Source organism: Cibotium barometz, chromosome 12, assembly GCF_041138505.1.
Source record: "Cibotium barometz isolate CiBa-2024 chromosome 12, ASM4113850v1, whole genome shotgun sequence".
NCBI lineage: Eukaryota > Viridiplantae > Streptophyta > Polypodiopsida > Cyatheales > Cibotiaceae > Cibotium > Cibotium barometz.
The window spans coordinates 33,293,961-33,366,049 of NC_141057.1; the positions used below are offsets into that span (position 1 = coordinate 33,293,961).

General features: G+C 40.6%; 2 protein-coding genes across 5 annotated transcripts; one reads left to right on the plus strand and one right to left on the minus strand.

Moving 5' to 3' along the window:
- Positions 1-10,747: 10,747 nt before the first annotated feature.
- LOC147633312 (protein VASCULATURE COMPLEXITY AND CONNECTIVITY-like) lies at positions 10,748-12,477 on the plus strand. Its single transcript, XM_086805834.1, has 3 exons — positions 10,748-11,108; positions 11,223-11,428; positions 11,977-12,477. Exons 1-3 carry the CDS (start codon positions 11,004-11,006, stop codon positions 12,332-12,334), a joined length of 669 nt encoding a protein of 222 aa, XP_086661960.1. The 5' UTR covers positions 10,748-11,003; the 3' UTR covers positions 12,335-12,477.
- A 17,072-nt stretch (positions 12,478-29,549) lies between these two features.
- LOC147633313 (aluminum-activated malate transporter 9-like) lies at positions 29,550-50,008 on the minus strand. 4 transcript variants are annotated; one of them, XM_086806368.1, is made up of 8 exons: positions 49,547-50,007; positions 48,975-49,336; positions 48,723-48,863; positions 31,688-31,957; positions 31,461-31,597; positions 31,227-31,373; positions 30,252-31,114; positions 29,550-30,156 (listed from the first exon to the last, which is right to left on the minus strand). In XM_086806368.1, the coding sequence occupies exons 2-7, from the start codon at positions 49,297-49,299 to the stop codon at positions 30,458-30,460; spliced, it is 1,677 nt and encodes a 558-aa protein (XP_086662494.1). In that variant the 5' UTR covers positions 49,300-49,336; positions 49,547-50,007; the 3' UTR covers positions 29,550-30,156; positions 30,252-30,457. The 4 variants fall into 4 exon arrangements, with proteins under 4 accessions (XP_086662494.1, XP_086662495.1, XP_086662496.1 ...); XM_086806369.1 differs by having other exon boundaries at positions 30,252-30,281; positions 30,377-31,114; positions 48,975-50,007; XM_086806370.1 differs by having other exon boundaries at positions 30,377-31,114; positions 48,975-50,008.
- Between the last annotated feature and the right edge of the window lie 22,081 nt (positions 50,009-72,089).

The window sequence follows — 72,089 nt, forward strand, 5'->3', positions numbered from 1 at the left end:
AACTATTAGGCGGTTAAAAGTTAGTAAGCTATTGACATGAAAAACTCATGGTTTTCACCATTTGAAAAATTTCACATTTTTCATGGTTGAGTGAACTTGAATTTTTTCACACCCATGGGTTAGTGTGATCTAAATAACTAAATAAGGTATGGTGCATTTCAACAATTTGGGTTTTGTGTGAAAAACCAGAGTAATGCCATGCATAAAAAACTTGGATTTTTCTCGTCATAGAAATTTGGCCTTAGATTGGTTGATTGGATGGTCCAATTAGAGAATGTACATTCAATTTTCATATTAGAACATTTTGAGAACAAAAATGGTTGGGTGTGAAAAACCAGTGAAGTTTTTACAAACATGAAAGCTTAAGTGGTTTTTCTCACAGTGAAGCATGTTTGATTGTCTTTGACTTCTTTGAGGAGAAGAGGTTTAGAAGGTTAGTTAAGTCATCATATATATGAAATGAGGAAGATCATGTATGTATTGTTATGATTTATAAAGGTGGGGTGGGTTTCTCATGAAATGAGGAAGATCATGTATGCATTGTTATGATTTATTAAGGTGGGGGTGGGTTTCTTGGAATCATGAAATAAAAAATTATGTAATGGAGAGAAGGAGATAATAACAAAATGAAAGGCAAAATGCAAAAAATCAAAAAACTAAGAAAGCATGGCACCAAGCTCCTACTCGTGTTGTTTTGCATTTGAGTTGACTGGGATGAGATGCAACAATAGATCTTGTGCTAGAGCGTGATGAGATGAGCAACTTAAGTGGTGAAGGTTTGGCTAAGATTCATAGGCGACAAAGCAAAAGGTGATGGTGTAAAATCAAAGAAAAAGCTATGAAGCAAAAGCACATCTAAGCAAGTGGAAAAGAATCAAATCTTTCCTTTTTAGAATGATGACAAGCTTAGGGTGATGATATGTGCTCACTAATTTTTTTAGAATTCCATTGACATGTGTTGTATTAGTAGTGTGACTTTCACAATCGTAAAAAAATTAGAATTATTCATGGCATGAAAACATAAGATTTCTTGATCCTTTTCCTTTTGTTATTATATTGGATCCGTATGAAGTGTATTAAGCCAAAGAACAAGCTAAACATATGAATGCATGGGGGCATAAAATGGACATTTGTTTTTCATGCCATGAAAAACCATGAGTTTTTTAGGGTACAAAAAACTAGAGATTTTTGCGTGATTTGAGTTTATAGGGTTTAGGTGATGTTAAAGAAGGTTAGCTATGTGTAGCAAACACCCTTATCATGTAGGGAATGGTTGGTTTTTCATGGCCATGAAGAAGTAGAGAAGGGGAGAGAGAGAGGGAGAGGGAGAGGGGAAACCTTACCCACCATGAGAGCACCTCGAGGAGGAGAAGGATGAGAGCTCTTTCTTGAGGAGAAGGAAGGGAAAGGAGAGAAGGAGAGGGAGAGGGAGAGGGAGAGGGAAAGGGAGAGGGCGAGGGTGAGGGCGAGGGAGAGGGAGAGGGAGAGGGGAAATCTTATGCTTGAGAGCACCTTGAGGAGAAGATGGTGGAGAGAACCCTGAGGATCCGACCTTGAGAACGAGGACAAAACCTTGAGGAGGATGGGATGGAGTGGCCCTGCAGTAGCAAGAAGCAAGAAGGGAGAAAATAGGGTGAAATTAGGGGAAAACTCACATTGTGTTGCCTTTGGATTCAATCTTTTTAAGGGAACATTGGCCATGCCTATGGTCATGCAAAACTAGCCACCCAATGGGTGCACATGTGGCAGGTTGAGGAGCCTTAGATCAGTGAATCTAGCCAGAGAAAAAGTTATGAAGAACATTTGGGGTAACCTTTTCCATTCTAAACAATGTTTTTTATGGAGAGCCAGAAGAGAGAGAGCATTGAACACGTTTATCCTTTATATAGGCTTAACTTATCAAGACTATACCCGAGAGAACTTATTCTCATAATGATTGTGAAGAAGCTAAGGTCAATGAAGAAGTTTATTATATCTGAAAATGAATCCCTATCCTTAGGAGAGTTCATTACAAGGCAAAATCCCTTGAGCTTATACTTCCCACATCATAAGTCTATATTCAATGGCCGAAAGCAAGCTTGCATGTTTTGGAACTCATGCTAGAGATTAATAACATAAAAAGATCAAGATTAAAAAAAAGTATTTTGGATAGGATAGAAAATAAAGGAAATAGGTTAGTAAACTAATTATGAATGGACGCAGGCTCTTACTATGTCTTAGAACGAGACCATAACATATACTCAAGAAGTGGTCAGCATAGCTTTTACGTATTTGGCCTCTGATGGAGATACGACATAGCAACATTATTTCGAGTTCAAGGAATATTACTTTAGCCAACCCTACCAATATTTTTCTTATGGTCAAGAATAATGATTTACAAACCAAAAGAAAATTTGTGGTTAAAATAAGTTTGGATCATTGATCCTTCTATGCATCAAACCTTATCTTATTAAGAATGATAATGGAGAAATTAGAATTAGAAACATGGAATTTTTGGTAGCACCCCTTTACTCTTAGATGAATACATCACTAGACTTCTCTATTTACATCAGGCAAAGTTTGTAATTGTTTTGTGGATATTACCACCTCCCTCCTCGATTACTTTGAATCTTTAGGAGAAGATCTCTGATGATGTAATAAATTCGATGAATATAATATAAATTTTACTTTTATATGTGAAGGAAGATTGAAATTTAGAGAGACACAATAAATTGTGTGCATGTTACGTGATAATGTAACAAAATCATGATGAATTCTCCTTGTTTTGATAGGAATCATGAATCATGCCAATTGCAATCAGGCTAACCTCTTAGATGATAATGAGCCACTTGACCACAATGTATGAGAATCTGAGAAAGTATCACTAGGCATTTGCTAACCTCCTTCACTTTGCCTCTCAAATGGACAAAATGGAAAAACATCTGCTACATCAATTCTTTGGGAAACCGAATCCTCCATTGGATAGATTGGTTAAGAATGCCAAGCTGATGTCTATTTGTGAAGGTGTCAAGATGGCAGAAGATTTTTCTAAGGCCTTCCCATGTGAATATTTTCAAAAACCAACACTGTAGAGCACCCATCAAAGAGGAACTTACCCCAAAGATCTGCACCAAATCCTTCAAACCCTAGGAGGGGCAGTGGATCAAATGGAAGTCAAGGGCCAAGGTTTAATGGTACTAGACGTGGGGGGAATTATTAACCTCCTTAAATGTCTACCCCAAGCATTCTCTTTCTGTACAAACAATAGAAGAATACTTTACATCAAGAAAATGCATGTCTTACATGTAAGCAATCGGGGCATAGGGCTTTTGAATATCTAAATACTAGGATGCCTACCCAGAATAATCAGAGACCTTGCTACCAAGCACCTACTTCTTCTATCTAGAGTAACTAGGGACCCCCTCCTCAAAATTAGGAAAATTCTTAAGGACAGTTTATTATTTAACCACTTGTGTCCTAAACTACTGGTTGAGTAGCTAGGGACCCCCTCCTCAAAACTAGAGAAATTTATGGTAACAAGGTGGAACAAATTTGTGAGAATGGAGGTCTAGTACTATAGCTAGTTAAAGCGGCTAAACTACTCAAAGGACTTTGAAAGAAGCAAGCAATCTGTGTAGTGGAACTGAACCTAGCAAGGAAAGAAGCAAACTCTAAAGAGCCATAATGGTTGAGTGAGTATGTAGATGTGTTCCCAGAGAAGTTGATACAGATGCTCTAGTTCGTGAAGTAGATCATGAAATAGAATTGGTTCTTGGAGCCCAACCTGTACCCAAGTGAGCCCACAAAATGGCTATTCCTCAAGAAGCCATTGAACTCAAGAAATAATTAAGACAATTAATGGACCAAGGATTTATTCAGCCTAGTATTGCACTGTGGGGACCTCCTATACTCTTTCAAAAGATGGAATCCTTAGACTATGCATAGATTATAAGGGTTTAGACCAACTTCCCATCAAGAAAAAGTACCCAATTCCTAGGATATATGAGCTTTTGGATTGCTTACATGGTACTCATGTATTTACAAAAATTGATTTAAGATCAAGATATTATCATATTAGAATCAAAGAGCAAGATGTGCCTAAGACACCCTTTAACGCTTGATATGGACATTATAAGCTCACCGTAATGCCCTCTTTGGGATAGCTAATGCACAACAACCTTGAATTGATTAATGAAAGATATCTTCATAGAGAACACCTGGATTAGTTTGTCCATATTCTTTGATGATATTTTAGTCTTCGCAATGGATGCTTCCAGTCATGAAGAACAAGTGAACAAGGTTTTAAGGATACTTAGAAAATATTTACTTTTCACTAAGAAAAGTAAACCTTGTGTATATTTTTCATAGAACATATTGAATACTTGGGCTTTATATTGTCAAAAGATGGAATCTTAGTAGACCCAGATAAAGTTCAACTATTAGACTTAGTGAAGCAAGTCAGAGAATTTTTGGATTCCTTGTTGTGAATGACTACACTCTTGAAGAAAGAAGTTCCATTTAAATGGATGCCCATGTGCTAGAGTGCTTTTGATAAATTAAAATTTGCCTTAGTGTGACAAGCCTTGTTCTCAAATTTCCAAAGTTTGATAAGCCATTTGAAGTAGTCTTGAGCGTTGATGCCACCAAATTTACAAATAGGGGATTCCTGGCTTAAGAAGGGCGACCGGTTCCATGTGAGTCTAGAAAGCTCAAGGTCCATGAGAGAAACTATGTAGTACATGATCTCAAACTACTTGCAATTATGCATACCATAAAGATATGGAGGTATTACTTGCTTACACATAGGCTTACCTTAGTGATAGATCATAAGAGTTTGAAGTGGATCTTCACTCAACATATCTTAATGTACAACAAAGGAGATGGATGCAGACAATCCATGAGTTTGACTTTGACATAAAATTTAGAGTAAGCAAGCAAAGATAATATAGCAGCAAATGCGCTCAGTAGAAAAGGTTTTATTTCTTGTAGTCTTAATGATTTCTAGTTATTTATTAGAGGAGATTAAAGCAAAGATCACCCAAGGTAGATTTTTTATGCCCATGATTGGTTTGCCAAGGTAGATTTTTTATGCCCATGATTGTTTTGCTTATTGCATACCTGAAGATGGGGAGTCAAAAAGAAAGATCCTGAGTGAGGCTCATGATAGCCCTATTGCAGGACATCCAGGTTATGTAAAAAAAAGAAAGGATTTTTCTGGCCAAGACTAAAGAGGGATGTGTTACAACATGTTTGCCAATGCCTAGTTTACCAGAGGATTATTAAGGATGCCTAAGAAGTTACATCCATTAGATATCCCTTAGATGAAATGAGAATACATTAGTACATACTTTATCACAGGATTACCTTTTGTTAATGCAAGGCATGATTTTATCCTAGTAGTTGTAGACATATTAACTAAAATAGTCCATTTGCTAATATTAGTGAAGAAGACCTATACTATGGAGTGGACTACCCAGAAAGATAGTAAGTGATAGAGATGTAAAATTTACATCTAGATTTTGGATAGCATTCTTTGAGGCAGTTTTGGTACTTCCCTTTCACCTTAGTACTGCTTATCATCTCAAGATAGATGGTCAAATGGAGAGAGTAAATGAGGTGATAGAAGTCATCCTTTGAGCCTATTATGGATGTGAACCTTGAAGATAGATAAACTATTTATCTCTGGTTGAGTTTTCTTACAATGCCTCTTAATATCAAAGTATTGGGATGAGCCCATTTGAAGCCTTATATAAGCAAGATTGCCTCATTGCGCTAAACTAGGCAACAAACCCTATGATTAGAGTAGAGATCCCCAAATAGATGTTAGATAAAAAGGACCAACATATGCTGTCTATTAAAAGGAATATCAAGGCAGCTCAAGATTGTCAAAAGCAATATGTGTTTAGGAGTAAGTAGCTTCGTGGTGTTGTCACCAAATCGTAATCCACAACACTAGCTCCTAGAACTAGCTCTTCTAGGTGATAGCTAGAGGAAGGAGGAACATGACATTGTCTTGCCACCCACAACAATGGGACACCTTAGGCCTTATTGAGTCCATCTTGTAAATTCTTCATGCTATAGTCTAATATGGTGATTGCTCTCTATGATTTTGAGTTCCATTGTAATTATTTTAGTCTTAGCTTCAATTTAATCTCTTATTTACTGAATTTGAGTGAGGTTGTGAGATTAGGTTGAGATTTAGCTCTAAGCATGGCTATGAGAGAAGTAGGTTATTTATTCAACATAATCTTGAGTGAAGGATCATACTTTGTTGCTTGTTTAGTATCATACTTTGTTGCTTGTTTAGTATTGTGGAGTGTAGTGAAATGATGACATGGCAATGACTAGAGCTTGTGAGTTGTGAGAGAAGAACTTTGAGCAGGAAAGAGGAGAAGTGATAAGAAATAAGTGAGAATTAGGAGAAGTTATGTTCCGCTAAATTGGGCAGTAGACCCCCTATGATTAGAGTAGAGATCCCCAAATAGATGTTAGACGAAAAGGACCAACAGATGTCGTCTATTCAGAGGACTATCAATTCAGCTCAAGATTGTCAAAAGTAGTATGTGGGTGTGTAAGAGCAAGTAGCTTTGTGGTGTTGTCACAACCAAATTGTTACCCATAGAACTAGTGCTTCTAGGTGATAGCTAGAGGAGGGAGGAAGATGTCACTGTCTCGCCACCCACAATGGGAAACCTTAGGCCTTATCGATTCCATCTTATTGATTATTCATGCTATATTCTAATATGGTGATTTCTCTCTATGATTTTGAGTTCCATTGTAATTGTTTCAGTCTTAGCTTCAATTTAATCTCTTATTTACTGAATTCGAGTGCGGTTGTGTGAGATTAGCTTGAGATTTAGCTCTAAACATGGCTATGCAAGAAGTAGGTTATTTATTTAACATAATCTTGAGTGAATAAGCATACTCTCTTGTTTGTTTAGCATTGTGGAGTGTAGTGAAATGATGACATGGCAATGACTAGAGCTTGTAAGCTGTGAGAGAAGAACTTTGAGTAGGAGTAAGTAGGAAAGAGGAGGAGTGATAAGAAATAAGTGGAATTAAGGAGAAGCTATGTGAGACCCAATGGGAGAGAAAAACCTCTCTCATTGTGTGAGACCCGATGGAAGAGAAACCTCTCCCATTGTGATAATCTTAAGAGCGGAGCTTGGAGGGGAGCAAATGCAACAAACACCATCACCATAATAAGGAAATTGGGGAGGATTAAATAAGTTACAGAAAATAGATTGGGCTTCAAGGCCTTGAAAGGGTGGTTGTTGTGAGGGTGCGACCACTTGTTGGCCGTGATTGTTACTTGCAAAAGACAAGAAAACATGGAGCTCTTACACATAGGACCTTGTAGTGGGAGGCAAGCACAAACATTAAAATTGCTATGGGTGGTTACACCACATAGGTTAGGAAGAGGGAGAAGGAGTAGGAGTAGCAGTATGTAGCTTCATTGTATTGTGAACGAAACCTTAATGTTGGCAAGGTAAGGTGGCATGATACTTACATGGAGTCTCCCCAAGCTGAGATGGACACAATATGGCATAAAAATGTAGGAGGTATATAGGCCTAGGATACAAAAGCTAATTAGGATTAAACATAACATGGATGCTAGGCTTGGTTCATTACCAAGCCTAGATCATAGGCTTGGGTTTAGATTTGCATAGACAAAATGAGAATTTTTACTTATACAAGATGAAAAATGGGCTTTCTAGGCTCAACTTAATCCAATTATATATTTTTTAATAAATTAACCATTACAACTACCTTTATCCACACAAGTTTGGAGTAATTTGCATAAATATTAGAATTTTTATTATTAAATTATAAAACTTTAACAAGCCTTTAATTTTGTAAATGAGATTTAAAAATTTCTAACCGTTAAATTTAGAATTTCACCATAGCCTCACATTCTATTAAACTTCATATATTTTTAAATCGTTAGATCTCTAAAAGCATTGTAAGTTGTTGATCTTATGTGCACAAGAAGTAGTGTACTTTTTAGCACTCATAAGTTCTTAAAATAAGTTTAAATAATAGTAACCAACTCAAAAAATACCAATAAATCAAGTTAAGCTCTATGTTACGTGAATTTATTATGTTCAAAGTGGCTTTTGTGAATTTTAAATGATAGGAAACAACTCAAAAAATACTAATAAATCAAGTTAGCTCTTTCTTATGTGAATTTATTAGTTCAAAGTGCTTGTTGATTAGAGCTAAGATGCAAAAGTGATAAGAATTTTAAGGATATACTTCCCTACAGTTAAATTTTTTATGACATGAGGTACCTACTAAGAGTGTACACAAGGAAATGTGTACTTACATTAGATATCCAATTCTCGATTGGATTACATCATTAGGTGCTCGACTTCATGTGTGACGTTTCCTTAGAAGATATTGTAATGAAATTCCTTTTGTAGCTAGACATTAAAGGTGAAGAAACGCTTGTTTTCAACCTATTTCAAGAGTCTATATTGTATGTAATTTTAAAACAAAGACATGTGGTAAGTTCATGTCAAAGCCACTCATATATAAAAAACAGGGTGATCTGAAAATATGATTGCAAACTTACGGTAGATACAAATCACATTATTGTTCGCATAAATCCTTCAGTCTATGAGCTAGGCCTTGTAATGGTCTATCCATTGAGTATAAACATGCATATACATGATTTAAATAAAAAATGTTTTGTTTGTAAAATTCTTGAGCTTAAGCAAGAAGCCCAGTGATAGAATTGATCAGAACTTCACAAGAGAATTATACAACTTGAGATGGATTGACGTCTTAATTATATATTCACGAATTCTCATAAATTTTAATAGGTTTTGTTAGGGAGCACACTCCACTCATATGAATGTTTAAATGTTAGATAATACTCTTAGAAAAGATATCTCACATAAGATTAAAAATACATGAGGGGGGTGCGCTAAAACTTACATAAGTAGATGATTCTACTTTATAATAACTAGGGTAGTATTATGCCCAGTAATTGGTAATTAAAGCTACAAGACCTCACATGAAACTCACATGATTTCCATGATGGAACAATCACAGAACTCAATGTCTCAAAGTGGGTTTTGAACACCCAAGATAAAAATAAAGAACCCCTAGTATAACCAAGTGTGGAGAATCCTAGTCACAAATAAAGTTGTGACATTGTCTTTCTCATGCGTGATGTGTGAGGTTGTCCTTAGGGCATCTTGGTGGTTTTGTCAATTGTATACCACCTATATAGGTAGTATAAACCACAAAAACTCAATGTTAGAACATGAGATAGGGAAGAAAATGTAAGTGGGTGGACTATTTACCATCGCCAACAACATATATGAGAGTGCCACTAGCTAGAATAAAAAAAGACTCTCTCATAAAGCAATAGCTTGCAATTAATAGCCAACCAATTAATTGACCAATCAATAAACATTACCAACCATAGATAGCGATTAAAATGCAACATTACAACATGAGATAAGAAAGGATAATTTAGTGGGTTGAGGACTTGCCATAACAACAACACATATACGAGTGCCACTAACCATAGTAAAAGAGGCTCTCTCGTAAACTAGTAGCTTGCACCAAGTAATCAAGATCAACAAGACAGTGGCTAGCTACCAACGATTAATACACACGCAACGTAAGATCATGTGATAAGGAAGGAAATGTAAATGGGGGTGGAGGACATGCCATAGCAACAACAACATATATATGAGTGCAACTAACTAAAGTAAAAAAGATGATCTCTCATAGAGGAGTAGCTTACACGAAGTAACCAATTGATTGACCAATCTCAACAAAACGATGGCGGTGCCAGCTAGCCAAAGCAAGCAATGTAAGAAAATGAGATAAAGGAAGGAAGTGTAAGTGGGCGGAACAAGCATGTATGTAGGAGTGCAACAAACTATAGTTAAAAAAAAAGGAGTGCAACAAACTATAGTTAAAAAAAGGAGGGCTCTCAAGGCGAAGCAAATAGTTTGCACACGAAGTAAAAGAAGAGGCGACTCACCAACAGATGGAGTGAGTGAGTGATTGATCAAGCTACCAACCCCATGGGTGGCGAGGTCGAATAGGTTAATCTTGCCGTGTGAATTGTGAAGGAGGAGCCTCTTGTTGGCCTGCATTGCGCTACTGCACCGCACGACGCACGCATTTCCAAGAGCCCACTTACTGCAGCAATATTATCAACCTTGCTGATCACAACAGTCCCTTTAATTTGCTGCTGCTGCCCCATCACTCCCTTCTGTTTTCCCTTTGGCCCAGCGTTTAGTCCTTTGCATGGGCAAGATGGGGTCCACCCCCTGTGTGCGCTGCTACGTACTTCTCCCCTACCAACTCCCATGATCACACAGTATTCCAATACTACAACTCTATTACTGTTACACAATACAATACATCACAGTATTACAATACAATCGTATACGCCCATGAATAACCGCTCACTATATGCATTATAGCTTCCATTCTTGGGGAGACAAGCCCCCCCATAAATTAACCTTACCCTTTCCTATATCTTTACTATATGAACAGTACTTATGTATGTTTCTTGCCGAAGCTAGTTTCCTGCAGCTTCTTGCTCCATTGTTGGAAACAAACCCTCCATAAATTATTAACCTTACCCTATACTATCTCTATACCACCACATGACTAGTATTTACGTATGTTTCTTGCTAGAGCTAGTTTGTAAGTAATATAGTATCCCTTAATCGACCATTAATTTTACCTTGCCCTACGAGTATTTATGTATGTAATTCTAATATACTATATTATGACTAGTATTTATGTGTGCTCATTGCCAGAGCTAGTGTGCAAGTATAGTACCCTTAGGACCATACATTAGCCGTCCATAAATTAACCTTACCTGGCACTATGAGTATTTATCATGTATGTAATCCCCAAGCCTTTCATACATTAGCCTCACCTTTCTGTCTATTATAAGTAATTATTGTATATTTGCAGCTACATCTAGTGTGCAAGAGAAGTACCCTTATAAATTGCAGTCAAGCTAGCCTTCTCCTTCTGTAACATAAATGGAGATAAGCCACAAGCTTAGATTAGGCGTCTGCCTTGGTGTGGGATTCTTTGGAGTTCTAGCTGCTGCACTTGGCATTGCAGCAGAGGTTAAACACGTCCGGGTATAAGATTTAAATAAAAATATGCATTACTTCTTAACATTAATTTCAATTTAATTGATAAGATAAGGTTATTTTTTTTAAATCACTGAATGCCGGTTTACTGGTATGTATTAGGTTAACCAGGTGGTAGTTATAGCAGATGACTGTTTCTACCCAAGCAACCCTGCATGGGCTCTTGGCCTACTTGCTGCCTTATCTCTTCTTGTTGCTCAAATAATTGCAAATGCATGTGGAGGCTGTATTTGCTGTTGCAAGAACAATACCCTTCCTTCTTCAAACACAACCAAGACAGTGGCCATTCTATGCCTAGTGTTATCATGGTAAGCTTTTATATATGATGTACAATATCCTTGGTGGATAGCAATATTGCAATCACCAATGTACTGGTGTATTAGGTTCAAGTACTACAATATGGAGTATTACAGTAATCTCTAGGGTAATAATAATAATCAATTGAGATGTAATTATCTTAATAGGGACGCTGCCCACTGCCTACAAAGTGGCTAATATTTGGAAGGGTAGTACCCTTGTGAGTACATTTCAAGTGTGTGTATAACAGGCGTGCTCGCCAGAGCCGATACTGGTCTATGCTACATTCAGAGGGGGTAGTAAGTACGTGTGAAAACATTGTGGATTGCCTGACCAACCCTTGGGCCAGGGAACAAATGACAAACCACCCCCTCCGAAATCTATCCTAGTGGTGTGATGTATATCTATATATGTATATATATGCACATATATATATATAAATATATTGTTGAGAGAATTTTGGGTACATCCACCTGAGGGCCCTTTATTCATCATTTTTATAATCTCTAAGTAATAATTGCTATTTGAGATTCAAACTAACTGTTGGGTAATTATGCAGGATATCCTTTGCAAATGCCTTCTTTTTGTTGCTAGAAGGAGCAGCATTAAATGGCCAGCAACAGTATGGGCAAGGGCTGATACACAGTTGTTATATAATCAAGCCTGGGGTATTTGCAGCTGGGGCTGCTTTATCTCTTTTCACATCTATTTTGGCCATCATATACTATCTCATGGGCACTTCTGGATCTACAACAAGCCATGCATTGGGCAGACCAGCTAATCCTACACCTCACTTAGCACCTATGTTTGGCTTTAATCCTGATTACATGACCAACAATCATGCAGCCTCTTCTCATCTTTCTCCCGTTGCATATGTGGCTGGGTTAGAGCTCCCTAAACGCTTCAATCGGGGTTAATGAGGCTGGATTGGATTAATTATAAGCTAACGATACAAGGGGCACTTCTTGTTTGGTTTTTTCAAACCTAAATACGGCTATCAGATGATTAAACGCCAATGATTTTATCTAGTATTATCAAACGCTTTATGAATGAGATGTGTAATCTTTTCTTTAATCTTCGTGATGCAAAACGGCATACGTATCTGTATTCGTCGAGATGTAGATGATACTCGTGTGTGGCTGCCTACGGCCATACACTTTACGTTGCATGGCGTATAGATACGTTGTATCAGATTGACGTAACCGTATTCTTATACATATGGTCCCGTGTGTGTGTGTGTGTGTGTGATGATTTATACTGTCGCATACGTATATTTGCTTGGTCGTCCTTGAGCATTTTGGTCATAAAATGTTTGCAGAATTTTAAAATCCTGTAAAAAATAAAATACAAAACAACTTGGTTATATTTGGCTAGAAAGAGACATAGAGATGGATGAATGTTGGGATGCCTTTCATAAAGTGGGAAGGGAAAAATCAATTCTTTGAAGCATTGTAAGCTATAGCTGTACTTTTAAAGCTTTGTAAGTTGTGAGCTTTCCCTTTTTTCACACCACCTACTCCGCTCTCCTCCTCTCTTTGCATAAAATAATAAAATATAAATAGGTATAGTACTATGATATCATACAAAGCAAAAAGTATTTCATGAGGGCATCTCTAGACCAACTATGTTAACTTGTACTGAGCTTGTACTTTATAACTCTCACCCTTTTACTAAATGTAGTTACTCTTAGGGTAGCTAGACATGCATATATATATATATATATATATATATATCTATATATATATATATATATCTATATATATATATATATCTATATATATATATATATCTATATATATATATATATATATAGAGAGAGAGAGAGAGAGAGAGAGAGAGAGAGAGAGAGAGGCATAGGTATATTCAATGCCTAAATTGGAAGGATCTAGATTAAGGGAGTTAAGTGGAGGAGGTTGTAGATGGAGGGTTTGGTATCGACGTCTCAACAAAGGTATCATACTCCTAGAGGAAGTGAACGGTGGGGGTTTATAGTTACAAAGCGATTATATGTCTAAATGAGGGAGATTGAATGAGGGACTCCTAGTGAACACCTTAGCAAAGGCGGCATACTCATCAATATATAAGGTGACCAAATGACCACTACATAGTAGATAAGGTTCTTGGAGAGGCTGGAACTGGAGTGAACATGCCTAGTCTATTTGAGTCATGATGCATTAGGAGAAATGTGGACTCAATTTTGGGCCCTGGAAGAAGTGCCAACTCAGCTTAGAGAGAGAAAATAAAAAAGGTTTAAAACATATCCAAATTTGCAATTCGGCTCAAATTTTACTATTATAATAGTAGGTTTAAATATATTAAAATATACATATTCTTTCAATGAGGTTTCATCATGAGGCGGCATTCTTTGTTGGATGCACGTAAAACTTGTCAGAACCAAGATTTCACACATTTGACGTGGTTATGCATTTAGTAGATTCGAGGAAAGCTTGAATCATCATCTCGACCGTGGGGGTTTTCCTACTGAAACTAAAAAAAAACGTCCTTACTATCTTGTTAATTCTTGTTTCAATTCTTTAATATGTTTTATGATGATAGAAAATACTAGCTTTGCAAATGAGAACATTAATCCAAATTTGGGGATTCCAATTAATCCACCTTCAACAACAGATAGAGACACTCAAATTCTCAGTTAACAGTAGTAGAAATGGTGCATGTAAAAGAACATATGATACTTACCATCTTCATGTGGACATACAATCTGAGTACCAGCCTTTGAAGAAACAAAATAAGAGATTTTTTTAATGTTATGAGCAAAAAGAGCAAAGGAGGAATAATGGAGAGCGTCATTTGGACTTGTGGACTGATGGGTCAATGTATTCCAAGGATCCATTTACAAATGCACCACCTCCATTTTACAACATTACAAACCTACTACATTTCACGGGTGATGGTAGACAAAGTTTGCTGGGTTATGCCCAACACTTGGAAACAAAAGCGAGGATTGCAGAACAGCAGAGGGATTTTCTATACAGATAGGGAACACTGAAATAAAAAAACTAAATGGGTTGTATGCAGAGAAGATTATGGCAAACAAAGAAACAATTCAAGACTTAGAGAAAAAGATTGATGCTTTAAGGAGAAAGGACATAGCACTAGGGCCACATAAAAGAAGAAGGCAACTTTGCAACATAGAGAAAATGAAAGTTGGAAGTGGAGGGATGAAGAACCAATACAGGCTATAAGGTAATGTTAACTCTTGCTTCATATATATTTCTCTTTTTAAATTAGGTTCTTTGTTTGAAACTAGACATAAATAATCAGATTTGATGTTATTCTATTTTTAGATCTTTACTTCATCCAGAGTCCAAGGTACATTCCGAAGTTGGAGTGCATTACAGTCATTTGGTACCAAAAGGAATAGTGGAAGAGATGCTATATCAAAAGAAGTTTCAAAAAATCAATGAGAAGCATGTGTGTTCTTTTATGAACAAGAACCAGCCGATGCAACTCAGGTGCAAGCAATGCTAGATGAGACTGGCATCTCTCAGAAAGCATATAGTATACTGTTTAAGGCACTAGCAGAGAAATGTCAAAGTAAGAAGCATAAAGGTTCGTTACTTCCAAAACCAATGCAAGTAAATTCTTCACGCCAACATGTGAACTCAGAGGTGTTTGAGAAGCTTGGTTCACCAGTACATATTGAAGCAACATTCGTTGCTAAAGACAGAGAGGTACTCTTTAACTGGCACAATAATATTTTCTTTGATCTTGAAGCTTTGCAAAGGTATGGAGTCCAATTCTTTGAGATTAGTCAAGAAGAATGTGAAGGAGTTCTAAAACTTGTTTTGAAATTGGATGAGTGTGAGATTTTAAAGAATAGAAAAATGGAGAGGGTTACTATCACTCTAATGAAGAGGGCCTTAGACACATCAATTATAAAAGATGATGCAAGATATTTCAGTGTTCAATCAGAGAATAACATATTGCCGCTTGCCATCGCTTGGATCTTTTGAGGTATCTTCTTTATCATTGAATATGACTGTGTATTACGTTGAAATAATTTAAACACGAAAGTTGTATAAACATGAGCTTCTTCCTAATGACACAGGTGGATAAAGAAGATATTGAAATTTTACATTGGGTGTTTCATTAAACTACAATTCCATCATTGATTAGTGAGCAAAGATATAGACGTTGAAATAATTTAAACACGAAAGTTGTATAAACATGAGCTTCTTCCACAGGTGGATAAAGAAGATACTGATATTTTGCATTGGGTGTAAACTACAATTCCATCATTGATTAGTGAGCAAAGATATGGAAGGGCCCTTCATGTGCCTGGGTTCAGTGACTATAAAGTGGAATGGCACATGGTAGGTGATTTGAAGACTCTAAAATGTATATATAACATAAGCAAAGGTGCGAATGCAAAGAGTCCATGTCTATATTGCATGTCAAGTCCCAAGACTTTAGATTGTGTACTATGGAACAAAGCTCCTGATAGGCATTTAAAAGATAAAGATTTCAAAGCAGTGCTTGATATTCCTCTATCCAGAGTGCACATATGCACATTGCATGCACTATGTAGAATTGTAGAGAAGCTGGTGTATTTGTATATATGCTTTGCATGGAAATTAAAGCCTAAAAAAGAATCTTTAAAAGCAATCAAAGAAATAGAAAAAGTGCTATCAGACATTGGCTTGCATGGGAGGCATGTTAAAATTGAGGAGGACACAACAAGGGGGCAGCAAAGTACCAAAAAAACCATCAATAGGTGGTGTGAAAGCTAAAAGATTTTTGTCATACTGCCTCAAAGACTGTTGAGTTAAAAACAAGCAAAAGATTTTTAATCGATGGAAATATCTATATAATGCAGTCAAGGACATTGGAAATGAAGGTTCAATCCAAAATCGGAAGGCAGATGTGTGCATTCATGGAGAAAAAGAGCTGGAGCAATAGTGAGATAAAATTATTTGAAAACATATTAGAGACTTGGAGGAAGGCATTCATTGTAGGATGGAGTGATCAACATGTAACTTATTACATGGTAAGAACTTTAAAAATTGCTCTGCAATCTTAATACTGTGAGACCAACTAATACATACATTTGATTTTTTTATGTTTTGTTAGCATATACTATATAATCATACACCATATTTTGCAAAGACATACGGTTCATTGTCAATATGGTCAACTCAAGGCATAGAGAAGTCACATTACATGGCAAGAAGAGGTTACTTTAAGCACACTAGACATGGTGGAGGCAAGAATCGAGCCAATAGTATTTTAGAGTTACATCAATGCACTTACAAGAAATTAATTCACAAAGCAAAACAAAAAGACACATTCAAGTCCTCATCATTGACACGTGCAATACAATTGATTAATAAAGAAAAGTGACAATGCACTTGGAATCAGTCATACGAGAGAGTGCCATCAGTTGTGGCATCGCTCAAGAGTTAGGGTTGGGAGAAGGTGATCTAGATGAGGTGGGCTTGATCTTCTTCAGTGGTCTTCCTTCTTCATCTTCCTTTTCCTCTTCTTCCTCTTCATCTGTTGGGAGATCTGTTTTTGGCATCTGCACCATTGGAGGCAAAAGTTCCGACCGGATTTTTCTTGTTCTTATTAGATATATTTTCCCATATGGATGCAATGTGTTTGGATGTGTAATTCCCGCTACGATAGCATGCACTATATATGATAGGTAGTAGGGGCATCTTAGTGCTTGGCAACCATACCCCTGACCAAACACCCGCACTGCAAATTGTTTCTCGACAAGCACCACCTTCTCAGCATTTAAAGACACTTCGTGTCCCACAAAACCTGGATAGTACTTTGAATGCGAATAAAGGGAATTTCGCATTGTCTTTTAAGAACTCCTTGTGAAATATAATGATCTGCGTATTAAAATTGTAATCATCATGACTCATGTCATTGTTTGCTATTGTCAATTTTAAGAAAGTCTTATAAATTACACGTACCTTTTGATGATTTAGATGTCTTATATATATTGAGCGAGAGCAACATCCTTTTGATGACCTGTTGACTTTGAAGTGGAAGCATTAGATGATCTTGAGCCTCCTGCTCTGTTCAGGAAATCATCATCATATACAAAAACCTGGTACTAATGTTATATGTTTAATTGACACAATCGACAAAGTCCACGTAAATCAAATTCTTATAGTTTGAAAAATCTTCGGCTCTATTACCTGTTGATTTTCATCACCCTCAAGCATGGATCTTGTCCACAAAGGGATTGTGGACTTACTGTCTTCATGCATAGTAGGTGCCAAAAATTTACCCATATCTGCCAAACCAAGACAGTCGGCAATTGCTGCAGCCTTCTCCTCGAAAGGCAATTGGATTTCATATGTCCTAGCTTCATCAAACATCTTCTTTAATATCTCCTTGCCAGGCAGGTACTCGGAGTCCTGGACTGCAGAATTAGCTAGTAGATAATTGTCAACTCCTTCCTCTATCAAGCCCATGTCTGCTTCACTAAACTTTGCTAAGGCAACCAAGCAATAGTCTTCACGAATATTAAAATATTGCATAATGTCTGTTAATAATACATAATCAGCTTGGGTTGCCATAGTAAAGCTGGGCAAGGAAGGTAGTCATTCTCATTATATTGACTGTCTTCTAATGAAATAGGTGCTGCATCGAAGGGGATAAGGGATGCATTAGCCTTAAAGGTTTCCTTTTCAGCTCTCTGCCCTCTCCTCTGTTGGGTCTATAGCCACCTCTTCCTCAACCCCAGCATCCTCGATTGGCACTTGAGTGCTTGCCAAAGTCATTGTCTCGGGCTTTGAGAGTCCTCAGTGAGAAGATGCAGAAAACAAAGAAAACCAGTACTAAATTGGAGTAGGCGACACTTCTTTGAGTGTATTGGGCATTTCTTCTACTCTATTGCAGCAGCAGCTGGGAATCTTTTCAAGACAACGGCTAAGCCTCCTCTTCATGACTTTGTCTGTTGCAAAATCAGATGGATGAACATATCGTTCACCATCGGACATAACGATATTGGCAGAGCAGAAACAGTGTCTTCATCCTCATGCTCACGGTCATCGAGAACAATCCTACAAGAATTAATGACGTTCTCAAAAGAAATTTCCTTGTTGAACATTAAAGACAACTCATGCAAACGCTCGTGGGCTTGTGCATTATACAAGAGAAATTTCCTTGTTGAACATTAAAGACAACTCATGCAAACGCTCGTGGGCTTGTGCATTATACAAGAACATAAACATCTTTTCTGCACAAGACTCCCTAGTCTTGTCAACCGATTCGTAGACAATGTCCAACTCTTTTGAAGACATGCCTAAAAAAAATATTTTAGTCAATTAGAACATGCATGCTTATTATACATGGGGTCAGTACCTGGAGATAAGGAGATTTGGATATACACATGCATGCCTCTTGTCACTTGGTACTAGCATAAAAAAAAGAGGGGTCAGTACCAAGCGGTAGAGGGCTCACGCAGAATTGACGAGCCCATCACTGCTTGGTACTGACCCCTAAATTTAAAGAGACTTAAAGGGGTCAATAAGTTTTTTTTTGAGATGAAGCCTTTATATATTAAATAAAAAACATACAAGCGGCATATTTTGTATTTTAGTTGGATTTTGTAAGCTGAAATAGTATGTCTTCTAGCTTGAAAATTGATGGCCTGCCCTAACCTTCAACGTGAAAGCCTATCAACTTACTTGGACTTCATATTTATAGAAAAAATATGAAGGTTTTTGCTTTAGTGGAGGGTGGCTCAAACCGGCTCGCCCCCCCACCTCATCGTGTGTGTGTGTGTGTGTGTGTGTTGATCTTGTTCCTTTTTAGTGTTTTTGAGAGAGAGAGAGAGAGAGAGAGGGAGGGAGAGAGGGAGGGAGGGAGAGATGGACATACCTGCAGAAAAAATTGAAAGCTTCAGTTTTCCAAGACGAAGGGGCGATGGCGTTGGCAATGCAGAGGGACGACAACGTATCTTACTCAACGCAAATGGGTGTCAGCTTATCACAAAGCCGGTTTGCTTTGAGGATTTCCTATTAGACTTAAACCTAGAAGGATTTTAGCTTGCGCAAAGAAAATTTATGAAATAGTGTAAAGTTCTAAAAATGTATGTCCCAAATTGCTTGATTTGCTGGTTTGAGAAGAGTCCAATGGGAATTTGGTGTCATCCCACACATTACCAACGTGTAAATCCTGTGTATGAGTGTGTACGCATCCCACATGTAATGGTCATAACAATAGTCGTGACTTTCTACCATTGACTCAATATCATTGGGGTTTAGGATGAAAAGAATTCATGGTGAAAAAGAAGTAGATTGCAAGATTCAAGAAGATCCCCCAAGTGCTCACACGTTCTTTCGCTCTTCTTTCATTGCATAAGGGGCTCTTCAATAGCCACTTAAATACAAGGCATCTTATTTCTACTAGATCATCTCCCTAAATGTGTCTCCACAAAGCTAACCACCTTTTCCATGATTATCTCTACTCGTCACACAACTCTCTTCACAATTCACTGCACCTCCTTGACCCTTTGGTCTCATTATAGTCTTCACAATTTATTCAAACTTCTTGACACACTCAGGTCGAATAAACATTTAGCCACAATGTGGCATTGCCATTTAGATCCCAATTTCTAATCCTCCCCCTCAATGACAAAATAGGATTACATACAAGTTTGGTATGCTATATGCTTATGACCTCTGGAGCTTGTTTGGAGGTTTCTCTGCAAGAATTTTAAACATCTATCCAGAGACAAGGCCCTTGATATCCTTTTGAATGTCAACACCATACACATCCATCATTAGTTTGTTGTGTGGAGCCTTTTCTCCCACTGGTCTAATTTGAAGGGGAATGTGGAGGGTTTCTGCTCCAACTTCTTGACACTTAGGTCCACTAAACATTTAGTCAAAATGCGGCATTGCCATTTAAACCCAAAGTTCCAATGCTCCCCCCAATGACAAAACATGATTACATACAAGTTTGACTATACTATGAACCTATGACCACTAGAGCTTGTTTGGAGGTGGCCTACGATTTTCTCTGCAAGAATTCCAAACATATGTCAAGAGACAAGGGGGCCCTTGATGTCTGCTTGAATGTCAACACCATACATATTCATCCATTAGTTTGTTGTGTGGAGCCTTTTCTCCCACTGGTTTGATTTGTTGAAGGAATGTGGATGGATTTTTTAGTCCAACTTCATGAAGGAATGTGGAGGGATTTTCTACTCCAACTTCTTGAAGGAATGTGGAGGGCTTCTATTTCAACTTCTTTGCATTTGGGAAAAGTACCCCATTTTATTTGATTTTTTGTTTACAACTAATTCAGGTTGAGAGATGATTGATTGACTTCAACAAATTTATTTTAAAAAAACTAATTTAGGTTGAGAGATGATTGGTTGGCTTCAACAATTTTGATTCAACAAATGAGGCTAGGTCTAACCACAAAGGCACTTACATGTGGGTTTTGGTAATTGCATGTGAACAAGGCTAAGAAACTAGTTGTTTTCTACATACAATTCCAATCGGATTTATGCTATTGGAGTTATGCATAGTAGCATGATTTAGGATGATTGCATGTGAACAAGGCTAAGAAACTAGTTGTTTTTTTACATGCAATTTATCCTATTGGATTTATGCATAATAGCATGACTTAAATCACTAGGTTTGGTTTACATGCAAAGTGTAAGTTAAGGTTTATAAATCCCCAAGTTTAATTATAAAGCCAAGGCTCTCAAGTACAATGTTGTTACTTTGTGTGTGTGTGTGTGTGTGTTATGCCATTAACTATTGAAAAATCATTTGAAGGATGGCTCATCCTCTCTTGGTGTGTGCATTCTTGAACTGTGTGATTCTACTAACTCAACTATTGTTAGAAAGCTACTACTATAGTTCCTCAGCTCCATGCCCCCCTCCTTCTTTGTGTGTTATGCCATGAACTAGGTTTGGTTTACATGCAAAGTGTAAGTTAAGGTTTATAAATCCCCAAGTTTAATTATAAAGCCAAGGCTCTCAAGTACAATGTTGTTACTTTGTGTGTGTGTGTGTGTGTGTGTGTGTGTGTGTTATGCCATTAACTATTGAAAAATCATTTGAAGGATGGCTCATCCTCTCTTGGTGTGTGCATTCCTGAACTGTGTGATTCTACTAACTCAACTATTGTTAGAAAGCTACTACTATAGTTCCTCAGCTCCATGCCCCCCTCCTTCTTTGTAGGTAGCTCTAATGTTGAACTACTTTCTTGATGGAATCCAATAGCCAGAGCAATGATTTAAGTGACTCCTTGTTAAAACCCTAAGATCTCTCTAAAAAGTTATTATGCATAAACATGCATAAATCGGGCATATTCTCATCCACCTGACCACCCCCCGAGCCTAAGGGATGCACACATGAATAATAATGAAATACATCATACCTTTACCTTGATGTCCCATACCATCAAGAGGTATAACTCCAATCCAATAGCATGTAGCTATAGTGTGAAATGGTAGGTGAGTAGATATGATCCTCTACACAAGAGACCATAGCCTAAGCCTCCAAGCCTCCAAGCCCTCCCTTGAGTGTGCCCCATTGAGTGTGCCCCATGCCCCTATTATATAGGAGGGCCCTCAAGTGACTCTTGGCTCTCCATTTCCCATGTGTGACCCTTAGATGCCTGACCCTAACCTTAACCCTTAAGGTTAGTCCTAACCCATGCTCCACTAGAGATTGTTCCCATGCTCCCATGCTCACAAGCCTAATGTGGGTTAGCCTCCTAGTATATGCACACATAATGTGCATATAACACTCCTCTTGTAGGGAGATTTTAAGAATAGCAAGAGATGGGCTTTTGTTGTTGTAAGGCCCTTCTAGTGGCTTTGATAGCAAAGAACTAAAATATAATGATGTTGTTGAATATCCATAAGTGAGAATATCCTTGTATGGCATTCCCATATGTGAACTACACTTATCATGATAGCAATCATTCTATCATATAATAATAAAAATTAGAAGACATTCCTATATGCGAATGGATGTATATTAATAATCCAAGAGCCAAGATTGTGCTTCTTTGTAAGACAAATACGTCGACCAAGGTGAGGTTTTGTTGGTTTTGTTGAATTAGAGTTGAAGCAGAGGCCTTGGTCTTTTTGGTTGGATTTGGTTGCATTGTCGGCTCTTCTCCCCATTCAAGTTCTCTTTCCAATGTTCTTCTTGAAGGGAGGTTTTCATGCACCCTCTCGTGCTTCTCTCTCTCTCTCTCTCTCTCTCTCCTCTTCTTTTCTCTTTCTCTTTGACTCTCTCTCTTTATTTCTCCTCTTTTTAATATATATATATATATATATATATATATATATATATAATTAATTAAGATTATATTTTTTTAGTTTTTTGTTGTGACATGGCACGTGACCCTACATGGTCATGACGTGGTACACGTTAGCCTACGTGACAACATAGTACTTTTTTGTTGTGACATGGCACGTGACCCTACATGGTCATGACGTGGTACACGTTAGCCCACGTGACAACATAGTACTTTTTTTCAAAGTTTTTTTCAAAAATCTAACATGACATGTGAGCATACATGATGATGTAGTACACGTTAGTCTACATGATGACGTGACATCTTTTTTTAAAAGATTTTTTGGGTGATGATGTGGCACATGTGAGCTTACATGATGATGTGGCACACATGACCCTACATGATCATGTGACACACATGACCCTATATGTGATGACATGGTACTTTTTTTCAAGATTTTTTTAATAACATGGCACACGTGAGCTTATGTGATAACATGGAACTTTTTTTTTAGTGATGGCATGGCACACGTGAGCCTACATGATAGCATAGCACTTTTTTTTGTTTTTTTCTTCAAGTTGTGTGTGTGTGTGTGTGTGTGTGTGTGTGTGTTTGTGTGTGTGTGTGGAAATTTTCTCCAATGGAGGAGGGGTGTGTCAAAAATTTAAAGGAAGAATTTTAAGGGTCTAAAAGGCGAAACTTTTATAAGGGCCTAAGGGAGGTTGTGTGCGTGCGTGCACATGTGGGTGCACATGTGGGTGTGTGTATGTGTTGTGTGCTCGTAGGTGCATATGCCTGTTTTTAATTTTTGGTCGTTCTTAGATATGTTTTGGATTTTAAGATTTTTATCATTCCCAGGTATATATGTGCATACAATTAATAGGAAGCGCTATATTACATATGTACAACGGGGTTTTAAGGTTTTGGTTTATCGTGTGGCCCCACTGAGAAAAGGTGAAGCGTCGCCTACCCATCCACGACAAAATCCTTTTCGATATTACCATCGGCTTTAATACAACACTTGATTGAGCTTTGTCTTTCTAGTTGTAGCTTGCGAGTTGTTGTTTGCGGTGTGGTGGCATAGGGGGTGTTGCGAGGTTATGGTGACCTGTTTGAGCCCTAGGGTTGCTCCACGGTGCCACAAAAAGTTTGTACATGGCACTCTTTGGGGTTCGGCACCATGGGTGGCTCTTCTTTGATGTGAATAAGGATGGGTAAGGCCACTGCACATGGGCAAGGTATTGCTTCTTATTGTCGTTTGGCATCCACGAACTCCTTTGACTTCTCTAAAGGCGGTGTCAACAGATCACTCGAGGTGGAACTCACTGGTCTCCATTCCTGTTTAAACTTTGGGAATGACATTGAGGTATGGCATTTGGTTGCCACTCAATATTTGGTGTAGCATGGTTACATAGGCTTGTAGTGTGGGTTTTCTAAACTTCGGAACCTAATGTAAGGGTTCCCTTTGTAGAAGCCATGTGCTTCTAGTGGCTTAGTTGGGACCTAATGGAATGTTGGCCACTGTGCTATTAGGCTTGAACTAACATTCAAAACTCTCTTTGGCTTTGAAGATTGGGGAGAGATCCATGGGTTTTTGAGACCCAAATAGAAGGGTTTCCATCATAGAACCTTGAGTTTCTAACATCTTAATGAGGAGACAGGACTAAGAGTTTGGGTAAAACTCTATTGTTGTCATTGGGACTCCCGCTTGGTCGATTTCCCCTTATAGGTAGTCTCTTAGCCCTGTTTCCTCATTAAGATGTTAGAAACTCAAGGTTCTACGATGCAAACCCTTCTATTTGGGTAAAACTCTATTGTTGCATGGGACTTCCGCTTGACCGATCTCCACTTATAGGTAGTCTCTAACTAGATGACTAGATGGTGGATTGCTAAGTCTTTGCATAGGCATTGTACTTTCCTTGGCTTGCCAAGGTACTCTTGGGTACCCACTCCTTCTTGCTGACCTCTCTAAAGAGTTGTGGAGGTTCAAGGTTGGGTGGTGGTCTTCATCTTTTGTAGCAAGGTTTTGGATCTCCATAATGGTTTGAGACACGATGGGGTGCCTTGAGTGCTAGGAGTTACCTGAGGTGATGGCTTATAAGTGGTGGAGGGTGAGACTTGGATAGGTGTAGAGTGCCCTCATCCACTAAGGGTACCTTAACCATTCCATGGAGAAGATTGAGTATTGTGGTTCTTTTCTAACAACTGACTACATAATCTTAGTGGTCCCCTCCCAAGGATGATGATCTCTTTCATTGTACATGCGAGAGTCACATAAAACTTGTAAGAGACAAATTAGTTCCAATATAAAATTCACCTTCAAAATAACTGATTGTCATGGATTAGGAACTGTTTACCAGGTAATGATTGATGTTGTGGATGATGCAAGAGGTTGGTGGCCTAATGAGATCCACATCTCCCATACAAGAAGGACTTATTCATACAATCACCCCCCCTTAATGCCATCAGAAGGGTCCACATCAAGACAAGGGTAGTTACCAAGGAAACATTCAAGGGAGCTAAGAAGTAAAAAGTTCAGGCTTCAACATCAAAGCCAACCCAAAGAGCCTTAGGCACAAGTCCCAGAGGCTATATTAGCCCCTAAAAAGGTTAAAGGATTGGAACTAGAGGTCCAAAAGAAAACCTCAAAGAGCACATAGAAATGCAATCCATGATTAGTTATTAAAGGAAATGGCACCGTGGCCATTTATATGGATGATAGCTCCAAAGCTACCTGCGTTGCAGAGACAATGGCCCGACCTCTCTCTTAAACTAGCTCTTCCCCAAAGAGAACAAACCCATTGACTATGTAAACCTTCCAAGGGAATGCAAAGAATACTCGAACCCAACAAATGAAACAAGCCAAGTGATTGTAAGCAAGGTGCATGATGAACTAGAGCTTGTACTTGAGTAGGTGGTTGAGTACGCACCATGGATCTCGCATGAGAGTATGTTAGACTCTATTTCAAATTCAATCATAGAACCAATAAGGGGATTCCATAGCATGCCAAAAGTCGTAGTAGTTGAATCCATGCTGAACATTCTAAGGAAGGCACAAGAAGAGCCAGTTTTAGAGCCTCTTCCTTTGGAACCAAGCGGCATACTATTGCACATCATCGCTTATAATAATAAGTGTGAACGGGTAACATTTGTGGATAACGGTTATAGGCCAAAGACCCAATGATGTGTAGCATTAGGGTACCAGCAGCAGAGCAGGGACATAGGGGATGTATGAGTATGGTGTGTGGCCCGGTAAGGTACAAATCGGACGCCTGGGGTCACTGGTATATATAATGGTTGGGTGGTTAAACATGCTATGCCAAGCTAGGTTTATTTAAGCTATTTTTGAGTTCTTTTTCTTCTCTCACGTATTTTGCATAAGGCTAGATTCATAGAGCTAGGGCTCCTTGCATGAAGGCTTGACATTTGGTATCAGAGCTTAGGGTTATTTTCTTGGCTATGGGGAAAGGCTTGTTGCATGTTTAACCTTGTATGGGGTAGTTCATCCATTGTTTTTCTTTGTTTTTTCGTTGTTGTTTTCATCCGTCGATGTTGGATTTTCATTGTTCTGGCGTCTCTCTAATGCCATTGCCATTGTTGTCGGCTATTGCCTGGGGGAGGTGGCTAAGCCACAAGCACCTTGGTGTGGTGCTTCTTACATAGCAAGGCTACCTCTCTCTCTCTCTCTCTCTCTCCTACTATGTGCAGACAACAAGCCATGGCATCAATCACGTCAATTGTCAACAGAAAAGGTCACATTTTCTTTTTTAAAAACATAAAGCTTATTTTAAAAAAAACAAAAGCCTGAGGTTCTCTACTCCAAGGTTCTAAGATGAAGTTTATATATGCGGTGCATCTTGGGAAAAATCTCTCCTTCCAGTGGTCCATTAATTGTAGCACTTGGCACAATCCACGAAGCTATAGCTCTACACGAGTTAATCCTACATTAGCTTCAACATCCTTAGGACCACGAGGCTCACTTTATTTTCCGTTGTTTGGTGCTTCTTGCATATTATTGGTTAAAAATGGAATCCGATCACTCTACTCCACAACCACCGGAGTTTGTTTCTCTTCGCCAACAAATACATGATTTACGATAGCAAATGAATTTATTTATGAATGATATCTACACTATCTTAACACTTGTAGTACCTCAGCCGACTTCAGATACCCATCACTTGGGTAGTCATGAGGGTACATCGAAAAAGGAATCAAAACAAAAACTTACATTAAAGGATTTGAAACCACCAAAGTACACTTGCACTTTATCTTTTCGCACGGTCGACATAGTAGATCAGTGGCTTTCTAAGTGGGAACAATGATTTACTTTATGCGATATTACAGATGAGCACATTAGAATCCAACATGCTATATATAATTTATAGGATGTGGCTCATCATGGATGGCAAAAAATTCAAAAGAAGGATAAGGCAATCCTAAATCCTTGGGAGGAATTTAAGGATATTTTTATTCAGAATTTTGTGCCACTAGATGAGTAAAGTAGAGTCCTTGATACTTGGTTTTTTTATCTCTCATAAGAATCTTACAGTTTAGGAGTATGCAGACAAGTATTGAGAGGTGCTTTATGAAAATTCAACAAATTTTACCAGAGTTCTTACAGGTTCATAAATGTGCCTTGGGGTTAAATGATAAACTTTGACCATTGGTGCACTATGAGAAGTGTCAAACTTTATCCAAAGCTATAAAAATGGCTTTGGTTTATGAAGATGGTCGAAAGGGTCAAAATCAAGTTTCCAAGTCTTATTTATGTCACCTACTTATGAAGCTTCGAGGTACACTAGTGGGCAAAAGGGAAATACATCTATGGCTATAGTGTACACTCCTTTGCAAAGACTCTCGCACAAGAGTTAAGAGAAAGGTGTCAATGAAGAATGACCACAGATCTTTTCTCACTCCAAAATAGTTTGAGACAGCAAAAAGTGGCTTATACTATGCTTGTATAGGCAAGCATCAAATGCATGATTGTTCATTGAAGAAGCAGTGCATAGCTGCAAATATGACCACTGAGCCTATAGTTTCAAATCACGACAAGGATGATCTAGAGGAAGATTTATTGGATGATACTTCAGAGCAAATATCCCAGCATTCTACTGATGACCAGAACGAGAGAGTGAACCAAGTCTCGGAGGATATGTTGAGAACTTATGTCGAATAACGACAGAGTGATTGGGAAAAGTATTTACCTTTATTGGAGTTTGCATATAGTTCGCACAAGCATTCCTCTACAAAGTTTTCTCTATTTGAATTGAATTATGGGTATAATACATTGATGCCATGTACAATTGGATAATGTCAAAAGACACCTAGTGTAGCTGAATTTATGTCTCAAATGTAGTTAAATTTAGCTAGAGCTCGAGATTATTTCCGTCGGGCTACATATCGAGCGGTTCAATATACTAATCCCAAGTGGATAGCTCATTCTTTTAAACAAAGAGAGAAAGTGTTTCTACTTCTTCCTCGGAGGACTGAGACGCTTCATGAAGGTAAATCTACTAAGTTGTTGCCTAGATATTATGGACCATGGATGATTTTGAAATGAGTGAAAGATGTGGCTTATAAGTTAGACTTACCACAAGACTTTCATGTCCACCCAGTATTTCATGTGAGTGAATTGAAACGTTATCTTCACAACAGTGATAATTTAGTTGATGGTATGATTGCTTTGCAGAAACCTGATCAAGAAGATCATGAACTAGGACACATCCTAGAATGAAGAGATAGACAATTGCGAAATCATCATCTTCCGGAGCTCCTTGTAAAATGGAAAGGACATCCCTTGACAGATGCAACTTGGGAAACAAAGTTTCAATTTCGTAAGCGTTATCCTCAACTTGTTATCGAAGACAATGATTCCTAAAAGGGGGAAAGAATCTTACGACCCTTACATCGAGATGATGATTCCTAAAAGGAAAAAAGAATATTACGACCCCTTACATGTGGCAATATGTGGGACTTGTACACATCGATAAGCGAGATTTACACGCTAGTAATGCGTAGGACACGCAGGAGTTACGTGGAAAAACCATTGGCGACATACTATTGCGCATCATCACTTATAATAATAAGTGTGAACGGATAATGTTTGTGGGTAACGGTTGTAGGCCAAAGACCCAGTGATGTGTAGCATGGGGGTACTAGGACAAAGGGAGCGTGGTGTGCAATTGGTAAGGTACACACTAGACGCCCAAGGTCACTGGTATATATAATAGTTGGGTGGTTAAACAAGGTTTATTTTAGCTATTTTTGAGTTTTTATTCTTCTTTTTGTGTGAGGCTAGACTCACAAAGCTAGGGCTCCTTGCATGGAGGCTTGAGAACTATACACTTGTTACTTGTGTTGATAACTTATTTGATTGGATTGGAGTTAGTTTTTGCTTGAATTTATTGCATAATGTGGGTTGATCATAGATTTAATATCCCATTATATATGAAGTTCTCATTGATTGAGGAAGGAGATTTTGCAAGCCAGTAATGGTCATTATCCTCTACAACTCTAGTTCTAACTAGAGCCAACATCTCAAGATACTATCTCATTTGTAGGTGCATATTATGCAAGCTAGAATGTAGGAGTCTATTGCTTTTGATTGAGGTTTACATGAGAATATATGTGAGTGACCATACATACTAAATAATATGTGGACCATACACATTATGTGAGTGACCATACATATTAAATAATGTGAGTGACCAGCGGGCTGGTGTGGTCGATCTAATAGCTAGAACTGTATGGTCTAATAGCTATACTACTAGGCATCTCCTAGCTGATAATTGAATATAAAGGCTATGTATGCTGTTGGTATACACACAAACACACACACGCACACACACATATATATAAACTCTTCTTCCCAAGAAAAAAGAGAGAAAGAAAAAAAGGATTGCCCAGTGACCACAGCCATGAATGAAAACACGTCAAAAGGATCACTGTAATGAGGCCACAGTCCCACGTCAAGTGGAAACTTCCTCCCCATAAAGATTCTACTTGCAACCAGGAAAGGCCACTGAGAAGCCTTTTCCTTTGAAAGGAAAGGTCTTTCCATATTGCATCATGGTCAACAGTCATGGGAAAGTAAAACTCAGCCCAAAATCAGCTAGCTTTGATTTTTTCAGAATTCTAAAGCAACGAAGTCTGTCACAGCAGCAAGCTTGGAATGCAATTTTCATATAAAACTGCCACATCAGCACGATCAGAAAATTACAAATTTAAAGCTAACTAGTGTGCACTCCTGGTGACCACAACAGCTGTGAATGGGACAAGCTACGCCAAATCCATGACGATATATCCACATTGTGTCTGTCAATGTGCTATTGCCACATGCCCCTCCCAAAGTATTCCATGCCCTCAGTTAACAACAGCTACATCTGTGAAAGCATGTCCATGGCATTTGAAGCTTCATACATGAACTCAGCATGATACCTCTTGAATCAGAAATATAGAAATGTACAAAGGGAATCTCCAGTGGAGATGAAGTCTGCAAAAGACGATGTAGAGCTCATCATCCAAACAAAAGCAATAGATCAATCATAGATAGGAGAAGAGGTTTTGGAGAACATGGAAAGAAATTACCTCCCAGAGCCCGGATTTTTCCTCATATTTCTAATGTTTAAAGGCACCACAAATGTGATCAGAAATTGTGTCTATGCTTGATTCCTCAAAAAAACAGAAGCATTGTGTTGGTAAAGATCAAGTACCTGTATCCTTGTTAAGGTGGATGTCCAGACTCTCCCAACAGTCCCCTGAATGGCTATCCCCATATCTCATTGCTCCTACTTCTATGGTTGGTCATGAATGGTCCCATTCAACTCACTTTGAACCTCAGTGCAATACATTTGCTCTTTTTTAACCTCTGCAAAATTTGCAAGTTCACCTAGTTCCTCTACTGCCTCCACGAGATAATCAAGCCTAAGAGCCACCTCCACTAACAGGGTTGCAAATGTTCCCAAAGAAAGGGCGCTTGCACTCTCCAGGACCCTCACTCTCTGCTCAAACACCGAATCTTTAGCAAAATCGAAGTCATCAATCGGCCTGTATGGCCAAGAATGCAACTTCTTATAGCACCTTCCAGAAGCATCACTTAAGTCATCATGGGGATATGCAATCCCAAGCTTGGTCGAAGAACCCATCCGAAAGAAGCCACCCAAGTGGTCACCATTCCCAGCCTTTTTGATCTCTGGTATCACACTGAGAGGGAGCTCTTCGATGCAATTCTCTTCCAAAATCCCTGTTTCCTGCCGGACAAGCAGATATGAATGCAAATACAAACTATGTTGCAGCCGCTCAACTGCACGGCGGATGCCATCCAAAATTGATGTAGGGTCACCTTTCTGCATATTACGGACTTGTTTCCCTAACTTGCGCAAAACTTGGGCACCTTCCTTACTGACATCACGAAGCTCATCCTCAAAGAGAGTGCGGACGGACAAGGGTGCCTACCATGTAAAATCAAACATGAACAGGAAAACATCATTATAAGGTGAGCACCCTTTACATAAACCTTATGTTGGCAAATGATAATAGACACACCCGTATTGGCAGTCTTACTTGTATTGCAGAACGCAGGCAGCCATGCAAGGCCACAACAGAATACGTACAGTGCCGTAGGATAGCGCCCACCTTCACATAATTCTGCCATGGATACTTAAACATCCGAAACTGCCCATGAGGAGGCTCCCAGCTTGCAAAACCAGCCTGCAAAGGAGGAAACTAAACCTCACATTCTCAAACAATAGTCAAAACTCTTGAAAAAAACTATCATTAGCCTCTAGCAGCTTTTACCAAGGACTCCTCTTTGCTTGCAGAGATCAATGCAGATCTGTAGCCTTTGTACACGGGATCATCCGCTGCTAATCCCATCATAATTTTCGAAGGAACCCTTTCAAGTACGGCACCTCGAAGATACTCATTCACACAGACTGCATAACACACACTCCCTATTCATAGATGCACATGGTAAGATTGTTGGCTTGAGAAACTTTGCTCCACTGCTTGGTAGGAAAACAAACCTTCAAGGGAGTCTGCCAAACTGTCGAAATTCTTAGATATAAACTCATGGAGTTCCTCCCCTGCCCAAAGTGGAAGGACAAAAATGTTCACACTAAGACCTATGGCCGCGCCCAAAAGAATGATGAGGAACCGATTCACGGCTGTGCTTAACGGATCGCCTTCTCGGTATTCAGCAACCATAATAAGACTGAAGGTGATTAGAAAGGTTCGAAATCCAAACTCATAAGACTTCATGGTTGGCCAAAGTTTTGCAAACGTCACTACTCCACCTGTATAAGTTTAACAAAAATATAGCCAGCCAAAAATAAGAAAAACTTGTCTACTCAACCATCAACTCCACCATGTTAGCATGAAATACATGCTACATCATCCCCAATCACATACGTGCGTACAAAGTGGCCAACAGGAGGTGCAGGTTTGTGTAAAGATATGTGTATGGAAGCCCGCGTGTGTATGTCTGTATGTGTGTATCATCACCGGTTAAAAGGAGGTGAAAGTTAATGTGTAAACGAGCCCAAGTCACCAAAAGAGACAGTATTGCCTTAAACTCAAGGAGAAGAAACTGCACTTTCAACTTCATGAAGGTCTACTACTATCAAGTCCGCCATGTTAGCACAGATTATACGCTAGGACATCCCCAAATACATATTTATTTATGTATGTGTGTGTGTATACATGAATGGGATGCTAATATGTATTCCAGGCATGTATGGATGGATGTATGCATGTATGTGCAGGCACAAAAGGGATGCATGTGTGTGTGTGTGTGTGGCGAACAACCTGTCCAGAGACTGCGCCAGTAACCTCTGCGCAGCTGTGTGCAACCTTGCGCACGTGTGTGCGCACACCTGCCATCAACTGTACCTGCTGCCATTGCAGTTCCGTCCCTTTTCCTGCTGTCATTTCCATCCAGTATGCAATCAGCGTGAAGCACTAGTGTCGCCTGTATTTGCTGTCATTGCTGTCCGCCTGCTCACCTGCCGTCACATATACCTGATAGTCCCGAACCTGCTGTTGCGTGTTTCCTGCCGTTTGTCTTTCACTTCCCCTCTTCCTGCAGGCTGCAGCGCTTGTTTGTGCGTGTGCGCGCGCGCGCACAGCTGCATGTGTGTGTGTGTGTGTGTGTGTGTGTGTGTGCATGACAACCTGTGTGTGTGTGTGTGAGTTTTTATTTCCTCTCCTTCATGGCGCAGCCTACAGCTACTTATAGTAGACGGAACTCTTCTGTCAAGCCCAAACACAGACAATTACAATCTGAGTTGCAGCCTCCTCGTTGCGACAATCCGGAATTGCAACAGTTTTGTGACTCTCTTGAGCAAGGATTTGTGGACCTTCGACGAGCATGGGATGTGCCTGTGCCGGATTTTCGTTTGAAAATCCAAAGCCATGTTCTCTGCAATCCTGTAACGAAATTGTCATAGAAAGCAGTAATTCTTTTTTTCCCTAGTACAATGCCTACTGCAACAAATATTGGTCAATGGATAAAAGCCATGCTTGGGGGATGCTTCGTGGTGGAAGGGGTTTACTCTGCAGCGTGAGGTTTTTATGAGGTGAATCTTACTGGATCCAAGTACAAACAAATGCTATTGGAAAAATTGCCTTTGTTCTTCGGACAGCAAATGGTGCATGTTTACCCTTGGTCACCCACCAAAGATTATCAGAATTTTATCAAGCATAGATACCGTGTCAGTAGAAGCAGTGGATCTCCCGGTGTATATGCGCCCTGGCCCCTTCATTGCCTTTTTTGGCTGAATCACTGAGTAAGGTTGTATGTCCTTGTAACTTGGTTGAACACAATGCTAATCAATACACTTAAATACACTAAGATTTGATGGACACTTGCTCAAATACAAGAAGTAAATTGCTGAATTGACAAGAGACACACAATGAGCCGGATCGGCCGACCCCTCCCTCAAATAAAGTATATTGATCTTGGGAGAATCAAGTACACAGTGTCATGGGCATTTCTGACCAGATTTCCATACCAATGCATCTGAATACAATATTGCAAACAAGTGGTTGTCGATGAAGACTTGCAATCCACATTACTCTCTCAAGTGTCCATGATCTGATCTCTATTGTTCCACCAACACATTACTCTCTCAAGTGTCCATGATCTGATCTCTATTGTTCCACCAACACATGGTAGCAACAATCTGCAAGAGAGCACGTAGGACAAGAGAACACTACACAGGGTATGTGATCTTGCAATCCTGTTCCTCCCTCTTGCTACTTGCTCCCATATTTAAGCATAAAAGCTTACTAATAGCAAGTAGAGTCCACGACAGCGGAAGTCTTCGCGATGGAAGTCCTTGGAGTGTTGAGATCTTCGATTTGTCACCTTTCTTTGCGACAAAAGTCTTCAAGAGGATGAAGGGAACCTTGGGAAAGCTTCCCCTATGGTTTAACGTGAGAAAGGAGGGCTGAAATTAGGGTTTTTAGTAAAAATACCAAAAATTTTAACAATAAAGAGAGCTGTTTTGCTGAATTTCAGTCATTGGGAGTGTGTAGGAGAGTGATTAGCATCCGGAAACACTCTTGGAAGCTTGAGAAACACCTTAGCAAGCTTGGAAATGGAGTTGGGAAGGAGAAAGTGCAGAAAATGCAGCCCAACAGCAGCCCTCCGTTGTTCATTTCCGGATATTTGGGTGTACGGCGTATGTTCATGTGCCTAAGGAGCACCGCTCCAAGTTGGACTTGAAGTCTCAGCGCATGACTTTTCTCGGATACAGCACTGTGTCCAAGGTATATCGTCTTTATGACCCTCAAGCCGATAAAGTTGTTGTGAGCCGTGATGTGGTGTTCGACGAGACTCCTACATCTTCAAAGGGAGGTGGTGAGCTTCTGCTTCCCTCACCTCCGTCTCCACCTCCTCCTCCTCCTCCTCCTGCTCCCGCTGTTTCTATAACACCTCCAACTGAGGATACTCAGTCAGATGATGACCCTGCTCCTCCTCCGGCGAGTTCGAGTAGATCTGTACCTGGTTGGTATTATCAGACAGTTCGTGATTCTGGGTTACGTGAGCTTCGTTTTGCTCCTCCGCCTGGTTCTCTTCGGCGTTCTTCCAGAGTTACAGGGAAACAAATTCATGAGGGCAACATGTTTGTTAATTACGCTCTTATGTCTACAATCATTAATGGTTCTTCTGATCCCACTTCTGTAGACGAGGCTCTTTCACATGAGCCTTGGCGTCATGCTATGCAGGCAGAGCTGGATGCTATCGAATGGAATGGCACTTGGATTTTGGTGCCTCGGCCTCTGCAGCGTAAGGTGATTGGTATGCGTTGGATTTTCAAATCAAAGTTCCGAGCTGATGGCAGCTTAGACAAGCACAAGGCGAGGTTGGTTGCCAAGGGTTATGCTCAGCGCCCTGGTGTCGACTTTGATGAGACCTTCGCTCCGACGCCCCGGATGACTACCATTCGCACCGTTCTTGCACTTGCAGGACATCATAGATGGCCTGTTTAGTCGGCTTTCCTGAATGGAGAGCTTACACAAGAGGTTTATATTGATCAGCCGCCAGGATTTGTTGTTCCGGGCAAACAGGATCATGTGTACCGGCTGAAGAAGGCTTTATATGGTCTAAAGCAAGCTCCGCGGGCGTGGTACCAACAAATTGATGAGTTCTTTCAGAAGCTCGGCCTGCGCCGTTCTCACGCAGATTCGAACCTTTATATCCTCCTTGAGAGGGGGTTGATTGTTATCATTGTGGTCTATGTTGATGACCTCATCTTTAAAGGTTCTTATTCTATGCGGATCCGTTCTGTTATGGATGCTTTGGAGACAGAGTTTGAGATGACGGATCTTGGCCTCTTGCATTACTCTCAACTTGCTTTCTCCCTAGATTAGCAATTAATAGGTTACTAAAAGCTGTTGTTATTGTGTAAAGAAGTGGTTGCTAGCTAGTGGAGTAGCTTAAAAAGGTTCCCTGTGGTGTGAAAAACCATGTTTCTTTTTTTCATGGTGTGAATATCTTGAATAAAATAAAAATTTATCTAAGTTGGAGTAGCCTATTTCTAAACAAATTCATAGGTCTTATATGTTAAAAATGTCTAAATTAACTTGTAACCCCTAAGTGCACATGTGCACATTTTTTCTGTACTTGTTAAGGCCTAAAATATTGAAGTCAAGTGAAATGAATTCATTAAGAAAATAAAAAAATTTAACTTAGAGTGTGATTGATCCTATGTGTAAGGTATGACGAGGATACATTTGTAGTTCCGCTTCGTACACCGGTTGCAATCCCGATTAAAATCTTCTCTTCCTTTCCGCCTCAGTGACATGCATAAATGGAGACATCTCCAAAAGCGCTTTCCAAAACTTTTGTACATATGCATTTTCCGATTCCCCCTCGTTTTGCTTCACCCAATCCCACTTCATTGTTATCTCATTCAATGCATTGGGAGGCAAGAATTGAGCATAGAACCTCTCCTTAAACTCTTCCCATGATCTAACAAGATTCGGTGAGAGCTTCTCCGTGAGTGACCAATGGGCAGCAGCGCCTTTCATGAATATGCTTACATGCCGGATCATGGATTTCCGAGTGAAATCCTCATCATTGAAAGCAATATCAAACTGGGCAATAAAAGCAATTGCCTTTGATGTATCATATTCCCCATGATATGTGTCAAACTTCACACATTTGTCTCCGGCTTTGAAGTCACGAGACTTTGATGCATGTGCGTGCATCTCAACATGTTTTCCCCCATGTTTGTCCGTTGGGATAGCCCCTGTGACTAGCATCATTTTAGGACCAAAAGGTGATGCATAAGGCATAGATACATGTGCCCTGTAAGCATGAGGCATGGCTGGCCCCTCAACATGCATTGATACATTTTCAACCATAGCTTCTCCCTCACAAGCACACTCGAAGGCATGAGTGGCATGAGAGATATGCGGAATACCTGCACCAACAGAAAATTGCAGCCCATGTTGCATGTATTGTGCATGCACATTTTCAACCGGCAATGGCATTTGATATACATTTTGACCACTGCCATAGAAATTGTATCCTTCACGGGCTACATAAGGTATTCCTGCATGGCGTGAAGTCACTAATTGTTCCTCTCCCATAGCATGGAGATTCATCCTCTTCGATATAAGTTCTTGTTCGGGCACCTGTGGGGATTCCAAGACATGTGGGATGGTTGCCTTTTCAGCATAGGCATCCTCGGTAGTACGAGCCAAGTATGCACGTACTACATCCCTCGGTTGCATGTGCAACTCTTGAGCAATCATTGCTATTGCATGATCCATATGAGATTCACCTTTCTTGGCCTGCAAACGGTCATGTACCAATGAATCCTCGCGGCGGTAGAGATTCAATTCTTCTTCTTGTGCATGGAGAAGAGCCTGCATACGAGTAAGTTCAGCCCTCAAGACTATGGACTCTTCTTCCTACATCTTCTCTTTGCCACGGGACGGCTGTCCCACATATTCATGTTCCCTATTGTGCACCACATGAGTTTGCTCATCTTGTAAAGCATTGGAAGCATGCATTTCATTGTCCCTGCTCTTGTGTTAGCATCTCCAACATTCATTGTATGGCTGTCCATAATGTTCTAAGTGTAGAGATAGCTAGTGTTCACGGTGATCGTCTCTCACGATAGAAGTGAAAGAGAACCGTATGCTCTGATACCAATGTAACTTGGTTGAACACAATGCTAATCAATACACTTAAATACACTAAGATTTGATGGACACTTGCTCAAATACAAGAAGTAAATTGCTGAATTCTCAAATAAAGTATATTGATCTTGGGAGAATCAAGTACATAGTGTCATGGGCATTTCTGACCAGATTTCCATATCAATGCATATGAATACAATATTGCAGACAAGTGGTTGTCGATGAAGACTTGCAATCCACATTACTCTCTCAAGTGTCTATGTTCCCTACCATCTGATCTCTATTGTTCCACCAACACATGGTAGCAACAATCTGCAAGAGAGCACGTAGGACAAGAGAACTCTACACAGGGTATGTGATCTTGTAATCCTGTTCCTCCCTTCTGCTACTTGCTCCCATATTTAGGCATAAAAGCTTACCAATAGCAAGTAGAGTCCACGACAGCGGAAGTCTTCGCGATGGAAGTCCTTGGAGTGTTGAGATCTTCGATTTGTCGCCTTTCTTCGTGACAAAAGTCTTCAAGAGGATGAAGGGAACCTTGGGAAAACTTCCCCTATGGTTCAACTTGAGAAAGGAGGGCTGAAATTAGGGTTTTCAGCAAAAAGACCAAAAATTACAGCAATAAGAGAGTTGTTTTGTTGAATTTCAGTAATTGGGAGTGTGTAGGAGAGTAATTAGCATCCGGAAACACTCTTGGAAGCTTGAGAAACACCTTAGCAAGCTTGAAAATGAAGTTGGGAAGGAGAAAGTGCAGAAAATGCAGTCCAACAGTCCTCACGAAGAAGGTGCCAATCTCTAGAGAGAGGAGGAGGAGTGAGGTGATAAGTTGTCCAATGTAGGTGGCAGGCAGGTGCTTTGTGGAGCAAGCTAGAGTGGACACATGGCTGGTTACTCCCTTTGTACAAAGGGGATAAGGTTTGGGCGGTGGACATTGGGTTATGTCTACCTCGGGACATCAGTGTGTGAACACCGGGCAGGTCATAATTTATAAGTGAGTTTTGGTCGCCCAAAACTTAATGAAGTGTGTACACACTCACTTATAAATTAGAGCTAACTCCTAAGGCTAGGTTTATGACCAATACTTACTACCTATCACATGCCACATAACCATGTCAACATACAGTTTCACACGCACGGTTCGCGGGCGGGCGTCCCCTTACCCGGAACTAAAACAGCATGCAATTTCAATTGCAAGCAAGCACATAAAGATGCTATGCAATGCAGCATTGGTATGGACAATCCCCGTTTATGAGACTATACCAAAATAGACGTGCTCCAGGCAAGTACACGAGGTACCAGACGCAATGGAACACCAATCCACCAAGCATTTCCGGGCATGTACACGGAGGCACAAGTCCCAACAGTCCAGAGTATCACATGAGTGGCATCAATCCTCGGCATATACAACTGCCATGGACAACAGTCCAATGTACATACATGATAAGAAAGCACGGGTGGACCAATTGGGTGGCCAAATGGTGACAATCCTCCTAGATCTTCTGGCAGCGTAAATAGATTCTATATTCTTTGGGATACAGACAAACAAATGGATGTTGAAATGCAAGGAATCCCAACACAGGAAGTTTTCTTTAAGCTTGAATGGGAAAATTTTGCGGTTTCTTCTTTCACTTGCAAAAAGTTTGGGCATGTAATATGCGGAAGCTTCGGAGAAGGATCGGTACTTCAAAACTCAGAAATCAGCACTCTTTTCGCGACGGAATTAACGCACAAAACTGAAAGACGATGTGCAGAAAATAGAGAGAGAAAGGGGAGATCGAGAGGACACAGTATTGGGTCCCAATTACCCTCTGTAGGGCCCCCACCACGGATGGTGTATTTGCTTTATTAGAATGATGTAAATCTGAAAACAAATACAAAGTACTTGACCTTTTCTTGGCTGGAAAACCTGCCCTTGACCTTCAGTCCTTCACCCCTTTGCTTTAGCAATGTTCTTGGCTGTCCTGGCCCTTGTTTGCTTGGAGCACTTGGTGAATTATGAGATGGAATCATGGATTATGGGCTGGGGTATTTATACTCCCCCTTGTCTCCAGTCGGCCTGTTTCATGAAGCCCCACGACTGTGTCTAATTAATAAAATGTTTTCACACTTGATTAACTGATGTCCAGCCTGCGCATATATTCTGGGACAGCATCCTGACTGCTGGGCACCATGCGCATGGGTGTGGGACTACCCCCCACACCTGGCCGACTGGCTGGGTAGGGTTTCTAACCCTGTCGGCTGCCTGTCCAGCAGCCCTAGGGCTGGCCAGCAGCCCTAGGGCTGGCCGACAGCCCTTCCAGCCCAAGCCATGGCTGGTGGGCACAATGTGGGCCCTCCTGGCCCCTTGGGGGTGGTTCTATACCTCCCCCATGCCCACACTAAGAGTGCAAATGCAAGATCTTCTCACTTGGGGTAGCCCTATGGGCTGGCCCCATCTCTACATGCAAACCTACATGCCTATAGATGTCTGGCATCCAGTTGCAAACCAGATACACAGCACATCTGACATCATTCCAGAGGGAGACTCACAGCGCGGACTGGCACTGCTTCATGTGCAGGACAGTGCACACCTGACCTTGGACTCATGTGCAGGACAATGCACACCTGACCTCGGACGACTGAGATGGATCCCTGGCTGACTCGTCCCGGACTGGGCTCACATGGGACAGTTCACCATCCCAAGTCCTGCACCTTCTGTACAGAAATGTCTACGTGACATCCAAGTGCGGGATGCACGTGACATCCCCTTCTGCTTAACTTGACGGAAGCTGCATAGCCTCCAAATAATCTGTCAATAAAGCCGGATAGTCTTCGAAAAATTCTTTGTCGAGCCATACCGCTTCATGAGTTCCTCGGTCCTGAAACTTCGTGAGAAACTGTCGTAGTCTTCGGCCTGAGCCATGCTTGAAACGGTGCAGAAGGATTTGTTCTGGAACCATTACTTCTGCTTCATCAATGATGTCTGGTTCCGCTTCGTCTTTGACCTCTGAAGGGGATGGACCTGCATATGGCTTTAACCAACTGACATGAAATACATCGTGCATAGTCCAACTCGGAGGTAGCTTTAACTGCATAGACACCTCATTAATCTTTTTCCGGATGGGAAATGGTCCGAAGCTCCTGAAAGACAACTTTGGGCATCGCTTGCCCACCTGCTTCAATCTTTGCTTCATAATCCGAAGATACACCCAATCTCCTTCCGAAAACTTCATGTCCCTTTGGTCTTTATTGGCCTGTCGAGTGTAGGCCTCTTGCGCTTTAGCCAATCTGTCTTTAACGGACTCTAGGATCTCCTGGTAAGACTCCGTCACTCTGTTCGCCTCCGGTACTGAAGACGAAGTCCTGGTTAACAACGACTGGAAAGGCCTTCCAAACGCTGCCTCATATGGAGTCCTGCCAATAGCAGAAGAAAAAGAGTCATTCAAAACAGCTTGAACTAAAGGCAAAAACGATTCCCACTTACCTTGCTGATCGTGGACATAACACTTCAGCACATCAAAGGCCAACGGGTTGTATATCTCTGTCTGGCCATCTGTCTGTGGGTGGAATGCACTGGGAAAATTCAACTTAGTACCAAAATTATCAAACAATGCCCTCCAAAAATGACTGGTAAACTTGGCATCTCGGTCTGACACTATGGTCCTAGGAATCCCACCAATCGGGTACCAATGCCGAATGAATAGCTGAGCAACATCCTCGGCGGTCACATTGGCCCTGCAAGGAATAAGCATAACAAATTTGCTGAACCTATCAACAATAGTTAAACACTGTGTATTACGCTTACTCGGACTGGGAGGCAGATTTGTGACAAAGTCCATCGAAATGTCCTGGAAAGGACCCTCAGGAATTGGCAAAGGCTGTAACAACCCTATCTTCTTTCCACGAGGAGCTTTCACCTTTTGACAAATGTCACAGCGTTGTACATATGTAAACACATCACGCCCATAGTTTCCACGAGTTTCGGAAACGGGGGTGCGGAGCACGGCGGGAAACGGAGTTTCGGGGTTTCGGCCTTCGAGAAGAAACGGGGAAACGGAGTTTCGGTTTTAGGGTTTAATACATACATATATAATTAATAGAAACATTACAAAAGCTTGAAAAATACATCTTTGCTCAAGTTCAATGTCAAAGACTCAAATGATAGATCAGAATGGTGGAAATAAGCGCGCAGAATGGCGGCGAAAAACAGCACGCGGGTTTCTAAACCTTGGAAAAACAGGGCCTTGGAAACGCCGTTTCTGGAAACGGAAACGTTTCCGAAACGTTTCCACGTTTCAGTGGGCCAGAAACGGCGTTTCTGGAAACTATGATCACGCCTCATCTTTGGCCAAAAATATTGCCGTTCTAATTTCTCCAGAGTCGAATTCATGCCCCTATGACCACCTGTAATGGCGTCATGGGCATCATGGAGAAGAGCTGCCCGGAATGATTTCATGACACACAGTCGGCCTTTGTAGTAAAGCCAACCATCGCGTATCAGAAAATGGCATGGTCCTGTGGCATCCAATGCCTGTTCCCACTGTGTACCGAATTCCTCGGAATCCGCGTACGTGTGCTTCATGTCTTCTAGTCCTGTACCAACAAGGTCAAGTCTAGTGGTCTGAATCGCATATACTTGTCCCTTCCTGCTCAAAGCATCGGCCACTGGATTGGCCTTTCCTGGAAGGTACTCAATCATGCCACCAAACTGCTGGAATATCTGACTCTAGCGGTGTTGTCGATCACTCCACTGTGCACTTGGCATCGTCTGAATCCAGCGCAATGCCTGATGGTCAGTGCGAACCTCGAAGTCACGGCCATACAGGAAATGTTTCCAATGTTTCAAGGCCTGTATAACTGCTAGGAGTTCACGATCGTAGACTGAGTAGTTCTTTTCGGCGGGCAGTAACTTACGAGACATGTAAGCTACTGGATGACCATTCTGTTGCAATACACCTCCAATTGCGATGTTACTCGCATCGGTGATCACCTGAAATGGTTCGTCCCACGAGGCAAGGGCTAAACAAGGCGCTTCTGACAAAGCCACCTTGAGGTTCTGGAATGCCTCCAACGCTCGTGGAGTCATTCGAATCTTTTGCCTCCTTGTTTTCACTCCCTTTAGCAGATCGGTGAGGTCTGCCGAGACCCGAGAGATCAGAAAACTTGTCAATGTGGGTGGAATATGCCTGGCATATACCCACAAATGATCTAATGTCATAAGCGGTCTGAGGTACTTCCCAGTTAACAATCTCGGCCACTTTAGCCGGATCAAGTCGAATGCCTTCAGCACTGATTATATATCCCAAGTAATGTACCTGGAACAGATAAAATTCTGACTTCTTTTCATTGACATAGAGCTCGTTGCTTTCCAGCAACTTAAGGACTTTCTCCACATCAATGTCATGCTGCTCAATTGTAGCTGAAAATATGAGTATGTCGTCCAGAAAAATGAACACACACACTCCAGTCAACTCCCGGAAAATACGCATCATCATGCGGTTAAATGTAGCTGGGGCGTTCGTCAATCCAAATGGCATAACCACAAATTCATAGTGGGCCCGTTCTGTACGGAAGGCTGTCTTGGGGATGTCCCCCTCTACAATCCGTACCTGGTGGTACCCACTCTTTAAATCCAGTTTGGAGAACACCTTAGCTCCATTCAGCCTCTCGAGAATATAGTCAATTCGAGGCATCGGGAATCTGCTCTTGATAGTCAGCTTGTTGAGTGCACGATAATCGACACACAACCGAGAAGACCCATCTTTCTTCTTGACAAACAAGATCGGAGCTGCAAATGGCGACACGCTGGGGCGGATGAAGCCAGCTTGCAACAATTCTTGGAGTTGGCGGTCCAACTCCGATTCCATTGCCTTAGAAAGGCGATACGGAAACTTGCTCGGGGGTTCCGAGCCTGGGAGGAGGTCAATCTTGTGATCCTCCGGTCTGGACGGGGGAAGCTGGGGAGGGAGACTGTCCCGAAGAAAAATCTTCTAGAACTTTTCATGGAGAACCGAGTACTTCTCGGAAGCACTGGCCACCGTCTGGGCTGTCTGGATGTAAATCATCGCACACTGTGCGCCTTTCCTGACTGCTCGCTTAGCCTGCAAGTGGCTTATGAGCGGAAAGTTTGGAATACCTGGCTCACATTTAATGGTCACCGGGGTGTTTGACACATTCTGATCAATCTGGAACGTGTGCTTGTCCCACTTGACATCAGGAAGAAACTTGTGAAACCACTGGATACCCAAAATTATGTCTGCTCCTACAAGAGGGGCAACCATAAAGTCACGCACAAACTCTATGCCCTGAATCACTAATTTAGCACCTAGAGCTTCATACTTGACGCTCGTTGTCATACCTGTGCTAAAACCCTCAACTTGTTTGTCCACCGGAGTCAGCTCGAAACGGGCACGCCTAGCGGCCTCTTCCGTGATCACATCCTCCGTGCTGCCGCTGTCAAACAAGACAACGACTCTCTGGCCACCTATGTAGCCAAAGGACTTGAGCAATTCGTTGCGCTCATACTCCTGGTCATGGGCGCCCTTCTGCTTATCTTCGAGCTCCCGGCTAATAATTGCTCCAACTGAAGCACCGGGGGTTGAAGAACTAGGGGTAGCCGCTGGGGTCTGTGTGGGAGCTGTGCTCACCACGGAAGCTGTGGAGGCGGCGGCGGCCTTTGGAGGCTTCTTCGGACAATCCCGAGAAGTATGTCCTTTTGTGTGACAAAAGTAACATCTACCCTCCTTCCTGTACTGAGCAAGCTCCTCAGCACTCAACTTGCCACCTGTCTTGCCTGCCTCCGCTTTCTGGTTTGGAGTAAGCTTAGACGCATTATTCGAGTTCTTGGAGCCAGAGGCTCCCGGGCTCTGTCCTCGGGAAGACCCCGTCTGGTTCTGGCTTTTGCCCCCCGAGGTGTTAGCCTTGGGAGAAGCCGGCTGGGAAGTCTTGGGCTTGCCACCATTGTGTTTCATTTCTGCACTCTGCGCAAGCGAGAGTGCGTCCTCAAAGGTGGCTGGCCTAAACATACGCACCTCCCATTGGATTTGCGTGTCCAGGCCATACAAAAACTGCCCTTTCTTGTCCGCATCAGATAAGCCTAATTGTAGACACAAGGTCGAAATTCTATTGGCAAACTGAAGGACTGGTTGCGCATTCTGACGCGCACCCCTGAACTCGTCTTCGAGTCGCTCAAGGTAGTGGGGCGGTAAAAACCGCTGCTTAAGGTCACGGACGAACTCGTCCCACCCATAAGCTGCCATACCTGATCTGGTGTGGGCATGAGCCCACTGAGTCCACCAAGGAATGGCCTCACCTTCCAAGTACCAACTAGCTAAGATCACTTTGTCAATATCTGATTTCCTAACTGCGGCAAAGTAAGCTTCAAATTGATGTAACCATGAATACAAAGTAGTGGGATCGAGTTTACCATTATACTTACTGAAATTCATTTTCTCGGGAAAATGATTCGAGGGCGCCGCCGGTGTCAATCTGGCGTCCAAAGCTCTGAGGTAACGCTCGTGTTCCACTCGTCGCATGGCGTCGTCTTCGCGTTGTCGAATCTCCAATGCGCGCATCTGCATCTCAAGCAAGGAGCTTGGCTGCGGCTGTGACCCTGTGAGAGGGTCCCTGTGACGAGGATCTGGTATCTGGGATACGGAAGGAGAGGGAGGAGGAGATGGAAACCGCGACGCTGGAGAGCGAGAACGCTCCTCCAGAGCCAAAATCCGCGCCTTCTGCTCATCCAACTTGGTTGTCTGGTCTGCGATTGCTCGCATCATCTGCTGGAACATGTCTTGTACACTCAAGCCAGGTGCCCTAGCTGGGCTGCCTGGTGCACTCTGGTCCCATGGTTCTGGTTCTCTCTCATCGCCAAAGTTCGCCATAGCGGGAAAATGCAATTCCTTTCCGGAACGCAATCTGACCATCCACTATCTGTGTGGGAGACTTCCGGAGGCTTCCGGAGGCTAAAAACCAACCGTCCTTCGAGGGACAGGAGTCACTCCGAAAAGGGTAGTCCACCGGCGTCTAAAAACCAACCACACAAGCGAAAAAATTTTCTGGTTTTCTTTGCTGAATCTTTGTCCTTGAAGTGAGCTCTGATACCACTGTAATATGCGGAAGCTTCGGAGAAGGATCGGTACTTCAAAACTCAGAAATCAGCACTCTTTTCGCGATGGAATTAACGCACAAAACTGAAAGACGATGTGCAGAAAATAGAGAGAGAAAGGGGAGATCGAGAGGACACAGTATTGGGTCCCAATTACCCTCTGTAGGGCCCCCACCACGGATGGTGTATTTGCTTTATTAGAATGATGTAAATCTGAAAACAAATACAAAGTACTTGACCTTTTCTTGGCTGGAAAACCTGCCCTTGACCTTCAGTCCTTCACCCCTTTGCTTTAGAAATGTTCTTGGCTGTCCTGGCCCTTGTTTGCTTGGAGCACTTGGTGAATTATGAGATGGAATCATGGATTATGGGCTGGGGTATTTATACTCCCCCTTGTCTCCAATCGGCCTGTTTCATGAAGCCCCACGACTGTGTCTAATTAATAAAATGTTTTCACACTTGATTAACTGCTGTCCAGCCTGCGCATATATTCTGGGACAGCATCCTGACTGCTGGGCACCATGCACATGGGTGTGGGACTGCCCCCCACACCTGGCCGACTGGCTGGGTAGGGTTTCTAACCCTGTCGGCTGCCTGTCCAGCAGCCCTAGGGCTGGCCGACAGCCCTTCCAGCCCAAGCCATGGCTGGTGGGCACAATGTGGGCCCTCCTGGCCCCTTGGGGGTGGTTCTATACCTCCCCCATGCCCACACTAAGAGTGCAAATGCAAGATCTTCTCACTTGGGGTAGCCCTATGGGCTGGCCCCATCTCTACATGCAAACCTACATCCCTACAGATGTCTGGCATCCAGTTGCAAACCAGATACACAGCACATCTGACATCATTCCAGAGGGAGACTCACAGCGCGGACTGGCACTGCTTCATGTGCAGGACAGTGCACACCTGACCTTGGACTCATGTGCAGGACAATGCACACCTGACCTCGGACGACTGAGATGGATCCCTGGCTGACTCGTCCCGGACTGGGCTCACATGGGACCAGTTCACCATCCCAAGTCTTGCACCTTCTGTACAGAAATGTCTACGTGACATCCAAGTGCGGGATGCACGTGACAGGGCACATGCAAACGGAATGTCCGTTGCTTCTATTGCAGCCCCTGTTGCGGCCATGGCCCCTCCACAAGCTACTCCTATGGCTTCAATGGAAACTCAAAAGGGGAAGAATGTTACTCAGTTACAACATGAATGTTACTTAGTTACAACATGCAGGCTTGGAAAGCAAAAGTTGCCACAACAAGCTCTCATGTGGTAAATGGAAAAGATAAAGACAGACTTGATTGTGATGCTTGGCAGACTCCAAAAAAAACAATATCCCCTAGACAGAGGCCTCTAGTCTCTCGCAATTGGAGAGAGGGAGCTTCTATATCTAGATCAACTACTGGGGTGCCTGACACTTCAGACAATATTACAGGATGTGGGCTGCAATAGTGAGAGGTGATTCTTTGTTTGCTGATGGAGCAGAGACCCCATCGCATACAAATACGGTTGATGTTCAAGCTGCAGAATGCTCTTTACATGGAGACATAGGCAGTCAGGCTGCCATGCAAGTTGAGGTGTAGCCTCTCTTTCACTCATATTGTAAATATATTCATACCAATCAAGTGCTTTACTTACAATACACAAGGCCTCTGTGATGCAAATAAATGACGGCTTTTTGGTCATATGTAAAAACTATGCATCCCCACCTGGTTCGTTTGCAAGAACATAATCAGCACAGTTTTGTTAGAAGACAAGGGATCTTCTCTAGATATCATATTTTCTATGCAGGAATCCAAGCTTTTTCTGGCACTCTTATGATAGCTAAGCATGAGTTGCAGCCTATACTGGCTTACAATGATCCAAATGGTCATTGGCTCGTGGTGCAATGTATGATTGCAAGAGAGCTGTATGAATTTGCAAGTGCTTATGCATCACAAACTTCTGCATATAGAGCTTCGATGTGGAGCTCCTTACAAACACCATATCCATGGATTTCAAATGCTATTACTGGGGATTTCAATAATTCGCCTGACTTTCATGATAACACCTCTCATCGCTCTCACATGATGTATTCTGAAAAGTAAGATTGGGCTCAAACAATGACTTCTTTAGATGTATGTGATTTGTGGAGACAGCTCTCATGCCACATCAAAAGGGTTATACTTTCCATCATAATGTTGTTACACATTACTACATTACTAGGCACGCTTGAACAGATGGTATCGTCTCAATGTTGCTCAATATGATGCACACACATGGAAAATGTGGATTGATCACACATTGCACCTCTCTAATCATTCGCTGGTATGTCTTGGTATGTACTTTGGCATGGCTGACAATGACTGTTCATTACCTGACAGAAGGCTACTTATGATTAATAACAGTTACTTGTCACATGCTCATTTCACTAATTTGGTACGTAGAGTTGCACATCCCCTTGCGATGCATATACAAGAGGATATAGATATTGCTTGGTTCAGTTTTGTATAGCGAATACAAGCTATGATACATGACTATGGCAGATCGTATATGGAGGAGAATAGAAGACAAGTAGAACTAGCCAAAATTGCAGTGCAAGAGTACACTGAAATAAGCCAACTTAGAGAGTTGAATAATGATGACCAGCAACTGTTAATACAAAAGTACACTGAAATTAGTACAGCTTAGAGAGTTGAATAATGATAAACAACACTTGTTAATACAACTTGAAAATTGCCTCCACCATAATGATAATCATAAGCTTAATAAATGGCAAACTAGGGCGAGATAGAAGCCACTACTTGATAAAGGTTGCTCGTCAAAAAAAATTTCAAAGGCTTGCATGCTTCCAGAAAAAAACATGAATTGCAAGGGTCAAAAGAACAGATGGTACTTGGACATGCACTAAAGCTCAGCTTGTGGATGCTTGCCATGCATACTTTTCTGTCATGTTTGCTGCTCTACCTCTTTCGAATGGGCATTGTGAACTATTTACCATGCTCTAAATCGGCTGCTCTTCTCTGGATAGTCATTTCAGCTTTTTGCTTGCTTCCGGAGAGCCCTTTTACAATCCCTCCAAGATTCTCCTAAACTCGGAGACCTTTCATTTCAGCAACTAGAAGTGTTTTCCCAGTTCTAGTTGCTGCCCCACTTTGGGACAACTCTGAATGTACATTGAATCTTCTAATGAGACAGTGGTTTCACTAAAAAAAAAGAGTGTGTGTACATGTGCATGTACCTGTACATGCAAACGTATGTATGCATGTATCATCCGTGGACGATATGACGTGTAGGTGTACATGCAAAGAAGGATACTAACTTAAAAGGGAGAATTTGCATACCTATAACGAATGCACTCAGGCCAACCATTATAGGATGACCGACACTCCCGCCCATGCCAGCCAATTGACCAACAAGAACAGCTAGAAGCCCAGCTAGTAGAGTTCCCGCTCCTCGATTGCAGCCCTTGCTTAGTGTAGCACCTGCCACAAGGAGCTAATCGATAAAATGGTAGTACAGCTAGAGAAATAATTATACTGATTAAAGAAACCTTTGGAAAAGCAGCAACAAAGCAAATAAGAGGGCAAACCAACCTATGGTGAGCTCGAAAACGACTATGACAGTCATGATGGCCCAGATGGCATGGCTGCCAAAGAGCGAGTAGGGGGCCTTGAGGAGCACCAAGAGGAAAGCCAGGGAGAGGGCGAGAGCCATCTTGAAAGCATGGATGGTCTTGGCCGGCTCCTTCATGGCCAAACTCCACAATGTGATCGACGATGATGCGAAAAGCACGTGAATTGCGAGAAAAAAGCCCCTCACAGAGGCAACAAGCGAGCTAAAACAGCTTCTTAACCTGTTTCCATGTGTGGTCCTTCCATAGGGCTCCAGCATAGGAGTGGATGCATCATGACCACCCATGCCGTACCACAAGTAAGCTTAAATGCTTTAAGCTGCCCTGCTGTACACAAAATTCTGGTTAAAGCTCCCCATAATGCTCCTCTTCTTGTACACAATCATCATAATGGCCCGTGCCTTACATCAATTATGCATAATTAGGCCCCTGTGTTCAAGTTCCACCCTCTTTTTTATAATTCTAGAGGATTTCTGTTTGATGCCCTCCTCCTCATGCATCATAATGACCCTTGATTACGCTAAATTAACCTACCCTTTTTTGTGTGCAGATTGATAAAATTGTTGAAAAGCTTGACCGTTTTGAGCAGATTCTTGTTTAGTGCGCAGAGATTTCTACTTAATATTCCTCTTCTTGGCTTGCTCCCCTTCTCATGAAGATGTCTGCTCACTGCTCCCTTTCATATCCAGAATCCTGCTTCATAGCTTCCGTTACCTGTACAGGTTTTTTTGCTTAATAATGTGCACAAAATCAAGCTATCAATCGCCCACCACTGCTCGCGAGCTGTTCTACCCCGGAAGGAAACTTATGGAGATCGCCCAAATAAGAAAACTGCCAAAGCTCTCAGATAACATAACATTGTTAGTGTTTCAAGTGTTTTCCAAGTAGACTTTTCATCTACATGTGCTTTTCAAGGATGTTTTCCATTGGACCACCGAGACAAGTCATGCATGTTGGAAGTTGGAACCGTAAAAGGCATACATAAGTCATGCATGTTGGAACCATAAATGGCATACATGTCACGACAGAGTGAAGCTACTCTCAGAAAATAGCATGTGGATCACACATATCAAACTTATGTCTGTCTATACAAAGTGACACTCCATGTGCCACCCCAAAACTTCACAACAGTATAGGTGAGGTTGGTGTACTCACCCTCTATTTATTTCTTTACCTTGTGTTATGTGTACACCACTACCTTTCATTTGTCTCATTGGGGCTTGTGCACTCACCCTCTCTTTGTTTATTTACCTCGTGTATGTGTACACCACTACCTTTCATTTGTCTCATTGGGGCTTGTGCCATATGCCATTTGTAAATATAAAATATAAACACCACTACCTTTCATTTGTCTCATTGGGGCTTGTGCCATATGCGATTTGTAAATATAAAATATAAACAAACCGCAAATTATAGATTCATGTGATGATTGTAGAGTTTGCAACCAACGAGGTTCAATAACAATTTGAGTGCCCCTTGAAAAAAATAATGCATGCATGGTTGTTTCATCACACCTTCTACCATACATTACACTACTAGGACACTAGGGTATTTAGCTACACAAGCAACTTGTTCGTGTCATTACAAACATAATCTAGATGGTTTTTCTCCACTTCATTTTTATGGTGATGCAAAACATGATCGTCTTATCATTATGATTGTGTTGAAGATCACCTACATGTTAAGGTTAGAACATTTACCTTATCACTTATGTATGGTTTATTAGGCTTATGTTATGACATTCAAATAAGGTCTAATTACAGTTCCATATCAGGTCCACATATTATTTAATGTGTATGGTCACTCACATATTATTTATTGTGTATGATTTACTAGGTTTATGTTATGACATTCAAATAAGGTCTAATTACAGTTCCATATAAGGTCCATATAAGGTCTAATTACAGTTCCATATAAGGTCTAATTACAGTTCCATATAAGGTCCAAATAAGGTCTAATTACAATTCCATATAAGGTCCATATACCTTATCACTTATGTATGGTTTATTAGGCTTATGTTATGACATTCAAATAAGGTCTAATTACAATTCCATATCAGGTCCACATATTATTTAATGTGTATGGTCACTCACATATTATTTAGTGTGTATGGTCACTCACATATTATTTAGTGTGTATGATTTATTAGGTTTATGATATGACATTCAAATAAGGCATAATTACAGTTCCATATAAGGTCTAATTACAGTTCCATATAAGGTCCAAATACAGTTCCATATAAGGTCCAAATAAGGTCTAATTATAGTTTCAAATAAGGTCTAATTACAGTTCCATAATAAGGTCCAATTACAGTTCCATATAAGGTCCAAATATTATTTAATATGTATGTGTGTAATAGCATTTCATCCCTGTATGTTGTCCATATTTAGCCTGTATTTGTTCCCTGTTTATGGCCCTTGATTGTTGGCTGGCCACCGTATTTTTTTCTCTATTTTTCCCAAGTCGTGTCTTCATGTCCACTTGGTAGCTCCAGTCGGCCAATCCCATACATATATAGGTGGGCTGGCCTCTCCCATTTATTATGTTCATTAGTTGTTGTGTGTTTCATGCGTTGACACACTTGCTCCCTTTTGTATCCTCACTTATGAGACTACTAGGTCTCTTAGTCGGGATTGTATTCATTGCAGTATATTCAGCCCTTTGGCTTCTCTCTCTCTCTCTCTCTCTCTCTCTCTCTCTCTCTCTCTCTCTCTCTCTCTCTCTCTCTCTCTCTCTCTCAGTTCAGCACATCCTAGTGCTCCCTTTGCTTCTGCTCTGTGCATACGCTATCATGGTATCATCACTCTAGGCTTTTGCATTTTTTTTGGCATCATCTACAACCCTGTTTTCAGCCTCTCCTTGTTGCGTTTTCTCAGATTTGCTACTGCTCAGTCAGCTTGTTTTTTTAGGACAATGTGGCCCCTTTGTTGGCTACGTTTTCTTCTTCAGTGTGGACACATATCACTTGCAAAGGGAGTTTGGCATGGTTGGTTGCTTTGAGGTATCTTGGTACCTGTGGTGGGTGGACACTTCTTTCTTCTAAGTTGTGCGTTTTTTTTTTAGATTTGACACCGAGTATAGTGATGGCTTCTTCAACGATGCTTCATATGTTTTCTGAGTCTGGCAAGTTGGATGGTTCCAACTATACCCTGTGGAAGGTGAAGGTGAAGTCCGCTTTGCATAGAGTGGAGCATTGGGACTAGCTAATCACAGCTGCCAATGCCACCCCTCCTGCCCTCTCTACAGTTGGTGTGACTCATGCACAGGTTGATGCTGGGAGGCAAATGATCGTCATGTTTTCTCCTTTCTCATGTTGAATTGTTAGGATTCTGTTCTCTCTCATGTGCATATGATGTGAATAACAAGTGCAGCACATGAAGTTTGGAAGGCCCTTGCATATCTTTATGAGATTAAGTCTCTAGGATGGATTTTGGCTTTGGAAAAGTATCTTATGAATATTTCGGTTTTCCTTCTTTATCTACTTTCATCTTGAAGATGAAAGATCTCCGAGACAAGATCTCTGTATGTGGCAAGAATATCTCTACTCAGGATATGGCTAGTTAGCTTCTGTCCAAGCTTCCATAGAGGTATGATGCTTATTTTCAATCTCGTGTTTCTTCTCCTTGGGTTATTCCAGTTACTTGGGAGGAAGTGCTTCCCTCGATTATGCAGATTGAGTCTTGCTTTGAGGAGCGGATCGGCACCTCTAGTGGTTCGGATGGAGCTTTGGCTGCTTGAGATAAAGGGAAGAATTGACAGAAGAAAGGGAAAGGGTTCTAACAAGAGCTCCAAGGACAACAATAAAGACAAAGACAAAGACAAACAAATATTCTAAAAACAAGGACGTGGAGTGTCACTAAGGACATTGGTAAGAAGCGCTTTATTGTTCATTTGTGGGTATTTGCTTGTTTGGAGTATGTGCATGTGCCCAAGGAGCATCACTCTAAGTTGGACTCAAAGTCTCACCATATAACTTTTCTTGGATATAGTTATGTGTCCAAGGCATATTGTATTTATAAAAATCAGCAGAGCTGACAAGGTTGTGAGCTGTGATGTGGTGTTCGACGAGACTCCTGCATTTTGAGAGGGGGGTGGTGAGCTTCCTCCTCCTCCTCCTCCTCCTCCTCTCCCTGCTTCTATTACACCTCCGGCGATGGATTCTAATTAATCGGATGATGATGATGATTCTGTTCGTCCTCCAAAAAGCTCAAGGAGACAGGTTCTTGGATGGTATTCAGATAGTTTGTGATTCTCGGTTTGAGAGAGCTTCCTTCTACTCCTTTGCATGGTGCTCACAGACTATCTTCCAGAGTTACAGGGAAACAAATTCACGAGGGTAACTTTTTTTGTTAGCTATACTCTTATGCTCTCTATTATTCATGGTGCTTGTTGTTGTGATTGCACTTTTGCAGATGAGGCTCTTTCACATGAAGCCTGGCGTTATGCTATGCAAGTAGAGTTGGATTCTATAGAATGGAATAGCACTTGGATTTTGGTGCCTAGGCCACAACAGCGCAAGGTGATTGGGTGTGCGATGGATCTTCAAAATGAATATTAAGCTGATGGCAGCTTGGACAAGCAGAAGGTGAGGTTGGTTGCCAAGGGCTATGCTCAACACCTTGGGGTTGACATCGATGAGACCTTTGCTCCGACGGCTCGTATGACTACCATTCGCTCCTGTTCTTGCGCTTGCAAGGCATCATAGATGGCTCATATTCTAGATGAACGTCAAATCGGCTTTCTTGAATGGAGAGCTTACATAGGAAGTATATGTTGATGAGATGTTGATCAGCCACCATCAGGATTTGAGATTCCAAGAAGACAGGACCAAGTGTATCGATCGAAGAAAGCCTTGTACGGTCTAAAGCAGGCTCCGCGGGCTTGGTACCAGCAGATTGATGAGTTCTTTTAGAAGCTTGGCTTCCATCGTTCTCATGCAGATTCGAACCTTTATATCCTCCTTGAGAGGAGATTAGTTGTTATCATTGTGGTCTATGTTGATGACTTATTCTGTGAGGATCTGTTCAGTCATGGATGCTATGGAGCAAGAGTTTGAGATGACGAATGTTGGCCTTTTGCATTACTTTCTTGGCTTTGAGATTTAGCACCCGTTTGGGATTTTTTTTTCTTAGCGCATAAGTACACCCAGGAGATTCTTGACAGGTTTCAGATGACTGGGTGTAGACCAGTGTCGTCTCCCTATGGATTCTAGTGAGAGAAGCTCTCCCTTCTTGATGTTTCTCTAGGGATTGATTTGGCATAGTATTAGGTTCTCATCGGTTATTTAATATGGTTGACCTACTCTCGATTGGACATTTTTTTCACAATCAGCTTATTGAGTTCTTTCACATCCAACCCCGTCAGCAGAGCAGCAACATTGGCGGTGTGCTCTCAAGGTGCTTCGGTACTTGAGTGGTACTGTGGATTCTTTGCACTCTTCTTGGATGGACTTATTCAAATTGGGCTAGAGATCTGAGTACTCAGTGTTTGTCTACTGGTTGTGTCTTCGGGAGCTGAGACTCCCCCGTTCAGGGTTGAGCACAATCTTGCCTTACACTTAAGCAATTAACACAATTAAACAAGCTGAAAATAGCACCACAAAATGAAGCTTAACAAAACTGAAAATCGAAATCACTTGCACACTACACTAGGGCTGTAAAGGGCCGACCCCCCTTGTAATAGATTATATTATCAAGGTTCCTGTTACAAGGTTCACGGGCATTCACATGCCAAACTATCCATAGGCATTTATGCAAATGAAAACAGCATTGCAAAATTAGTTGTTGAAGCAATTGATTGGTTCCATAGCTTCCATTTGATTTCATCGTCTCACTCCTCAATCCCTCATAGCTAATCAAAATCAACTATGCTCCATTGGCATCCATACACAAACATTGTGTGTGCCAAGACTGAGACATAGGACCATAATGACTAGTATTCAGATCTTGAGTAAGTGAAAGAGAGCTTAAATGAGCTCTTACCGCAATTTTACTTATTGAATTTGAGTACAACCATCGTATGGTTAATGTTCCGACCCATTGATCAGGTTGAGATGTCCAGACAGATGCTTGATGACATGGACCAGCAAATGCAATCAATCCGTTAAAGATATAAGCTCGTTCAAAACCGCTTCGAAAGATCTTCAGAAATATTGCTGAGAAATAATGCCCAAAGCCTTTGTTGCAAGAAGCTTTTAAACGAATATGAAGATTTTGTTTTTGAATTATGGCCCTTTTTCTTCTTTGAAACCCTTAAAAGCTTTTTGAAATTAAACTTATCTATATATATATATATATATATATATATATATATGTATGTATGTATGTATGTATGTATGTATGTATGTATGTATGTATGTATGTATGTATATAAATATTTAAGCTTTAAGTTATAAAGCTTTTAATGTTAAGCTTTATCAAAGCTTTATAATAAGCTTAATAAATTTTTATTAAAAAAAAGCTTCTCCAATCAAAGTGAATTCGCCGCCCTTATTGCGTTGAATCGCCGCCCACCACTGAATTGGAGAGGAGAGAGGGGATTTATATATATATATATATATATATATATATATATATATATATATATATATATATATATATATGGCTTTTGTTTTGTCTCTGTAGCACTTAGCCCTTTTATTAGTTGAAGAGAAAATAAGAAAAATTTCCACCATTGATTATGGAATTCAGACACTCGTACTGGTTTAGCAATCCTGTTGTGGGTTCTAATGCTCCTCCTCTTCCTGATTCCATCCGTACAGTTGGATTAAGGAGAGGTTGAGAGGTTCAGAAAACCGCTTTTTGATGAAGAGGTGGATTTAGAGAGTGGTTTTCCACCCTTTGCCCTTTGGTCAATAAATTTGCCCTTTGGTCAATAAATTTTCCCTTTGGTCAATAACCAGTAGTAATTTTCTTATCCTTTGGATAAAAGAAATGTAACTTTTCATACCTTAGTTCTTCTTCTTTAATTTTTGAGCTTAGTGCTTCTTCTTTGATTTTTGAGCTTGACCTTGATCAACAGGGCATGCTTCTTTGCAAGCTAGTAAGTACCTCTGCAGGCTTTCAGCCAGATTCTCCACTGTAAGTATTTTTGAATTTGTTGAGGAGTCTTCAAATTTGCTCCAAGCCAATAGCCTTTGAGGAAAAATCAATTTCTTGATTTTTCTTCAACTCTCCATGACCCAAACTCAATTCTTGAATTTGTCGTGCTCTCATACCACTCCAATGTTACAAGATCATGGCACATGGAGATTAGATTATTCCATAAATTAAATAATAAAAGAAATAAACCATAACATCATAGCATAAATCAAGAGCATAAAAATGAAAGAACACAAGATTGGGTGCAATCTCCCCCACCCTGGACTTGTGTGGCTCCACTCCCACACGCGGTATTTAAATCATTTTCATAAATTTAGTCCTTGGAGCCATAAATAGCATAGCTTTTCCGAATTTGGGCTTTTTACAAAATTGTACCTTAGTCCAATGCTTTTAAAGCATCTCATCAAAAATAAACCTTGCCCAACATATGTACAATGGGCCAAACCATACAAAATTAAATATTTAGCACATATGTGCTTGGCTAGATAATCTCATCCAATGTCCACCTTGGTTGTCTCGAACTCATGATCTATACTCAACATAGTCCACAATGTTAGATCACAATTACTTTGAAATCACTCACAAAAATAATTCTAACAAATAGAAATCATTCACTACCATGCTTCATACATGAACCATGCATCACACATGATTAATTGGATTCACTCCCATGATAAAATATTCTGGAAAATCTCACTCTCGTGATAGTCCTCCCGTTTGAGAAGAAAATCATCCTCGGTTGTAACTATTATCACACACGAGTGATCAAACACATTAATTGTTCCCACATTGGATTCACTCACAATGTTTTCATACACGTCACACGTATTCACAAAGTATGTCATTATGTATTTAAGTGGATTCACTCCCACATATTCTCACATACGTCACGTGTCTTAAAGTTGATCGGATTCACTCACGATCAAATTCACAAAACCTTTACACACGTTACACATGTCTTAGAGTTGATCGGACTCACTCACAATCAAACTCCTACATTGGATTCACTCACAATGTTTTCATACGTGTCGCACGTATTCAAAAAGTATACCACACGTCTCACACATGTCACAGCTAGTTGGACTCACTCACCAACCAACTAGGGTCACCCTCAAGAGTTGATTGGATTCACTCACAATCAAATTTACACATTTCTTACATGTGTCACACATGTCACAGTTGGTTGGATTCACTCACAACAATTCACTTAGGTCACCCAAGATATTCTTTTTACTTATTGGATCACCCAATAAATTAATTACTATAATAAGTAGTCATCTCTCAGCCTTGAATTTCTGCCTTGAGATGTCTTCAAAATTACTTAGTGTGTTCCCGAGATCCTAAACCCATTTGGAAGCTATCTCCTTAGGGTCCTCAATTACTCCTCCCTTTTAACCATATCTTCATCTTTTCATTGGCCATCAATTTTGATTTTAAGTTTGCATCCTTTCTACAACCTTCCCCACACATTGGGGTCATATTTTATTCTCTTTTCAAAAATCTAGTGCCTTCGCACAAACAAAGGGCCCTTGAGCATGGTGTTGTTGACAATGAGCTTTCTCCTTAAAAACATTTAATCCTTAGTACACATATATCATGGGATCCTCTCAACATAAAATGATCGGATAGCAAATAACCATAGTCAACCTTTAGGTTATGAGGAATCTAATCTACCTCCTTGCTAATATATAATCTCTCAATCCTTGAGGAGCTCTTTGAATACTGTAGGCTAAAGTAAGTGTGCCCCAAAGATAATCCCTAGCCTCCCAACTTCCATGCATCTACTAGAGCTTTATGAGCCAAAAGATCTTTCCATGTTCCTTTTTTGTCTCCATAAAAATGGCACTCCTCCCCTCCCCCTCTTCTATCTATGTACTTCTCAACCATGTTAAAGAATCCCATCAGCCAACTAGGGTGACTGAGAGTCAAGTTTGTCTAGCCAATCCCAAGTCTCTTTTCTATGTTTTGTTGTATGTGGCCAGGCTAAAGTAACTGTGCCCCAAAGGGGATCCCGAGCATCTAACTATCATGCATCTACCAAAGATTTATGAGTCAAAATATCTTGCCATCTTGCTTTTTTTAATCCCATCACCCCCCCTTCTTCCCCCCTTTTGCCTATGTACTCAACCATGCTATATTCTCCCATCAGCAACTAGGGTGTCTGCTCTGGGACTCTAAGTTTGTCTAACCAATCCTATTTTTTTAATATTTTGTTTTATGGCTCGCACACATTACCATCATCCAAGTTTTATGTTCCTCCCATGTCAATTTTACAGCTAAGACCTTGCCATTGCGATGATTGGCTACCACACAAGGTCCCAGTGACTTATGTACTATTGACATCACTTCATTGTAACCTTTCTCTAGCCCTCCATAAAAGATGAGCCATGTGTTCAACCCTAGAGGGGTTTCCTCAATAGAAGGACATATTCTAGAAGGGTTGGATGGAACATATATCTCCCCATAAAAGATGAGCCATGTGTTCAACCAGAAGGTCTCCCTAGAGGGGTTTCCTCAATAGAAGGACCTATTCTAGAAGGGTTGGATGGAACATATATCTCCCCATCTATTTTTTTGCAAGGTCTCCAATTGTAGGGTGGAAATCCCACAAACTCTATAGCATCGGTAACAACTTTGAATGGTTTGCCAAACTCAAGTAGTTTTAGAAAAGGTTTGGTTTACCAAAGCGGTCTTCAATTTGTCGACATCATTTAAACTTCCTAGGGAAATAGACATAAATGACTTACGTTAACACCAATTTACAAAATTTGAAGCTCTAAAATCATGAAATTATAAATCTTGAACTTTAAATTATGATGGTGAAAAAAGAAGAGGAAAATCATGCATATCTTAAAATTTAGAAAACAAATAGCTCATATACCGAATTCCAATAGTTTAGAGTATAGAATCTAGCTCTTAGCGAAATACTAAAGACAATTGTTGTCCTAGTCGAGCTTCAAAGTTCAATGACTCAAATAAGACAATTGTTGTCCTAGTTGAGCTTCAAAGTTCAATGACTCAAATAAGACAATTTTCCTACGTCAAACTTCAATCCTCAAAGACTCAAATACTAGTGTGATGTGACATGATTCATGACTCATCCTAAAGGGCCAAGGCTTGGACATCTTTCTCATTCCGCATCCTCCTCTTCCTCCACATGAGAGGGCGATAAAGTAACCTCTTCCTCCACATGAGAGGGCGATAAAGTAACCTCATTATCATCTTCTTTCTCTCTTGAGTAATCAACTTCCACTTGTACATTTGTGGCTACAAGACCCTCGTCCTCCTCAAGCTTCTGCATATAAATTAGCAGGCATCATCATCCTTCTCTTTATTAATCATCTCCAACTTAATTTCCATCTTCTCATAACCTTTAGGCTTGATTTTTTAATTGGGTCAAAGGTTTGTGTATATATAAACCAATTTCTCACATGTTCCCTCTTTTTGTGTGTATGAGAGAGAAAGTTCTCCAAAGGCTCTCACATGGAGAAGATGTTCTCTCTTAAAAAAGCACATGAACTATATGCCAATTTTCGAGTACCTTCACACAACTGCCTCTCACCACTACGTGAAGCATTCTTTTCTCCTCTTTTGCAAGTGCACACAAGCGAAGGAACCCCTATCTTAACTGTATACATCCAACTTGTCTATTGACTCCTGTCTTTCCACATACCCACTATAATGCTTTGTCTATGTCATCCATCCATTTTGCATTTCTCCATCTGCCTCGTTCCCCTTTCCTCTCTCTGAACATGAGGCAACAAAAAATCTACATTATGCAAGGAGAGTGTGACATGCTTTATTAATCAAAACATAAATTCCTTAATTCTCTAAGCTTGTCAACATCATCACCCTCCATCTTCTCTACCATTCGATCTGTTAGTGCATAAATAAGCCTTATTGTAACCAACCAAAAAATCTTGAGGATTCACAATTAATGAGATTCCTAATATAATACACTTAATATTTATCATGCTTCTGTTGTGTGGGAAGTCTTCCATGAACACCACTCATCGAAAAACCACCAATCTTCTCAATCCATTGTGTATATCTTGACATCTAACACGTCATCTAGCACTATGAACATGTATGCACACCTTGTTTGAGATGGCTTCAAAAGTTCCTTAGTGTTGTGCTTCCCAAACATAGCTATTGACTTTTGTTTCTCAATGATAAAGCTAGCAATCTTCTTTCTTTTCTTTCACACTATAGCAATCCAATCCAAGTTTCCACCCAATGTCCTTAAACAACAAGTCCAAACAATAGCAAGTTGTTAAAACCCTAAGATCTCTCTAGATAATTGTTATGCATAAACATGCATAAATTAGGCATAAACTCATCCACCCGACTACCCCCAAGCCCAAGGGATGCACACATGAATAATAATGAAATACATCATACCTCTACCTTGATGTCCTATACCATCAAGAGGTATAACTCCAATCCAATAGCATGTAGCTATAGTGTGAAATGGTAGGTGAGTAGATATGGATCTCTACATAAAGAGACCATAGCCTAAGCCTCCCCGAAGCCTTCAAGCCTCCCTTGAGTGTGCCCCATGCCCCTATTATATAGGAGGGCCCTCAAGTGACTCTTGACTCTCCATTTCCCATGTGTGACCCTTGGATGCCTGACCCTAACCTTAACCCTTAAGGTTAGTCCTAACCCATGCTCCACTAGAGCTTGTTCCCATGCTCCCATGCTCACAAGCCTAATGTGGGTTAGCCTCCTAGTATATGCACACATAATATGCATATAACATACTTCCCCTCTCTCAAAACATTGCACTCTTGCAATGAAAAAAAGGAGAACTGCACTGAGCAATATCAATCGACTCCTAAGTCGAAACCTCTATTTCCCTATCTTTCCACCTAATTTTAACCTCAGAGATTAGTCAACTAAAAAGTTTCCTTTCCCTGAATTTAAGTACCTTATCACGTTCATGTGGAACATAGGATAAATCTTCGACTTTAGGAGTAACTGTGTAATCCTCACCTCCTAGTTTCCCTTTCAATCTATTGATATAAAAGACTGGATAAACTTTAACATGTGGAGGTAGTTTATAGTTCATACCACAACCGTGCCAATCCGATGTATAACTCAAAATTGACCACAATATCTAGGAGATAAATTCGAGCATTTTCCTTTTGACAAAGTCTAAAAATCTTTAGGAACTTTTAAATAAACCAACGCTCCTGGTTCAAAAGACCGAGATGAGCGTCCCCCTATCAGCATAAAACCGTGCCCTATCTTGAGCACTCCTGATAGAATCCTGAGCTTCGATCAGCATTTCCTACATATCACGCAAGAAATCCCTCGATGCAGCATCAAGCTCGATGTCCTTAAGACCGACATCAATAGGTGCCCTGGGTTAATACCCATACATAAGCATGAATAGACTAAAACTAATAGCCGTATGTCTAAAACTGTTATAGGTAAATTCCATCATTGGAAGATATTTTCCCCAATTTGATGCTTTTCCAAAGACATGCACAAAGCATATCCCCTACAATCTGATTCATACGCTCTGTTTGCCCATCTGAATACGGATGATTAGAGTAATTCATACTCAAAGTAATTTCCTCGTAAACCATTTGGAATCAAGTAGGAAAACATGGCATTATAACAGCAGGAACCAGCGATTCATCGATGCCTCGACATACCCACATCTGCGCATGGAATTATCAACGTTCTCGAGTTATCCATATCAACATAGAGAGTCATCAACGTCTCGACGAGTCACATATGTACATCTGTAAACCATCAAGTGGACTGTATAAATCACCTAAAGTACGGAACTAGAGAAAGAAATGCCAACAAAGGAAGAATCCAAATTTCCTTAATCCAAACACAACAAGATAAACTCGTTGAACTCTAAAGAAAGAGATTTCAACAAGTGAAAATGTTGACGAGATTACACTCATCAATACATGCAGGCTATAGATAAAAGAAGTTTATCTAGAGAATGCCTACACTATAACTTCAAGTGAATTTAGAAAATGAGATTGTCTTTGAATGTTGAGGTCATGCTAAGTGATGTAAGCAAAGCAACAATCTTGAGCCCAAACTATCCCATGAGATAATATATGTGAGGGATCACTAGCATCCCATACCACCATGATACCACCCATACATACCTTAACAATTTGAACTCCCTAAGTATGCCGTCTAGGAAAATATGAATAAAATCCTATAAAAACCCTAAGATCTCTCTAGATAATTGCTATGCATAAACATGCATAAATTAAGCATAAACTCATCCACCCAACCACCCCCAAGTCCAAGGGATGCACACATGAATAATAATGAAATACATCATACCTCTACCTTGATGTCCCATACCATCAAGAGGTATAACTCCAATCCAATAGCATGTAGCTATAGTGTGAAATGGTAGGTGAGTAGATATGGATCTCTACACAAGAGAGCATAGCCTAAGCCTCCAAGCCCTCAAGCCTCCCTTGAGTGTGCCCCATGCCCCTACTATTATATAGGAGGGCCCTCAAGTGACTTTTGACTCGCCATTTCCCATGTGTGACCCTTGGGGATGCCTGACCCTAACCTTAACCCTTAAGGTTAGCCTCCTAGTATATGCACACATAATGTGCATATAACACAAGTGTAATGAGTGTAAAAGATGTATGGAAAATCTTATCATTAGGGGTATTTGGAGATCTCAATATTTGGGCCCTATAAGATATTTGCATAGGATGGATTCCTTCTTCATTGTAAATAAAGATGTTCATGCTATATGAAGGTGGAATTTCTTTCAAATAAGAGTAGGATTTAAATTCCTTAGCATAGAATCATCTTCTTTTAAAAGAACATATCATCTTCACATTTGAGGATGGAGGAGAAGTATGCTCTAATTAAGTCTAATTAAGAAGTAAAATATTGGTGTAAAAATATCAAGAGATGAATTGTAAAAGAAACATAGATAAAATGGAATACTAATTATGATCATATTGATGGTTCATGGTATCCAAAAGATCTTACAAGTTAATCTTATCCATCCTTTATCTTAGAAGTTAACCTTTATCCAAAATTAGAACATTATAATGGATAAAAGTGGTACTTGATTTATTTATTGTAAATTTTTTTTATACAACTATTAAAGCAGTAGATCAAAGATCTTTTTTACAAAGAAAGCAGTAAATCAAAGATCTTTTTTACAAAGAAAGCTCATTTTACCACTATCACCCTCCTATCATCTCAAAAGATTATTTCACAAGAGGTTGTCAAAGAATTAGCAGAACAAATAGACGTGCTACTTGTGTGAAGGATGCTCTCAAGAATACTATTTTAAGGAAGAGACTATAGAGAGAGAAACTATTCAAGATCTCACCTGCAGAAATCAACTGTTCTTTGAGATCTTTAATCTCAGCAAGAAAAACATTCATGTCATCATCTTCCTGCATAATCTTCAATTCTAGCTCTTTACGCAGGTAAGCGATTTTTGCCTCGTTACGACCTGCATACAAACCAGCTAGAATATCCCAAGCTTGTTTTGCTGTTTTAGCTGAACGAATATGTGGGGTGATGTTACGTTTGATAGAAAGTGCAATCAAGGCATGAGCTTGCGCATCTTTACCATCCCAACGAGCTTGTTCAGCAGTGGGTAAAACAGCAGCAACAGTAGAGCTGCTAGAACCTGCAACATCCTCAACAGATCCTACATCCACAGAACCTGGACGTACATCCATACCCTGCACAATGTTCCACACTCCTTTTGCAACCAAAACATGCTGCATCATGTATGCCCAAAGTGGGTAGTTGCTGTCTCCATCCAATTTGTCATCAGCAGCAGATAACATGCGAAATACATCATTGTTGTTATCAGCCATGGCCACTGACTGAAACTGATGCAAAAGCTACCTGTAATGAAGCAAAGACTGAACAGAAAACAACTCGTGCTATGTAGCATGGTCCACAATAGAGTACGTATGCCTGTTTTGCAGAAAACTGTACTGTCGAAATTTCTGCAGAAAATGACGAAAACACCTGTGCAGAACTTGAAATGCAAAAACGGAGCCCGAAACGACCTCAGATGCGATTTCTGAGAACGCTAAGCCCTATGGGCTTGTTTGCAGAGTATAGGGACCTGGAAGCGCTTGTGAAAGCTCACCTCAATCGGAGAACGTGAGTCGGAGGGTGCTGGCGGCGTAGCCCTGGGAGCCGATGCTTGCTCTGATACCAATTGTTGGAATTAGGGTTGCAGGAAAGGACACAAAGCTTGGAGAAGAAGAAGCAAGAATGCACACAACACCCAATGTATTAGATTGTGTCAATGTACAAAAGATAAGTTAGCCCTAGAAGGATGGGCGTATATACAAGCCGGGGGAAAAAACCTCCTAAAGAGGGAAAAAGTGCCTCGGCGGTCCTAAGTGTGTTCACACACATCACTGCCTATTAATATATGGCAACAGTCCCTCCTTACCATCAGACTAGATTTTCATTTGGACAACGCAAGGTCTCAACACATTATGGAGCAACTCACAACAACTAAAGGTATGATATTAGAGAGTATGCAATTTGTCCAAGGTGAGATAGAAGAGGTCGAGCAGGCTCGTGTGCCTAAGGAGGAGTGTAAAGAAGTGCAAGCTAGCTTGAGATAGAAGAGGTCGAGCAGGCCCATGTGCCTGAGGAGGAGTGTAAAGAAGTGCAAGCTAGCTTGCCCATGGTCAAATTGGCCCACTCAGCCCCTCAAGAACTTGACGAGCATAAGTCCTCCATCAACATTGACCAACCATATGTGATAGCAAATGATGAACTATACTCAATAAGTTATCAATCCCTGCTTTCCAATTGTTATTAATGACATAAATGATTACTAAAATATGTTTTATGTGTAGCATGTTATAGAGCTTGATGCTTGGGCACATCGGATCTTAAGGGGCCCCTTTGGGAACAATTCAACATTGGCCTGGTACATAGGGATGCATTCCATCAAAAGACATTATGGTTGTGCATTCATTCAACCCAATGGCATGATTTCAGCTCCTTGCCCTCAAAGCACTATCCAAAATCTTGTGCCTCTACAGCATCTCCAAAAATGCAAAAAATATAATTATCATTAGCAAGGCAACAGTCTACGCTACATTCCAAGGGGGCTATGCTTCTAAGGTCCTTCTCAATAAGGTCATTATAGAAAGGGCTACCTTTTTGATAAGGCACCATGCTCTGTCTCAATTGAGGGGTCTCTCTTGGGGAAAAACGTTACCCAAATAATGGGAAATCTCTTCAATTGAGCGGTCTCTCTTGGGGAAAACCGTTAGCCAAATAATGAGCAATCTCTTCACCCCATTCCAAAACAATGCAAAGTTTGAATAGTGGGGCATCAAGTAGTTCATCCTCCACTCTGATCATCACCAATGATTCTCCATTGGGAATGCACGAAAAGTGTTCGGCATGCACATGTTGTGAGCCTTTCCACATGGTTCGTTGTGTGAGCCTTTCCACACAGTTCACTGTGAAATCGAGCTCTAGTGTGAAATCAAGCTCTAGTAGGATCAGGAGCCATCAGGTGATCCTTCTTGTAGCACAAGGCTTATTGACCAAGTAGAGAAGTTCCTGATGGTCTACAAAAAATACAAATTTGTTTGTTGAAAGATAATGATGGTACTTCTTTGTAGCATAGACCATTGAGAGATCTTCCCTTTCCATGGTGGCGCAATTTTGTTTAGAATAATTTAACTAGGGGGCTGGCAAAGCTAACAAGAAATCCATATTATGCTCTTCTAGTTTTGTGCCAAAACGTAACCAATTGCAAAAGATAACACATCTATGTCCTTGATCCGAACATCAACCACATTAAATGAAGAAATAGTTACATCAAACTATGAAAAGAATCCTAATCATCTACCTATACAAGTATGTTCTTTTTGCTTGAACAATAGTCACACATTTAAATTAGAGAACATTTGTTTGAATGTGTCAAAGAGCTACTGCACAAATTGCTCTAGAGCATGCAACCCATGTTGTCTATATATGCTCCTAGATTATACAATAAACGACGAGCACACATAATTACTCAACATCATGCTAAGATTACCTCTCTTGTCCATTATAATATATGTTCTTGTGAAGAAAAATGGATCACCTAAGGCTTTCTTCACATTGATATTAAGCTTCTCGCATCATAGAAAGGTTTTGTCCCACATGAACATACTTAAAGTGATTCTTTAACATACTTATATGTTCATATAAGTATGTTAAAGAATCACTTTAACTATGTTCACTTTAAGTATGTTGATGTGGGACTAAATCTTTCTATGTGAGAAGCTTAATACTTAACATACTTATAGAGCTATATGTAAACATTTCTATTGATACGAACTTTGTTACATACATTTTGTATCTCCACTGCAGCAACATGGTTCTTTTTAATAATCCTCTCAACATCATTCAAGTCTTGAACTTTTAACTCTCAAGAATTTTTTATGTGAGCTTTCTTGACATCACGATTCAATAAGTAGTACAATAAGTTGCACTTACTAACATCATTCAAGACTTAAACTTTTGGTTTTTCTCAATAATTTTTTTAATGAGCTTGCTTGATAGCATAGTATAATAAGTGGCACACTCACTAATAATATAAATGTGATCTCTTCATGAGGATATGATAATCTCCTATCATATCATACATTTGACTAGTTAGCGAATATAAATAAACTCTAAAGTATTAAATAAACAACTTCATGAGGATATGAGAATCTCCTATCATATCATACATTTGACTAGTTAAAGACTATAAATAGACTTTAAAGTATTAAATATAAATAAACAAGTTAAAAAAATAACTATTTTGGAGCTTAGCCTCTCCTTTTCAAATCACCTCTTCCAATTCCTGATCATTCTCTTGTGCAGACTATTCTTGATGCTTTACCTGAGACATATCAGACTTTTGCTTCCACGTGGAGACTTCTTAATGAGAATAGACCTGATGCTGTCAAGTATGATGCTTTAGTCAACAAGCTCTTGTAAGAAGCGCAGTCCAGGCAAAACAGGGCTAGGCAGCGTGCAGTTGATCAAGCATTTATTGCTGCCCCAACAGCAGAGAAGAAGTGGTAAGGCAGCCTCTTCCACTGTTTCTTCTCCTATTAGTAGGTCTGCAACTTCTTCTCCTTCCACAGGTAGCAACAATAAGTCTGAGAAGGCTCTTGATAAAGGCAAGAAAAAGACCAGGTGCAACTATTATAAGGCAAATGATCATGTCATTAAGAATTGCCCTAAGCTAAAGGCTAAAGAGGCAAAGAAGAAAGAGTCAAATGCAGCCACAATAGCGGATGCTTCTACAAATGCAGATTCTGCAAATGTTGTGCAGGATACAGAATGGGCGTTTAGCGTGTATTGCCAGTATGACCCATCTGTACATGATGCATGTTTGGCAGTTTCTGTTGACTCTAATGTATGGTATTTTGACAGTGGTGCTACAAAGCACATTACCTCGCATCGTGATATGTTCACTTGTCTTGAGGCTGTCTCTAATGGGAATACTGTCACATGTGCCAATAATGCTTCTTACCCAGTGAAGGGCGTTGGTAAAATTATGCTTACTGCTGCAAATGGCAGCGCTTTCACACTTTCATATGCTTTGTATGTGCCAGGGATAAAGAAGAATCTATTGTCTGTCTCTGCGGTTGCTAGACTTGGATTTGTAGTCAAATTTGTGGATGACAGATGTATTATTCATGATTTGACTTCTGGTGACACGATTATTGTATCTGGTACCTTGTTTCGTGGGCTGTATAGGCTCAATTCTTATGACAAGTGTGTGGAAGATTTAGCAAATGCAGTTTCTGATGAAAAGGCAGTTTCAGATGCAAAACTATGGCATGCTCGTTTTGGTCATCTGAACTTTGCTAGTTTGCTGCGTTTGCAGAAATTTGATATGGTTGCTTCATTGCCCCCTCTTGAGGCACCATTGAAACATGTTTGTGAAGGCTGTATTTTGGGTAAAATGCCGCGTTTTGCGTTTCCAAAGGATGGTTCTGTGCGGGCCACTCGCAAATTGCAACTTGTACATAGTGATGTATGTGGGCCTATGCAAACTCCATCATTTGGTAAACACTTGTACTTCGTGACTTTCATTGATGATTACTCGAGGCATGCATGGGTATATCCACTGAAGGCAAAGTCCGAAGTGTTTTTGTGCTTCAAACAGTTTTTTCTTATGGTTGAAAATGTATCCAATTGTACTGTGGGCACCCTCCGTTCTGATCGAGGGGGGGAGTACTTGTCTAAAGAGTTTGATGCATTTCTGGCTAGTCGTGGGATAAAACACCAATGTACAATGCCGTATACCCCTCAGCAAAATGGTGTTGCTGAGAGGAAAAACAGGTCACTTATGGAGATGGCACGATGTATGGTCAAGAGCCAAGCTTTGCCACATGCGTTTTGGCTTGAGGCTGTCATGTGTGCTGCATATGTACTCAACAGGTGTGCCACTAAGGCCTTGCAGTCTATTACTCCATACGAAGCTTGGCATGGCAGGAAGCCTTCTATTGGTCACTTACGTGTCTTTGGTTGCTTGGCCTATGCTTTAGTGCCTATGCAACAACGTAGGAAATTGGATGATAAGGCTGTCAAATGCATTTTTGTTGGTTACAGTGCTGAGAGCAAGGGTTACAGATTGTATCATCCACAGTCAAAGCGTATCTTGATTAGTCGAGATATTGTTTTTGTGGAAGATGCTGTGCAGCCTTTGTTATTATATGTAAGTCCTATTGAGGCAAATATTCAGCCTACGTAGATTTCAAACGACATCATAGATCAGCCTATTTCTGATGCAGATTTACAGGATGTAATTCTGAGGATAGGGCTGAAAATGAGCAGGCTAGAGGCATGCCTAAATGGCTGGTGCAAACCTTGCGTGATAGTAAAATTGATGCACCCATATCTAGTCATACTCGTTCAGGTTTTTAGCATGCCTCTTATGCATCAGATTGTTATGCTTTGGCTGTGTCTAGTATGTGTGAAGAGGAAGAACCTCTTTCATTTGATGAGACACAAAAATCAAAAAATTGATTGGCTACAATGCAAAGTGAATATGATGCTATAATGAAGAATGGTACATGGTCTTTGTGTGATTTGCCTATTGGTAAAAAGGCCATTGGATGTAAGTGGGTTTTTAAGTTGAAACGAAAGCTAGATGGCAGTGTTGGTCGCTATAAGGCTAGACTTGTTGCAAAGGGTTATGCTCAAGAAAAGGGCATTGATTTTGATGAGACCTTTGCTCCCACTTGTCGTATGACTACCATTCGTAGCATTTGTGCATTGGCAGCTCATAATGGTTGGAATGTACATCAGCTGGACATAAAGACTGCATTCTTGAATGGAGATTTGCATGAGGAGGTGTATGTATCGCAGCCTCGTGGTTTTGTTCAAAAAGGGCAGGAAAACAAAGTGTGCAGGTTGAAAAAGGCTTTATATGGTTTAAAGCAAGCTCCACGAGCTTGGTATGAAAAGATACATGCATATTTGACTGCACATGGGTTTCAGAATAGTCCAACAGAAAGCACTTTGTATGTTAAATGTGTGAATGGTGTACATCTAATCATTGCTCTCTATGTCGATGACATGCTGCTCACAGGACCAAATGAGAGTCATATTGCTGATTTTAAGGCTGATTTGAATACCTCTTTTGAGATGTCAGATTTGGGGCATTTGCATCATTATTTGGGAATACAATTTAAGTAGTGTGATGGAGGTATTGCTTTGTGTTAGACAAAGTATATTGAGACATTGTTGCGGAGATTTGGCCTTGAAGACTGCAAGCCTATTGCTACTCCAATGGAGACAGGTTTGAAGTTGAGTCTTCATGATGCTGGAGATCACTTTGATGTCACACTCTATCAGACAGCTATTGGTTGCCTCATTTATGTATGCATTACGAGGTCCGCGGACATTCAGTTTGCAGTCTCACAGGTGAGCAAGTTTATGCATAGCCCAGGGTCTCAGCATTGGAAGGCAGTTAAACGCATCTTGCGCTACTTGAGTGGCACCATACATCTTGGGTTGTTTTATCCCAAGGGGGGATCGTTGTCGTCGCCAGATTTACATGCTTTTTTGGACTCAGATTGGGCTGGTTGCTATGACACAAGAGTGTCCACAAGTGGTTTTTGTTTCATGCTCGGTAGCTCATGCATATCTTGGTTGAGCAAGAAGCAACCTACTGTGGCCACTTCTAGTTGTGAAGCTGAGTACAGGGCAGCTTTCACAGCTACGGTTGAGTGTGTGTGGCTCAGACGGCTTATGGCTGACTTGGGTGTTGGACAGGAGTCTGCCACCTCTATCTTCACTGACAGTCAGAGCGCATTGGCAGTTGCGAGAAACCCAGTTTTTCATACTCGCACAAAGCACATTAAGGTGCATTATCACTATGTCAGGGAGAGACTCTCAGTAGGAGAGATCAGCTTGGCCTATGTGCCAACACAGGACAACCTCGCTGATCTTTTCATAAAGGCGCTTCCTCGTGAGAAGTTCGAAGCTTTCCGCAAAGCTTTGGACTTGCTCCCCTTTGTGGACTGATCTACTTCGGGCATGGCACTCCCCTATACATGAGTGTCAGCTCTCGTTCACACCATCACTCCCAGGGGGGATTTGTTGCCATATATATATAGGCAGTGATGTGTGTGAATACACTTAGGACCGCCGGGGCACTTTTTCCCTCTTTAGGAGGTTTTTTCCCCCGGCTTGTATATACGCCCATCCTTCTAGGGCTAACTTATCTTTTGTACATTGACACAATCTAATACATTGGGTGTTGTGTGCATTCTTGCTTCTTCTTCTCCAAGCTTTGTGTCCTTTCCTGCAACCCTAATTCCAACAGGGACAAACATTCATCTTGCTTCACTTTGAATATTTTCTCTAGGTCTTGCAACAAGAGGAGCAATGATTGAAACTAATATAGAAGCTAGTTTGAATTCATTTAAACTAGATGGAGGATGAGAATTTTTGAATAATGAATTCTTGGTTCTTTTGTAAGGGTAAGGCTAAGGTAGCTCACTTGCTTATTCTCTATAGCAACTCGATATTATAGAGTACAAGAACCCCTTAATTATTAAAATGGCACAACAATGGCTTTAAAGTAATTGCTTGCAGTTTGCAAGCTTTAAATCACTTGCATAAGATTCCATTACTTTAAAGCTTGCAGTTTGCAAGCTTTAAATCACTTGCATAAGATTCCATTACTTTAAAGCTTTAAATCACTTGCATAAGATTCCATTACTTTAAAGCTTGCAAGAAAAATTTGCTTCAAAGCACAACCAAACTTTGAAGCAATGGAATCATACAAGCTCCAAAGTAGTGGCAAGCTTTAAAGAAGTTTCAAGATTTAAAGCACTTGTTGGTTGCAAGCTTTAAAGTAGTGTTACAAGTGTAGGTGCTTTAAATCTTATCAAATTCCATTGCTTTAAAGCTTGTCATTGGTTTTTAAGCTTGCAATGGCTTTGAAGCAGTTGCACATTGCAAGCTTTAAGACAGTCTTACAAGTGCAGGTGCTTTAAAGTGGGTCATATTCCATTGCTTACAAGTGTTGGATAATAGTTTGTATAAGTGTTTGCTCAACAAAAGAGAAACTTACCACGGATCACCAAAGTCATGATGTTTTTCTACTTGTACATTCACAAATTATATAGAGGATTGGTCTTATGAATTTTCATAGTGAATTTCTTATTGTATAATGGCACCCTCTACCTTAGCAAAATCACTTACATTGAAAACAAAGTTAGACTTCACTAGTTCAATGCTTTAAAGTAGTCAGGAACACCTTTAAAGCTCTATGTAACCACTTTAAAGCACTGGTTGATATTAAGTTGCACTGATTACTATTAAGTTACATTGATTACTATTAAATTACATTGATTACTGTTAAGCACACTGATTACTGTTAAGTTGCATTGATTACTATTAAGTTACACTGATTACTATTAAGTTACACTGATTACTGTTAAGTTACAATGATTACTATTAAGTTA

Coding starts and splice junctions, on each gene's coding strand:
- LOC147633312 (XM_086805834.1), top strand. CDS start 11,004: ATGGAGATAAGCCACAAGCTTAGATTAGGCGTCTGCCTTGGTGTGGGA. Junction 11,109..11,222: donor CAGAGGTTAAACACGTCCGG/GTATAAGATTTA, acceptor GGTATGTATTAG/GTTAACCAGGTGGTAGTTAT. Junction 11,429..11,976: donor CTATGCCTAGTGTTATCATG/GTAAGCTTTTAT, acceptor GTAATTATGCAG/GATATCCTTTGCAAATGCCT.
- LOC147633313 (XM_086806370.1), bottom strand. CDS start 49,299: ATGGGTGGTCATGATGCATCCACTCCTATGCTGGAGCCCTATGGAAGG. Junction 31,374..31,460: donor CAAGCAAAGAGGAGTCCTTG/GTAAAAGCTGCT, acceptor CCTCCTTTGCAG/GCTGGTTTTGCAAGCTGGGA. Junction 31,115..31,226: donor GCCTGCGTTCTGCAATACAA/GTAAGACTGCCA, acceptor TTTACATGGTAG/GCACCCTTGTCCGTCCGCAC.